Genomic DNA, 72089 nt, shown 5'->3' with positions numbered 1-72089 from the left:
TGGAAGAAATGCAAAATAACGGATAATCTCCCTCGGTCTGGGGCGCCATGCGAGATCTCACCTCGTGGAGCATCAATGATCTTGAGGAAGGTGAGGAATGAGCCCAGAATTACACGGCAGGACTTGGTCAATGACCTGAATAGAGCTGGGACCACAGTCTCAAAGAAAACAATCAGTAACACTCTACGCCGTCAAGGATTAAAATCCTGCAGTGCACGCAAGGTGCCCTTCCTCAAGCCAACGCATGTCAAAGCCCGTCTGAAGTTTGCAAATGACCATCTGAATGATCCAGAGGAGGAATGGGAGAAGGTCATGTGGTCTGATGAGACAAAAATAGAACTTTTTGGTTTAAACTCCACTCGTCATGTTTGGAGGAAGAAGAATGATGAGTACAACCCCAAGAACACCATCCCAACCGTGAAGCATGGCGGTGGAAACATCATTCTTTGGGGATGCTTTTCTGCAAAGGGGACAGGACGACTGCACCGTATTGTGGGAAGGATGGATGGGGCCATGTATCGTGAGATTTTGGCCAACAACCTCCTTCCCTCAGTAAGAGGGAAGATGGGTCGTGGCTGGGTCTTCCAGCATGATAACGACCCAAAACACACAGCCAGGGCAACTAAAGAGTGGCTCCGTAGGAAACATCTTAAGGTCCTGGAGTGGCCTAGCCAGTCTCCAGACCTGAATCCAATAGAAAATCTTTGGAGGGAGCTTAAAGTCCGTGTGGCCCAGCGACAGCCACGAAACCTGAAGGCTCTGGAGGAGATCTGTATGGAGAAGTGGGCCAAAATCCCTGCTGCAGTGTGTGCAAACCTTGTCAAGAACTACAGGAAACGTCTCATCTCTGTAATTGCAAACAAAGGTTTCTGTACCAAATATTAAGTTTCTTTTTCTGGTGTATCAAATACTTATTTCCCACAATAAAATGGAAATTAATTATTTAAAAATCATACAATGTATTTTTCTGGATTTTTGTTTTAGATTCCATCACTCACAGTTGAAGAGTACCTATGATAAAAATTACAGTCTTCTACATGCTTTGCAAGTGGGAAAACCTGAAAAATCAGCAGTGTATCAAATACTTGTTCTCCCCACTGTATATATATATATATATATATATATATATATATATATATATATATATATATACAAATCCATAATGTATATTTAACATATACATTGTACAATGTATATTAGTCTTTGTCTCACATTATTATTACCCATGTTTGTACACATATATAGTACAGTGCATATGGCACATAAAATTGCACATGTAGATACTTATAAACTTTATATAAAATACACATGAGACACGTGTATGATCTCACAGTTGGTGTGTGTGTGTATGTATGTGTGTGTGTAATACGGCAAGTGAAAATGAAGTAGGCCTAGAATAGGAGAGTCATTTCTCATTTCCGTGCTCCACTAAGCGACAGGCAGGAGCTGTGCATTTTGAGTGATGGTCCAAACAACACAGAGACTCCTTTATGTTTGACTGAACAACAACCCCCACGGCCCTGAGACGGAGAGAGGGAGAGAGAGGAGAGAGGAGAGAGAATGAAAGAGAGCAAGAGAGAGAGAGAGAGAGAGAGAGAGAGAGAGAGAGAGAGAGAGGGTGAGTCACCACAAAAAAACACATCATCTACATCAATATGCCTTCCCAATACCCTGAGACCATATCCAGGACTCTGCTCACGCACATACCCCTGAATATACACAAATCCTCTGTATCTCACACCATCCATACAGCTACTCGCTTTTACACTGCCTGCCCAAAGTTTGTGGGTTTTTTGTCAGTTTGCAATAACTGTTTTTTCAGTTTGCAAGAACTGTTTAGATCTTGAACTGTAGATCTTGCCATTTACTTTGAATGATAAAAACAACTGTAAAAATGAAAGCTTATGCAAAAGTTTGACTGGGGACTCTAATGCTACGTCACCTTTACTGGAAATCAGCAGCTTCCACCTGTCTATAAAAGACCTTGACCTACACACCTATTACGCTGCCTTCAGATGCTGACGTCTCGTATTCTCCCTCCGCCTCCCTGCCACCACCAGTTGGGTCCTGCCTAGTTGCCCAGAGGGTTGGCTCCGCCCCTGCCTTCTTGTACAGTAGGATCTGCGAGGGTCCAGTTGTTACAAGACCTGGGCAGAAGACGGGCCTAAGCCAAATACTGTTTCTATTCAATTGTTAATACTTTTTCATGTTGAAGTTTCTTCCTCTTCTACGCTCACCTCTGGAGTCTTCCAGTAGAACTGCAAGAACAACCTAAAGCTTGGGATTAGATTCATACTCATACATTCATACTTACACTTATTTTATCTGCTTGTTGAAATGTCAGCTTTCATCAGCATCAAACTTCAGAAAAGTTCAGAAAAGAAAAACGATCACATTATTATTTGAGCAAAACCTGCTTTTCATACTGTCTCAAAATTTTTGCAGGAATTTGGTTTTCTTACTTAATTGAAAAGCCAGACTTCAAATGACATCTTTGCTCTGGAACCACTGCAACCTACCCTGACCAGGATGGAAAGATGGACATATTTCTAACTAACTAACTAGCTAAGGTTTTCTTGGGTAAATAGCAAAGCACTTTGAAAGTCGCTCTGGATAAGAGCGTCTGCTAAATGCCATAAATGTAAATAAATGTAAATATTTCAGAGGCCAAATAGTGTGCAAAGTTTTGACAGGCAGTGTATTTCTGTTTTCATAAATCTTTATTTTCACATTAAAATTGTCATATAACACATAAATAACTTTTCTATAACCGCAAAATAAAGTGCACTAGGGTATTGGACAAACCTATTTTTTACAAACCAACCAAAAATGCAATATTTGTACATTGTGTATTTCTACATTCAATCTTCTGGCATTCTTAAAAGGCTCATGACTTGGTTCTATGGTTCAAGGAAAGTCTTAAATTAGCATAAAGTCTTAAATTATGGTTCTTTAACAGGCTCATTATGTGAATATTTCTCACTTGTTTTTACAGGGCTTCATATTGGTTGTATACACATTTCAAAACAGGGCAGTGATTAAGATTTTTGAAGCAACTGGGGATGGTGGCCTGGAAGAGGTTCTATACTGACCCTACACACAGTGCGGAGGATGGTTCAAGCAGCAAGAGAATCTATAAGTATCACAGCTATAGAAATACAGACGTCTTGGAGTCAAGATATCTCCCAAACTACAATCAGGTGCCTTGAATACCATTACTGTGGCATGGTTGGATCTTTTTTTGCAACACAATGGTCCAAAGCGCAGCACAAAATCAATACAAAAATAGTTCACTGACCACAGAATCAAGGTCCCCTAAACCCCACAGATAACCTGTGGGATGAGATCAAGAGGAGAGTCCACAAGCACCTCAGGCCGCAGTATCTGAAGGACATCACAGTACATTCATAATAAAATGAGGCCTCTTAGATCATTTATGTATTGATGGAAACTCAGTAGCTCACAGAAAGTGGTGATTCTACATGTTGACAGGTTTTACTTTCACCAATGAGAATGTGTTCCCAGCAATCTTGCACCTGTTAAAGGCTTGTGATTGAGCTCACGTCTAAACTTTACCATTCGGACACAGTGAATGTATGGATGTAATATCCACGTAAGCTTGGATGCATTATTTGGTTATTCACACTGAACAGCGAAGCTCTAGATGTGAGTGTTTGCTGAATATCTAACAGTAAATGAAAAGAAGTGAATTAAATATTCAATAAGTGGATTTCCAAGGGTGTCTGCGGAAAGAGGGTCCCCAGGTCCCTATATGCTCCAATTTCTTCCCAAGTAACTATACCTGTGGGATAGATTCAAACATTTAGCATGTTGGATGTGTAAAAATATGAATCTTGCTTATTTTTTTATATTATCAAGCAAAAAAAGTGTACCCAAATTCCCATATCTTTAATAAACCTTTTCTGGGGGGCTCTATGCATGGGTTTTAAAACGCTTGCCTATAGGATGTTTTTTGGTATTTTTTTTAGCAATTCAAATTTTTTTATATATACATATAAATATTGTAATATTGAAATTCTCATATAAAACATAAATAACTTTTCTGTAATATAAAGTTTAAATAAAGGGTATCGTACAAACCTATTTTTACAAACCAACGAAAATTTAAGTACAGTATTTGTATCGACTCGGAACCAACTTGTAGTAGACTGTGTGTGTGATAACACAAGACATAAGATATTCAAGCAATATTGTCTATTTTGTATTGTGTATCTTGAGCTTAGGATAATCGGGTAATCAAGTTTCTAAAACCTTTATTCACAAATACAGAAAACAGCTGGTCATCGAGTGCTATGAATTCCTTGATTTTCAATACTAAAGAAAGATAGCAGAGGCTGCTGTCTTGTGGCTTGCTCTGTGTTTCTTCACATTATGCATATTCAGCACTGTGGTGGTATTTATAAGTGTCTTATTAAATCTGTCACTCCAAATATTTTGAGAGTTGTTCCTCCATGGTGTGTGTGATGTGATGTGATGTGTGTGTGTGTGCTGCTGTTGCATGAAGTGAACCATCATGTGGGGCACATGACAGATGGTACATTTGACTGTCACAGCATCGGAAATTTGACACTGAACGGACAGTCTCTGTTCACAGGCTGTCTGATCAGTGTATTTTTAATATTTTTCTTTTAAAGAATGTAATTAACAACACAACCACAATCACAAATGAAGCTGCTGTGAGAATACAACATGATGGCCAAAAGCATGTTCAACTTGCCTGTCAGTGAAGCATGCTAGCTTTTACTCTGCGTTAGAATGCGCCCCACTTTCATCTAACAATGAAATAGTTTCGAAAGAAAGGCTGATGTCCCTGAATGTTTGATAGGCAGTGTGTCTCACCAAATTCAATGCAATCTCAAAAATCCTCAGCTTGGTGTGAATACAAACACACAGCCAGGCTTCAATACCACCATGTACTTGGTAGTTTAAAAAAAGGATGATATGGGGCTTCTCACCTTCAAGAGCTTGCTGTAATGAGGAAGCATCAGGCCCGTAGCTGGCCGAGGGCCCCTGATGGTAGCCCTCAGTAATCTCTTTCTCATTAATGGTGTTTCTGACTTTGCTGTCGGAGTCTCTGATATTTTATAATGGCATCCTGGCGGAGCCGACCGACAGAAGCGGCAATATTAAATTAGATCAAGAGGGGCTAGCTGTAATTGTATACGTTTCTTTCCATGTTTGGCGGGAACTGATCTCAGAAGGAGCGTCAGACTCAGTGACTTGACCTCTCATCATCGGTGAGAAGACTTCAGAACATGAAATTTGAGAATTTCAGCTCGTTTTGGCAGTTTTTTTTTTCAAAGTGCAAATACAGTGGAGCTGCACAGCACTTGTGGGATTGCTCTGTGTCTTAACCTTAAGTCAAGTAGCAAGTCTGGTTTGACTTGATCTCAGATGCAGCAAAATAGTTAAGGGGAGCTCATAAAATCCTGGATTGAAAAAAAACTCTACTGTACATTTACATTTAAATGAAATTACATTTTCTCCCTCAAAGATGGTTCACAATTTTTTATTCATTATTAAATCACTGGTACCGGGCATAGCTTTAAATATTAACATTCGCATAATATTCTGTTGCATATTACATATGACACAGTGTCCTTATATAGTGATCACAGCAGTTACAGAAGTCAGACAGGCATTCTGATAAATCATATTCATGGCTGACAGTTTAAGCAACTGTGCAATTACATACATTTTATCAGAATTTTATCAAATTTAACATAATTGTCCATTGCAATATATTACATTTTCATGATGAAAAGACAATAGAAAAAGTTTAATATGACATTTTCCTGAAAATGTTCTAGACAGTTATGTTTTGTCATAAAAATGTACAGGGTGGGCCATTTATATGGATACAAATAATTAAAATGGGACCTCGCAAGCTGCCGATGGCTAGTAGCATAAGTAGGATTCGAACCAACAATCTTCTGACCATAGTGACAGTGTCTTAGTCCGCTGGACCACTCGGTGTGCCTAGGCAGTGATGTTCATCTTCATTGTTTTCTGAGGGAGGATGATATTCAATTTGCTGATTAGATAATTGCTTGAGGTGCATGGTGTCCTGGAACAGGGGCTCTCTATCTTTTTGCAGATTGATTTTATAAATACAATTTAATTGTTCATGTTTTAGGCAAATATGTTGCATTGTACTATTAGATGGGAGTTCAAGCTCTTCTCTGGTGATGTGCAGCTTTCAGCTTTTCATAATTAGCTGAGCTGCTTTTTTTGAGATTGCAGTCTCCTTTTTTGCGCTTAAAAGATTATTTTGTTTTTCTAATAGACAGTGTGATCTACCTCTACCGACAGATCTACCTTGACAAGTTTCATGTCTTATATGCTATCCCCTGAAAACGGATTATGTTTCTTGTCTGGTGTCATTAAAACTCAATATGATATTATGTGAAATGAATAACATTGATGAAGCTCAAACTCCAAAAAAAAAAAATCGGGTTATAAATATCATCAGCCATACAATAGTAGGCTAAAGTCTTAGGCAGACGTTAAATGGTTTAAAACCATGTTTCTCTGCAAGAAGTGGGGTTTTGCCTATAACAACACTGCAACTAATACAAATGAATATGTAAATAGTTCATTTATAATTCATTTAGAATACAAAATACAGTAAATAGTTAAGAATAGTGCACTGTAACACAGATCATTAAGATGTCTTCTTTCTGCTTATTAATAGGTTAGACTGTTTTTTTTTTTGTTTAGTGCTGATCATTTAATTTAATATTTTTATTCATATTTTTTATTAATAAATTATTTAAAACTAAGCATTGAAAATAATTACCCCCTAAACCTTATAACTGGTTGTGCCACCATCAGCAGTAATAACTGCAATCAAATGTTAATAATAACTTGTCATGGGTCTTTTTTATCACTTTCATCATTCTTTGCAGAATTGTTTTAATTGGTTACACTATAGTTTTTTGAACTGCCAATTTAAGGTCTGAAAGGCAGAGAAATAGAGAGCTACATTTTCTATCAATTAATAGTTATTAAGCCGTCCAGGTCCTGCAAAGCAGCTCAGTACCATCACACTACCACCACCATGTTTGACTGTTGATGTAATGTTCTTATGTTGAAGTAAAGAGTATAAGCAGAATGCTGTCATTGATACAGTATTGATACAGATTGTTTTTTTTTGCTCTTTATTTTGTATCTTGTACAATACACCACAATCACAGTGTCTGTTTATAGAAAGCGCCAAAAGTGTCCACATTCACTTACCATAAATATAAATAAGAGTAAAGGTAAGGCGTAGCACCTTCTGTAGACTCTATTTAAATATGCCTTTGTTCCCTAACAATAGTTGCAACCTTTGCTGCTAAAAAGAATCATTTTCAAAGGTTATTTAAAGAAATATATTTTATATGAAGAACCATTTAACCAGACAGATAACCTTCTATGCATTCAAATTGTGCTTTCAGTTATGTTTCTACATAAAACCACTGCATGTAGTAAAGCTTTTAAGAACTAATATTTTTCCAGGGTGTTTCCAGGGATCAATGGAGGTGTCCTCAGTGCATCATCTTTCCATTGGAGAGCATCCATATCCCACACTAGAGTAATAGCCAGGATCAAAATAGCTCTATATATGTAATGGCTCTTTACTATCTTTAGGATTTGACATTTTCAGAAGACCCTCTCTAGTTTTCTCATAGATATGCAGACAGTGTCTCTTCTTATTATTATGCATTTCATGGTGTCTTTCTGTGAACAATGTAGCATATCCACTACTGCCTGGAAATATGACAGATGACACCAGCACATTTATATGGTGTTAATATCCCATTTCGCTCTCTTTACATACATATTCTCCCAATGACTCACAAATTATGGACACGTAACAACCGCCAATTTCACGTCCCTTTCTACTTGGACACCTTGTCTCGTCCCTCAAAAGATGATTGTTGAAAGTTGCAGCTTCCCTATTAGGAATAGAAGAAAACCTTTGACAGATGTGTCTTCCATTTGAGAAAAATTGGGGGTGAGGGGGGTAGGTCTGGGTACTGATAGAACTCTAAATTGTGTTGGACTTGACAGTCCTCTTGGCTTGGACATGTTTGAGAAAGGAACATTTGATAGCATGTGTCATGGTGCAGAAAGGCAAGGCTGATGGAAGGAGAACCTTTCACCCAGTTATAATGGATATAATTGAGCCCTTACATTAAATTAACTGTGATATTCAGGGCCAGTAATGAAAAAGGAGTGTCTAAAAGGTTAAATGGCTTTTCAGAGGTCTGAATGCTTTCAGAAGTTTCAGTGCTTTTTAAAAATGGCATTACAAGAAGGTATTCGCAGCTGATTACAATCTGCCACATGTGGAATGTGTAAGTGGAGATTGAACTCAGTTCTTTTTCATGGTGTTCTCTTTGGATCACTCTCTTGTCAGGCTGTCAGACTCTTGCTTTAAGCATATGCATTGCATGGCAAGTTAATATATTTGTGATTACTTTACACAAGTATGGTATATCATGTGTTTTCCAGTATTATAAAATGATTACTTCTCATTTCTTAAAATTTTAATAGTGTCTGAATTATTTAAGAATTCACAGATTAAAACGGTAGACCTTTTTAACAATCAAATTACTGTAAAAACACTCTACACAATCAAGCTTTTGCTATTTGACCTTATTTTCCTCATTGAATAGAACGTGTTATGTCCGTTATATCCACTGGGTGGCAAAATCGCAAAAAGACGTGAATGTCTGAAAGCTGAGAAAAAATGTGTTGGCATGATAGTGGTCTTCATTTATTTAGTTCAAGCTACACACAAAGCTGACTTAAGAAGAAAAATCTTTGAATTTCATGTTGTATAGCACCAACAATTGTATTTTTGTTGAATGGCAGAACTGTGGCGATAAAATCTGTCTTAATGTGCCCCCCCAAAAGCATTTGTGACTGCTTAGTTCAGTTGCCTAGTAAGGTTAAACAGACTTAGATGCTAATTTTAGCATCAAAATAATATAGCAAATTTTCTTGCTTGACTGAATTGGATGTTTTACCCTCAGACTGGCATATCTTTTAAACCATTTACTCTTTACATAATATAATATGAACCAGTAGTACTCGTTATTTCTGACATAGCCATTATTGCTGAGTCTCACTGAAGAACACTGTGCATTGAGTAGCTATAGCTATAGTTATCTAGATAGGTAAGTACATTTACTCCATCAAGTATATGAGGCTGTAATTGAAGGGATGGACATGTCCATGTTTTATTTAGCATAGTAAACATAATTAGATTCTAGTTCTATCATGTTATTGTTTTTATTGCTTTATTGTTTTATACCTATTACTATTATATATGAATAGCATATCATAATGATCTGTCTACAATGGATGTTTAGAAATAGTTTTATTTTATTATTCTGAAAGAACTTAAAAAGGATGGGTTGGGTTTGGTTAGTCGCCAAGAATGTTTGGGTACCTGTGGCCTTTATAGATTAGAATATTGTTATTGTGTCTGTTCTGTAATACTTCTTAGTCTATGCCTAAAAGTACCCTAACTGAGCTTAACTGAACTTATTTTACTTCCACATTATTGACATGATAATAAGATAAAGTTGATCTTACATACCTTTAGTTCACATTAGTGAAAAATGAAATTAAAATTTGTAGAAAATTGCATCTAATATTTGATCTCACCTATTAGTATTAGCTAGTGCTAGATAAACAAATATACACAAGATCCAAATATACACTTGTAGTGAACTAGGAAATTCAGAGTTTAAGAACTGTGCACTGGTAAATACAAGATCAAATCCGGTTTTGTCAAATGGATATGTCTCCATCCACAGCAAAAAGTCAAACGTGAAAATATGCTACCGTTTGGGAAATCTGGAGGGGCAGAAGAAAGAATGTAGCAAGTAAGTCTCTGGTGTAGCCACAAATGCAAGTGATTTGATGTACATTGAAATCAGCAAGAGAGTGAAAATATGACACAAGGAAAACACCAGTGCTGTCAACAGTGAAACCCTCTCAAGCAAGTTGGGTTTTTGAAGTCCCTTCGGGTTTTGATGTGAACAATGAAAGTACAGTTCTTGATACCCATGCCAGACAGAGCAGAAATCAAAATTGGATGCTTCATCATGTCAAAGGTAGAAAAAGGGTAAAGAAAAAGAGCAGTGAAATGTTTGTGAGGATTGTGATTGTGAAGTGATTGCCAGAAGCCTGATAACTTGCCTCACACACCAACTCATTTCATGTCAAGGACAAGCTGTTACTGACAAATACTGTGACAGACAGGTGGCCTACTGTGACTCTTGGCTGGTAGTTGCTTAGAAGTCACAGAGAACACTGGAGATAACAAAAGTCTGCTGTTTTTATATTAATTATCTCTGACTTGTAGCTTACTGAGACAATCAATAGCACATTTGTAAGCTGATGAGACACTCTGATGAAAATCTATTGTTGTCTGGTGAAGTCTTATGTGTTAAAAAGCACCCTTCATTTGTTTCATGGTTTGCAATTTCTTAACTTCACTAGAAAAATCACTGCTGTTTCTGAACATCCATTGTAGACAGATCATTATGATATGCTATTCATACGTAATTGCATAAAATCACTGCTGTCATGATAAATGCTTGTATCTCCAAAATTATATATATATATATATATATATATATATATATAATTTTGGAGATACAAGCATTTATCATGACATCAGTGATTTTATGCAGTTACGTATGAATAGCATATCATAATGATCTGTCTACAATGGATGTTTAGAAATAGTTAAACATTTCTCGCCAAGAATGTTTGGGCACCTGTGGCCTTTTTTCTTCCAACAAAGGCCACTTCAGAGTCAAAATTCAAATAAAATTGGGGTGGGGGGGTGGGGGGGGGGCAATAAAGCATGTGCCATGATAAATGGAGAAGGGTCAATGAGAAATTAAATGTGGTAGAATTCTTTTCAAATGCAATGTCTAGAAGCTTTGTGGGTGCAGGGACAGGGAAGTGCAATCCCTTAGGGAAAGAGCACAGAACAGAGTTAAGTGGCCTGGAGGACAATTTATTTTAAGTTTAAGTGGTCTGACTGTCATTACTGAACACATAAGGATCAAGAGAGGTCAGACAGAGCTCAAAAAGAGAATGCCCCAAAAGAGACAATTAGCAAACTTGTGCCACCAGGCTTGGAAGAGTGAAATAAAGAGATAGTGTACACTGATTAGTGATGAAGTCAGCATTCCGAGTAGTTGACATGCACTTTAACGGTTCTTAGACCACATGCCATGACCCAACTTGCCATGGTCTTTTTAAATGGTCCAAAGTACTTCCCCAAGTCCAAGATTATTATGACTTTAAGCAATAATTATGAATTAAATGGTCTGACAAACACAATCTAAGGTAACTCTTTATCCTTCAAATACTATAAGGTATTTGAAGTATGAGGAACTTTCCAAAGCCACAAGACCTGGCCATTTCTAAACACAAATCTTCTTTCTAAACTATTCTTTTGTTAACATACTTGTGTGTTGGGTTAACATACTTGTTGGGTCATTGGGTTATTTGGGTCTGGCTGCATCACCTAAAGTCTCTTTGGCTTGAGGTCATGGACTGCTACCCATATATTCTCTTGTAAAATGTTTTGATTGTTCCTTCAGTGATGTCCAAGCCTGAGGCAGCAAAGCAGCTTCAGACCATGATGCTCACTCCACCATGCTTTACAGTTGGGATGAGGTTTTCGTGTTGATGCACAGGGAGTTAAATTTGATTAAAAGATGAGGCCCATGAAGTATCCTTCCTCTAGATGTGTACTCCTACAAATGTATTGGTTGCTTAACGTGACAACTTTGTTTGTGGAGGTAAAATACGCATTTAATTAGCTAATTGGAAGCCAGGAAGCTAGAGCTAATATCTAATTAGTGAATCAGTAAAACACCATGTCTTTAGAAGTTATACATCACTCTCTCTGATGGCCTTGTTAGGTCCCAGGCCTGTAACGTTTTGAAGCAAGTGTAATTAGAAGCCTCAATAAAACAAAGATCATTGTTCTTACAACTTCAGGTAATTCTGATTTAATAGCAATTAAAACAGTTGAGTTCATAGAAACAAGCTAATTAACAGTTGTGTAACTGAAAATTAATATTTAAGAGATAAATACTACAACAGCACACGTAACTCTTCTAGTACTAATGGCACACCAGTATCTATAATGAAAAGGTGTATTATTTTTTATTTACAAAAATTTAAAGCTTGAACCTTAAATTGTAAACCAGTGCCCTAAACAACAAAGAATAAAACATGACGATACAAAAATATAGAAACATAAGACAATTGACAATCTGCAATTTATCAACTAAATACTGGACAGTGACAAACACTGTCTAGTGTTCTGGACATAGGCCATACCATCTTACCCATGTGCTCCGTCCTTGTCCTCCTCTGACCTTCTCAGACAGAAAACTGCCCAATTAGTTGATGAAGTGAATCTGAGGGAAAGACGTGGTGATGACTACTGCAGCATCCAATTGCTCATCAACTCCAAACATCTTCCCTGCACTCATAAAGAGAGAACTGGCAAGATTACCCCCAGAGATTTAAAGCTACACAGTAAACAACAGTATTTTTTCTGTTTGTAATTGTAATGTTATTTTGTTTAGATTGTATACTTTCTATATATTTCCAATTATAAATAAAATGGCTTGACACTATTGTTTTTTGTTTTTTTTTCTTAGCCAGCTAAACTTAAGCTTAGTTTAATTACTGGGACACATCGCTATGGCAACTTGTGTGCCTCCAGGAAAGGTTAATGACTGATATGTTTAAATTACCTTAAATCTGATTGGCTTTCTCTCTGTTCTAGGACAGATCACGGGAGGCTTCTGGGCACAATTGCACATTAAAAAACAAACAACCAAACAAATAATGAAATTAGTCTTTGTGATGTACACTTTTCTAGTGTGTCTACTTCATACCAGCCTGTGTTTTTTGTGTAAAGACAGACTAATAAATGTCAGGAGTTCTTCTCTTCTTTCAAAACAAAACAAAAACAGAAGTAATCTGACAAACACCAAAGATGCTAAACATAAACATCACTGCAACATACCATCTAAAATGTCCTATTGTTTAAATGACTCTTCAATGGCAATTTATTTCTTCTCATTTTTACATAACATGGAACTTATACAACAGGAGTAAATAAACTGAACCTCCCGCAGTAAGAACTTCACATTAATATTACGTGTAGGTTTAGGGTTAGGATAAGGATTAGGTTAAGTTTAGGCTAGGTTATGGTTAGCATTTTAAGTTTAGGTTGAGGTGTAACTTTGTAACATTCTCTGTTCAAATTATTTTATATATGTGTCTGGATTGTGTCACATCCTGAAATGGTCTTTAAGTCACATGTACAATTTACATTTGATGCCAGGCTGTGGTTACATGTAAATGCTCAAGAAACCAAAAACAACCAGTTCATTATGGCTAATGTTTTTTTTGTTTGTTTGTTTTACATCAAACTCTCGCTCCCTACAATTCCGTTTTTTTAAGATATGTGCATTTTAGACACAGTTTAAGGCAATTCCCTGCAACTGTAGCCCACATCTCACATCATTATTCTTTTGTTCCTGCTCTTCCAACTTCTTTGGTCTCATCAGAAATCTCAGTCAGGCTGAAAATCTAATTCTGAGAGAAGAAATCTACAATAAACAGCCTCCTGATAATGCGGGAACGCTGGGTTTTAGAGCATTGTATAATCAAGCCCTATTTATTCTAGTGGCCGGAAATAAACGAGAGTGCAGAGCTTCTATTCACATTGCTCTGGGTCTGAACTAATTCTCTGCTTGATAGAAATTTATAAAAATGTTTGGTGGCCAGATATAGATGTCATAGAGTTAAGAGCTGAATATGAAAGATGAAAGAATGAGTGCTTTACATGTTCTGTATTAAAGTGTTTTGCAGTTTGCCTTACAAAGTAAGTAGAGGCTGTGCATTTGGGACTAACCCACCTTCAAATAAAACAAAGGAGCTTACCACCCATCATAAGTTTGGCAACTTTAAAGTTCCTTTATAGACAGTAGTACAGTAGTTCTTTGTCAATATCAATAACCATCCTGAAGACCCTCCTCTTCAGAGAATACTTGGACGAATAGCAGAGTGGTCACCTTGTTGACTTGTGTTTAGTAGTGTCTTAACTTAGAGGTATCCTTGAATTTTAGCCTATTCAAACTAGCTGAGGTTTTTCTTAAGCAAATAGCAAAGCACTTTTGTAAGTCGCTTTGGATAAGAGCTTCTGCTAAATGCCTTAAATGTAAATGTAAATAACTATATATATATAAGGTTTAGAGGAAACACATATCATATATACAGTGAAAGAAACATTTAGAAAAGCTGTTCAGAATATATAGGCGAGAAAACATTTAGAAACATTAGAAACATTGGTTATTGTGACACTGGCACCAAATAGGTTGGGGATATTAACATATTATTACATATTACATAATAATATATTCATAAATTAAAATTGGAGTAAATGATTGCATGCATTTATATTCAATCATATATTTTTGTGTTCAGTAGATCAAGTGTTCTTGTTTTGATACAAGAATTTATTAAATGAAAGTAAAAATTTCATATACAGTAAATCTACAGTCTGTAGATTCTGGTTATTTAATATTGATGGTTTATGAATATCAAAGTTTATGACCAGAACTCTTTCCTCTGTACTCATGTAGATATCTTCACTGTTGGGACAAAGCCTTTACTTATAGATGATGGTATACTGTAGTTGTCTGAAACTTTTTTTCAGCAGTGCGTTCAATAAAAACCATCATTCAGAAAATGTATTTGAGCACAACTGATTTCAGTATTATGTAATTCTCTAGTCTCTCTCTCCCTCTCATGCTGCCTCCCTCTCTTTTTTAATAGTCCTTCAATAAAAAAGACGAATATCAACTGGGACTTTCTTGCAATAAATATTAGCTTAGAGCCCAAGGGGTTCCGAATATGCACATTTAAAATATTTTTTAATAAAGTTCAGTGACATCTGTACATTTTGTTTTGATTGAAATAATGTAGTAATCCCTTTTCTCCAATTTCATGCAACTCAGGGTGCTTCAAAGTAGACTACCACAAAATAGCCCTTAATCCAAAAACAGCTTTAGATATCCGAACATTAGTCCCACAGCTCATAACAGGCATTTACAACAGCCAACACACCTCTTTAGATTTAAGAAAGTATGCTTGAGATTCTTCTACACATATATGCATATATGTTTATCTGAGAAACATAAAAAGCATCATATGGCAAATGAGGCAGAGTGGAAATAAAACATTCCATCCAATACCTTGACCAGACACACAATCAATAAAAAAAAACAAAGAATCAATATACTCCAGCAAGTAGTATATACATATTAAAATATAAATAGTTTATATTTATATTTTTATAAAGTATAAATTGGATATTAGAAACAATTACTTCTCCATTCAAATTCAAATACTTACCAAGACTAGGTCTATCCAAATAGTCCAAATAGAGTCCAACTAATATTTTACTTTCTCAGAATATATTTTTAGAGGCAGTGTGACATCACATTGCATTGCCGTTATATTAGGGACACCCACTTTGTATCTACGCTCATCAACAATTTCATCACATATGCATTTTGAAGATTTACATATAGCCCATCTGTTGCAGCAAGACCACCACAGTACCACTGATTAGGGGCTACAGAATGACTAAGACAAACTGTTCATAGAATGGGTCTATTTATATGTGTATATAGGAACTATAGTTTCTAACTGTATACAGTGTACCATCAAGGTCAGTGTTCTAATAAAGTGGCCAGTAAGTGCACGTAGTGGTTATACGACCCAGAAATGTCTCATCTTTGGCTCTTTCATAGGAAGACTGTGTGATCCCCAGCAATGCCACATCTGTAAATCTGCGAGTCCAAAAAAGCAAAATCAGCCTCATTCTCTCTCTCTGGGTACGTAGGACAAACCTCCCTCACTGTCCATTGCTCAGCAGGCCACTAGGCAATGTGAGAGTCTATTAGCAGTTAGCGTTCTCCACCAAACATGTCAAGCTGTCCAATGGTGTTGCACAAGTGGAAGTTTAAAAAGATGCAGTGGTTCTTCACCCTTCCAACTTGGTAACATTGTGTGGTTAGGTGGAACTGGACACAACTATTTTGTGAGGACCTATTAGTGTTTCTGATGGTCAATGAATGTAGGTACAAAGTAGGTGTACCCAATCAGCTGTGCATTTCTCCTCAGTTCAGAACGAAGTCTCATCCTCTTCTGCTCCTTGCCAGGGACTCAATCTTAAGAAACGTGGGCCAGGGTCACAAGGTCGACCTACACAGGGATCAAAAGTTGAAGATTCCAGTGAGCTCAGAGAGCCTGCTAGTGACCCCGTCCCCTCAAAGGCGTATGTACGGAGGCAGTCAAAGGGTGGCACGTAGGGGTCCTGATCGGCCTCAGCCAGACGGTCCATGATGAACTGCCGGAAGACCTCGTCCTCTGGGCCAATAAGGTGCGAGTGACGGAGAGACATGCGAATGCTGGCAGTCACTTCTTCCCTGCGGAGTCTGTGCTCACGACGCCGTGGGTGAGGCCTCAGGGGGACTGGCTGGATGGAGAAGGCAGCAGTATCCTCAACAGCATTAGCCTCTGAGTAGAGAACCACTCTTTCAGAGTACTCCTCTGTGTCCAGCTCCTGGGCAGCTAACTTCTGCTGCTGCAGTTTCCTGTGTCTCCACACTGCTAGCATTAATAAGGACAGTGCTGTGGGGATGAAACAGAGATATGGAGATTACATGTATGCATACATATATACAAAATTTGACAAAGGCGTTGACAAAATCCATCAGTGGTTACTATTAATATTTTTATCTATTTAGCATCTCCACTATTTCCGACTTGTCTCAGTAGTACATATCTTTGTCATTAGTCTTGCCAGATGTAGTCTCTGGTCTTGACTGAGACCAACTATTGTTTAAACCACTATATTAATTTCTATTTATTATATTGATTTGCATTTTTTTATTTGTACTGTCACCAAAATGCACTGACAAACTTAGGCAACTAAAAATCTCTTGTGTTTGTTGCAGACATATGTCAGTCCCTGGCTTTGAAACAAATGGGACCAACAGAATGAAATCTTACCATGAACATACAATAAATAAATAAGAACATATTAGCCAAATAATTACAGAATTTCATTTGAGCTGTGTAGCAAAGTACTCAAGTATTCAATCGTCATTCATATATACGGTATATAGAGGTATAACTCTACACTAAAACAAATCAAGAACTCTGGACTGGAAGAGACTACAGAAGCCTTGATCTTGAACAGGACCTCATTTTTTTGGATCTCATTCTTGACTCAGTGCCAATCCAATCGGACTCTGTCTTAACTTAAGCCATATTTGGATGGGATCTTTTTTATAAGAGCTTCTTGCTGATGGTCTGATGATTGTAATGAAATCCACATGTCTGTGATTTCTCTGCTGAAAAACCCAGATCAAGATCAGCCAGGGGAAAACATACCTTATGCTGGTAAGCAAGCTGATTAAGATGGTTGACCAGCTTAACTCTTAACAAGCATAGCCTAGTTTGATGGACTAGCTGGTTTATCAGAATGATAAATTGTGTTTCCAGACAGATATTGCCTGGTTCTGGAATAAAAAAAATCAATATAATGCAAAACATTCAGATACTAAACTTATTTGCCCTGTGGTAATTTGTACTGGTGTCTGAATGTTGTCTGGAGTTTTATAACTGAGGATGTGTAAAGCTTTCATTACAGTCATTCCCCTGATAAACCAATCCAATCTGAATAGGGCTTTAGTGTTGCTCTTAGACTCAGCCATGACTCTGTCTCAGTTTCTTAGTCCCTTTAAACTCTTTAAAGTCCCTTTAAAGTCTGTAGTGATTTTAGAACTGAGTAATGTGCTCTGGTTAAAACTCTTGCAGTAGAGATGTCCAATTAAAACAACATTATAGCAATCAATCCTGCAGGAGATAAGGAGATGGCTGAGTTTCTCTAGATTTTTTTTCTTTTTCTTTTTTTCTTTATTTAGTTATATTATTTATGGGTTTAAAACACAGCAAATCAGTGGGACCATAATCATCTGATGAGAGAGTCAGATATATCTGCATATCATCTGCATAACTATGATTAGTAGGATTTAGCCTACTGGAGGCATATTGTTGCCGTCACGCAAAAACCCTATATTTCCATTTTTGTAAATACAAAAATGAAAAAAAAAAAACACTTTTTGATAAATTATGAATCTGGTTGTTGTTATTTACATCTGTTTAAAATCTCATAATGAATGCACCAATAGAAATGCTCTAAATGACTTAAATGTGTTTTTTTACATTTACACTCTCCTATAAAGTTTCCTTTTTGGAGAAACAAGGTTTTTGCAGGACAAAGACAATATACAAATTCATGCATATATGCTGACTATCACCAGCATATGAACAATGTTTGTATTCCCACATTTACTGTTCAGGCTTCATGAAATAGCATTATTATTGTTATTATCATCTTCATGAAGTAGGCATTGAGCATTATAACAGTCCATGTTAGCACCACACTGGTAAGTATGTTCTAGGATGAGGTTGGATTAGCTTGTGAAATATCCACTCTGTTCATACTTGCCTGCGTGATGTGAAGTGGAACTGAATTAGCTTTCACTGTCACAAGCTCTCTGTTGAAAAAGAGCACTCTGTAATTTTCTTTTTTTGTTGCTGTGTGCTGTTCACAGGCATCTCCACAGCTTTTTATGACTTGTCATAAAACATAGAAACACCCTTACAGACCTCTGAGGACCTGTCATCATTGTGTTGTTCTCCATTAGCATTTGGATGATCCCTGGGAAACACTTTATTTTTCTTATATATGGCAAACATTAATAGTATTTTTGAAAAGCACCTCTATCACACCCTGTGGTTAACTGAACAGATCTAATGCATTTATACTATGTATATTCCCCCTTTATATCACTGTGACATTTAAGTTACATGGATGCTTTTCATTTAAACATAAAAATTAACAAGAAAGTTCTAGACTTTTGAAAAAAAAGAAAAAAAGTTATGAGAAGCAATATTCAGAAGAAATGTTCCAAATTATCCATTATTTTGAGGTAAATTTTCACATTACAGGTCAGATAAGTTCCATGGAAGCTCATGTTCAGATGACTCTCCGGCCGATTTGATCTACTCACCCGTTTTTGCATAAACTCGTGGAGTCCATGCAGCTTGACTGCACATGGTCATTAAAATAAAATAGGATGCAAACCAAAGTAATTCTGAATTTCATGTTAACATTTCAATTTCTACTTTTCAACTTTTCCCTCAATATGTTATGCTGTTAATATAATTTATGATAATATATATTTTTTTATAAATTAGAGAGGATTGAAATATTGCAGCATTTTCAATATTTGCCTTTGCTGAAACACAACCTCATGTCATCATTCTGGAGCATTCTCAACATTGCGCTAGCCAGTGTGGGCATCTGTTAGCTAAAGTAGCAGAATTGTCAGTTAGTGTTCTTACAGTGTTCAAGCATGTTGAGCTGTCCAGTGTCGTTGGCAGGTTTCATGACTCAGAGGAAGCATATGTTGCCCTTCACTCTCCCAGAACTGGTGGCATCAGAACTGGTGGCATCATGTGTATAAGTCTCATAATTCAGGTTTAGAAAAGTAGTGTTTACCACAAGTAGGGATAGGGATGATTTGAATTAATGACCATTACAGTCATGATTTAGGACGTATACTCCGGGGTTTCCTCCAAAAGCATTGGAACAGCAAGACCAATTATTTAGCTCTACACACGCTATAGATGTTTGAGTTTGAGATCAAGAGATGAATATGAGAAAATATGAAGATCTAGATATAACAACCATGGTAGCTTTAGCTTACAAAAACTGTATCAAGCTGGCGACCCACTGAAATCACCACACAATGTCCTGGTTTGTACTTAAGCTTCTTTTAGTTTAGGTGAAAAGTTTGCTCAGTTAGGTTAAGGTCTGGTGACTGACTTTCCAATTCTAAAACCTCTCACTTTTTTCCCCTGATTTTCCCTCTGTTGTGTGAGCAGTGTGTTTTTAGTCTTACTACATGATGAAGTCTCTCCAAATTAGACTTAATTAATGTCCTTGTTAATTGTCAGACAGTAAGCATTTTAGGTCAACTTTAAAATGGCTTTTCTCCTATAGACAACTTGCTGGTTTTCATGTTGGATTATTCTTTTTAATAACAACTGCAGTCCTCACAGGCAAAGCCCAGGGCTCAAACTAAAAAAAAAAGCTACATAATTGACATTGCTGTTGCAATATTTTCTGAGTTGATTATACCAGGCAAATGGACATACTGCTTGCATTGGATCATGTTATTCATTATATCTCACCTATGAGTGTGATGAAGCACACAGACAAGCCCAGTAGTGTCTGTGTGCTGAGGCCCATAGAAAGGGCCAGTGCTTCAACCCCGCCTGATGGGCAGTGTCCCGCAGGCTGGCAGGCACACACGCTGATAGTAAGGGTGCTAGTGCTGGAGAGGGCAGGGGAACCACTGTCTGTTATCACAACTGGAAGTTGATAAAGTGTCCGGTCGCGACGGATGAACATGCTCCGGCGCGTCAAAATACCTGCTGTGTTATCTGTGACAAACAGAGATAAAAGTCTGAGTCATGCATGTCAAATATTTCTATCTTGAGTGAAGACAATGTAATAATTACAACAAAATTCTGGTACCTCACAATGATATTCAGCCTTGAATCTGGAGTACCTGGGGTCCTGGTGTTAGTGTTTTTTTCTGCTCTAATACACCTGATCAAACTGGGTGGTTAAGCCTGGCCATTGCCAATTTAATGTCAGAATGTGGCCAAATTTAACCTTCAGAACAATGTTCCCTAAATCACACAATGTATGTCTGCCTTTAGAATGGGTAAAATACTAAAATGTGTATAACAGGGGTACTCCAGAACCAGGTTTGTGAATCATTCACCAAACATATCAACAAGCACTGTGTTGCCACGCTGTAAAAAATACAATTAAGACAATTATTAATACAATTAAGACAATTAATAAACCAGATCAATATCAGCGGTACCAGACCAAAATAGACAGAATACACCACACGACAGAACCTCTTCTATCTCAGTAACTATCTCAGGAAGCTGCAGTTCACAGCCCAGCACATCATTGGGGTTCAGCTTCCAAACCTTCTGGGTTAATACAACAGCTGCTGTCTGAGGAAGTCCAGGAAGATTATTAAGAACTCCACCCACCCAAGCCAGCGCCTGTTCTCACAGCTGCCCAGCGGCAGGAGGTACAGAAGCATGAAGACCAGAACCAGTCGATTACGAGACTGCTTCTGTCCCCAAGTAATTTGGCTGCTGAACTGCCAGTAGAACAATGTATCGGCCCAGTCACTGGTCTCATTACACAAGATATCTCATCACATCTTCACTTTGTACAAGCACACTCTGCACCCTGTACTTACTTAATGGAACTGTGACCAACTGCTTAATGGCACTGCACTTAAACGCTAACTATTTACATACATATCTGCCTTAGTTTCAACAATTAGTTTCACAGATCACCTGTTCATTTTAAACAATACAATACTGTACATAGAGAGTGTGTATAATGTGTGTATAATGTATGTATAGTGTAAGTAATGTGTATATATTCTGTATTTTGTAAATATGTGTGTTTTGTGTTTTTTTACTACCATGAGAGACTAGGCACCTTAGTTTAGACTAGGCAACTTGCTTAGACTAGGCAAGTTTTTCACTCTCTTTTCACCTCTGTTAATGTGAAGTGACAATAAACATAATATAATTTGATTCAATTTTTATGTAAGTGTCTTAAAGCATCAACTGAACAACCATGTTGTTAATGCTAAATTTTAATTTTAGCTAAATTTGCCTAATTGATTTCTTTGAAATGTCAATTAGATTTATTATGTTGAACTGCAGTTACTAAAGTTCCTACTTTTGGCTCTTAAAGTTCTTATTAGTTGGGTCAATTCCTCTGTTTTAGTTCACATAACAGAGTAGCTTATTTAGTAGTAGTAAGAAAGATTTTATTGTTGACAGAATTTATAAGGCAAAAATATGAGAAAATAATGACATGCTATGGTAATCAGACAATTGTTTTTTTTTTAATCCGAGAAAGCAAGTTATTTATTTAATTATCTATCTGTGATATGGGCATACCTAAATACTTCAACAACACTGCACTAGCGCACCAAACACTAACATGCAAATAGTGCTGCACTAAAAATGGGCCTCCACACACATAATATGTGGTCCTATGGTTTATCTCTAGTGATGAGCAGAAATAAATTAATTAGCAACAGATGGACCAGGGTCAGCAATATTAAATATACAAAGTGCAGGTATACAGTACGCATGGCCGGATTTACCATATGGGCAACTTGGGTGATAGCCTAGGGGCAACCAATATTCTAAGACACCAGAAGGTTGCTCAAGAATATATAACATTTACTAGTCCATCTCTAATAACTTAGCAGCTGATAGGCCTCATCATTAAATGTTCCTTGAAGCTGGTGGATGGTGGTGTCTATTTTTAAAACAAGCAAAATAACTTTATTTGTCATGTGTTGTGACCAGGTACACAACCATGATTTGGCCTGAATAGGACTGGACCTTCCCTGCTTGGTCATAGGCCATCCAACAAAATGGAGTAATTATATTTTTAACCTCTATTTTTAAAAATAATATTTGTTTCTGCCTTATGTCCAATCAAAAGCATTCGGTCATCAGCTCTCTGCATGATTGCTGAATGTCTAATTTACTTGACTTACCAATCGCTGCCTGCCAACCACTGCTATCCGCCATTGCCTCAAGCCTTTAGTTCTTTGTTAGAGCATCCAAATTTGAGGCTACAGCAGGTCACCGAATTCAATTCTCAATAGGGTAGAGTATATTGTTTTCTAATTAAGCTAAAGGCGGTTTCTTACTCCACAGCTTTTTACTCAAGTTTTATGTTCCATCTTGGTGAATAAAAAAATAAAGCTAAAATCAAAAGCAAATAATGAAAAACAGTGTCTTCAGTGGTCTGCAATTTCCCAGTATCTTTTACTAAACCAGATCAAATAAAATATCTACTATTAGTGCAGATTAAAGGCATGGCATAAATGGATCATACCCCTAAAGTACACACTTTACACAGGCATTTCTGAAGAGGCTGAGAGATACAGAACCATCACTGAAAGTAAACGAGTCATGTGGGCTGATACATTAGTGTAATTTTACAGGATTTTACAAGAAATGGACTCACATTATACAGCATTATGCAGTTTAAAAAGTTGCAGTTATATAGTGCAGAAACCAGCAAACTCCTGTCAGCATCCCTGGCCAATCTAGGCTAGCTCTGATGACAATATGTCAGTTTAGATGCTTTATGAAGGATAACTGTCTGAATGTCTGAGGGTATTATCAAATAAATGGTGTTTTGGGCTGTTTAAGGAGTTGATAAGAGAGGGTTATCACAACTTTGATCATTTCCAAGAACAAGAATGTGCTATTATAAACTTCTATTATCAAAGAATAGCCCCACCAGTTTCTACAGAAGTCCCTGTAGTTACTGAGTAATACACCCTAGTGTATAATAAGCCTTTGCATTAAGGGGTTAATGTGGTCAAGGCTATTTGGTAGAAGAAGTGAATAAACAGCTAATGTGTGTGTGTGTGTGTGTGTGTGTGTGTATGTGCACAAAGTAGGTAGGTGTTCTCTTCTTTATGTTGTACTGAACCTTGGTTGTCTCTGATGGTGAAGTTGGGATTGATGTGTTTATCTGGCACCATAGAGAAGTAAAAGTGATGGCCTTCGGCTGGGTCATCTGCATCCACAGCGCTGATGGTCTGGAGGAGCTTCAGAGAGAAACATATTGTTTACTGCAAACCTTGACATGCTTTCAACTCATTGTCAATTGCCCTCCACCAAGAATCTCCCTGAGATTCATCAGCATTTATCTCTATGTACAGCAGTGTGCACATGTACGCTGGAGCCAATCTGAAACTGTATTGTTTATCTGACCTTGGTATGATATAAGGCTTACACCTTCGAGTCCCACCTCTGCTAGTCCGAACAGCTAGCAGAGAACAAGCCGATTGCCAGATAAATGCAGCAAGATCCCTGCCAGGGGTGCATGCGTGCTTATTGATCCTGATGCTCGATCCACCACGCCTGCACTAATTGATCATTTGCGGCGTGAAGGCAATGTCTGCCGCTCTGAGTTTTAGTAACACGTAGAATATAAATTGGGAGACAGAGGCTTAAGGAAAGTCTCTGGCTCTGGCTGGCTGTACCCATTGGGCTTAGCCTGACAAAGTATGAACAACCATTCACAATGCTTCACAGAGCCTAGAGCTGAGTGGGCCGGTGTTGAACTGCATCCCCCCCAACGTGCTCATTCATCCTGGGTTTTACTTCTTTGTGCTGGCAAATTTGGCTGATTGAATAAAGCAGTCCTTTAGAAGTGGGGGGCTTGACCGAATGCAAGCTGACTGGAAAATCCACTGGATACTTTACACACAGTGAGTGTAGCACTTTGCCTATAACAGCAGAAAAGCAGCACTTCCACAAGACTGTCCCTTGTGTGCTTTTCTAATAAATGTCAGGTGTGTGTGTATGTGTGTGTGTGTGTGTGTGTGTGTGTGTGTGTATGCTACTCTATCTTACCTCTCCTGCCTCTGTGCCCTCACACACGTAGGGCTGGTAGTCCCTGGACAGAGTGGGTATGTTGTCATTGATGTCCAGGACTTTGATGCTCACAGACACTGAGGATGAGAGCTGATTTTCCTCTGAAACAAACAAACAGATAGATAGATAGATAAACACAAGACAGGCTGTCATTCTGACTGTAAAAGAGTTTTACTAGTACCTAAGGGACAGTGATTCACTTTTTCAGCTCTTCAAATATGGTTTTATTTGACAAATCGGAGCTTAAAGGGGTCCTGGAATGTCAAACTTTATTTTCCATGGCAAAGTTGAATGAAACTATGAACTGACATACCATGAGCCTCAAACACTATTGTGACCAGTTTAGTAACAGTCTTGACTTATTTTTACATCATCAAAACTGACATACCCCCAGCCACTAGCAAAAGCCCTAGTAAAGCTGGTGAAGTGGTAAAATGCACTGAGAATGCAACATGGAGAATACAGGTTGCCACATAAACCAGGCCTTGTGACTCCACCTTTTCCTGCGACAATGTCCACAGATGAGGAGCACAAACTCAGCATGCATCGAAGAGAAACCTGGGTGAGTTGATGGGGATCCACGCTAGGCTAAAAGCTACTGCTAGGCTTTATTGTCTGCTCCCACAAAGAAAATGGCCATTTGAATACCAGACTTGAACTAACAACACAGACTGTCTGTTCAGAAGGGAACAGACAGACTTTTTTTACCAGTAATAAAGAAAGTCAAACCAGCTGAAGCGAGCGAGGGTAAGGCTAAAAGGGAACCCTATACAATCTCTTCAACTTGCCAGACCGAGATGACAAATCAAATACATACAAATCACAAAGCAACACAGTAAGATAAGACAAAGGAACATAGTGTTTTTGTTACAGTTTTAAAATGAAGCTATAATATGCTGCTTCTGTGAGCTTGTCATAGTGCTGCAAACCAAAATCGTTGAGTAGGCTACTATATTGACAATCAGTCAAAAGCTTTCTTTGGCACCTTTAACAAAATGCTCGTTTTTTTTGTTTTTTTTTGCATGCTATTAGTACCCCTTGACATTGGATGCCTCTGAGCAGTCACCTGGGTCACGAAAATGAATCTGACCATAGTTAAATATAACAATACTACACCACTCTATCTGGTGCAAAATTTTACTGTGTCACGATCTGGAAGGGCTGCAGTTGTGTTAACGGCAGGGTGGTCAGGCATTAGTCTCCCAGTTTGAAGCCCACCTGGCTCATTACAAATATTTTCCCTGTAGAGATTCAGTCAAAATGTCAAACCCCACCTGTTCCAAATATATTTTGTCGAGGTAGCACACTGAGTAAGCTTTCATTTCTCTTTCTGTAGAAAAAAATGTCACTGATGTTTTATGTTGTATTTTTTTTTAAAGTGCACTACAGGTGTGAGTTTGAACAGAATTTTACCCTTGCTTTTCTGAAGCCACATGAGCACACTTAGTTAACATAGAACTGAAGAGAATATATAAAGACTTAAACCCAATGCTAATTTAAGGTTATGTTAGGGCCTGTCTGCACCTGTCATTAATATGCATCTTGGGTAATCTGATCACAAGTGACTGCCAAAGCCTATAGCTGTACCTGAATGCATCTCCAGTGACCACTTGCAATTGTTTTTCCACTGAAGGAAGAGCCCCCCTGCTTTTTTTTTCTTTGTTTTGAGGCTGTAATATTCTGCAAATCCTTATTGGTGGGCTATTTCAAACTTTACTATCATATGGTGTGCTTGTAACCTTATGAATGGATAAATGAATGGTCGCCACAAGACTCCACAGTTTGGTATGGCACCATATTAGGAGTGTGGACTTGTGATAACAGGTTTTGCTTTTTGCATTTACTGATAAACAGTGGCTCAACATGTTTTGAGAGACATTTTCATTTGTCCATGGAGCTGGAAAGGCGTGTTGCAACCGGTCACTATCAGCCTTCGTCAGTCTTTGGAGCATTGAAAGCAATAAAACTGAGAAACAGAAGCGAAGTAAGGGGATAACATTCCTAGACAAAATCAGCAAGGACTGTACTTTGGATAAATAGTCAACTTTTAACATCACTGATCCAAACAACCTTACTGTGAACAACTAATGGTGACCCTGCATTGTTTCTTCCAACCTGTACTTGGATATTACCAACTATGTTATTTACAGCATAAGTGTAAATGCCTGTTTGACCGGAAGTCTGGGACAACAGAGCCCTAACAGCATTAGTAAGCTGACAATAATCAAGGAAGCTTGTGCTTAACATAGCGGTCTTCACTTGCTTTCCATGTTCTTCCTATTAAAGCAGCATATATATCAAATATATTACAAATTTAGGCTGCAATGATGATACAGTCCTGAAATATAGTCATCAAGTAACATAGACACCTCGTCCAATTCAAATGAATAAATATACAAGAGCATGTCATCATCATGAAACAAACCAGCATCTAACATAGTCCTAAAGTAAGGCAGAAAGTAGACTGCATGACCAAAGGAACCTGTCTCTGCTGCCCTGTCTGAGTGTCTGTTTACTATTGTGGCTAAACCGCAACAACAAATGGATTTAACATCAATATTTGCTACTGTAGAAGAGTGAAAACCAGCATGACATACAGCATGGATGTACAATTTCAAACCTGAATTAGACAGAGAACTGCATAGACACTGAATACTAGGTACTTAAAATGGTGTTTAACATAAAAAAAAAAAAAAAAAAAAAAAAAAAAAAACTTTTACATCATCTGTCAATTATTATTTGGTACCTCACATCCAGCATTGATGGAGATGTGGCACCTTGTTTTACTGGTACACCAGCCATGAGAATCGCTTTTTATTCAATAGCCAAACTTGATTAACTTCGGTAGAAGAGTATTTCTAAACAGCTTGGCTGTATTACCTATTTTCCAGCTATGGCAATAACATGATTGATATGAGTGGTACGTTGTTACTGTCATGGATGCATTGCAATGCTTTATCGTTCACACTAATAGAAATGTTATGCGGTCATTTGTGCCCCCGAATAACTCTAAAGGTAGTTTGAGATTACACCGATCTCCAAGACGCACTAAATCATGTTCACACTTTTAGGTAATGCTGGCCACTTATGATCAGATCTCCTGAGACACAGGGCATTCTTTGTACCATTAGCCTTATAGCTCCAATGCAAACTTAACCTTTTAAACCCTATGGTATTCAGTGAATCCTAAAGCAGAAACTATTGTAAATTATTTGGTAACCATTTGATTTAGTATATCTTGTGGAGTCCCACTTGGTTCTATTTTAAGGTCTATGAAACAGATGTAAAATATGCCAATAATGTAGTTATGAAAGTGAAGAAGCGTGGGCTTACATAAAGGAGCCAAGTAGTTAAACAGTTAATAAGTCCTCTACATTTGGGGGGAAATTGTCAACATATGGCTGAGTGATCAGGAATGATCACACTTTATCTATTGTATAAAAGTCTATGGATACCAGTGTCTGTGTGCAGCACTATCTTCGCTGAAGATATGGACCTGGCATTTAGCCATATCATACTCCCTCTACCCTGCTCCACCCTGTCAGTGAGAGAGTGGGAGATTGCAGCCACTCACTCGTTTCTTTGGCTGTGACAGTGAGATTATGCCAGGCTGCTGTCTCTCGGTCCAAAGGTTCGGCCACTGACACTGTTCCATTGTTGGGGTCAACCCGGAAGACTTTTTTTAAGTCACTACTCCTGGATATGGAATATCTGTGGAGAAAAATGAAAGGAAAAGTTCAGTACTTTTGCAGAAATATACATATTAAAAACAGCTCAGTCTATATTGTCCACTGGGAGTGTTTTTAAACTGTTTCTGTATATGCATAGTGCTGAATATATCTGTATTTGGTATTGAAAAAAAACAAGACCTCTCACAAGAACTGAATAATGAGTAATATTTGTATAAAGTCCTCTATATTACTATACCACATCATTTCACATGCATCTTTCATTTTAGATGCTGGATCTGCATCTCTAAAGCCCTGTTCGTAATAGGACAGGTTTTACATGGGGAGGTGGTGTAATGTAATTTTACTACAGGACTTCTGTAAAATTTCTGACAGCTTTTCACAGAATCAGAAATCATGGCATAAATGACTTGAGATTGGAGTGGCTATTTGATTTACACACTGCTATCCTGTGACCACTGATGAAGCATTAGAGGATGACAATCAATCTTATAACCATATATATATATATATATATATATATATATATATATATATATATATATATATATATATATACAATGCTTTTGGATGGGACTAAATTCACTGAGAAACTCCTTCCCATGTAAAACTAATCCCATTCTTATAGGCTTGTATAAAATGTACAGCTGTCCATAAAAAATGTAAGCCTATAGCTCAATTTTTATTTACGTCAATAATACACTAGCTATAGAGGGAGCTCAGGAGTAAAAATGACCAATCATCCCATAATGCTGCTTTAACCCCTTGAAGCAGAAAAGTAGGTACAGGGACAACTATACAAACTAGTGTGCCTATTCTTTGGTAACAAAAGTTTGACCACAGGCTGTTTAAGGGGTTAAGTAGTGGGATCTTTAAAATTCAGAAGGAAACTGGCCACCATTACGCAATAGAGGCAAATTATATGATTAAAATAAACTATATTACAATTGTTATATTATTATATTAAACTATATTACGATTGTTGGACAAATTCTTTGTTTTATCCAGATAGTAAAATGGATTATGTCTATGAGCATGTTAAAAAAAAACAAAAAAAAACAAACAAACACACATTTTACTTGCACTTTACATATTTACATATTTCAGGTGTGTTTATTTTTTTTTTATTGGAGATGCAGCAGAGATCTGCTGTCCTGTGTATGGTCAGAGCAGCCCACATGGAGCAATGACAGAGACAATTTTAATTAAGCAAAATATATTTCTAATTCAGCCAGTAAATACGCAAATGAAGTGATATTGACTTATTTTGTTTTTATTTTTATTTTGTTTTTAATTATTTTTATTTTGGAGCTCCATAAGACAGTGTTGAGGTCAAACCATTGATGACTGGTGGTGTTTAGTAACCTGAGTAGATCACTAAACATTCTTTCTTAGATTTTGAATGATCTGGGAGCCATGTGGATCCATTAGCTAGTCAGCTCTGCCAGTATATTTTCTGGGGCTGAGATACAGATTAGGCAATGGGAGCTAATTAAAGAAAAAGAAAAGATTTACTGCTTTTTACTTTACTGAAATTACTGCTTTTATGATATCACAAACCACGTATACATTCTTAGCCGTTTAGCTCATGTTGAAATTATAATAAATATTTCAGGCCGTATTGTTTTTGCTAGATCAGAACAGTGTTTCTTTTATCAGTTTTAAAACCACATTAATAAGAAAACATATGAAGAAAAAAAAAACTAAACCTACTTGTAAAAATGTTCATGCTGTGATCTTTTTATAGAGGTAAAAGCCAGACCTGTTTGATTTTTTTTCTTCCAAAGTGGGACTTCCACTGGGCTTCAAATTACCACAGAGATTGTAAATAAATTATGGCCCTGGAGGTCAAATTAAACACACCATTGTGAAACAATACTTACTATTTAATACTGATTTAAAAAACGGGGATCACAAACCTGCACTACTATGTTTTTTTTTATTTTTATTGTTGTTGTTTTTTTTGTTTTGTTTTTTTTAATACATCTGAGGATTTCTTCCATTTTAAATTTGATTAACTGACAGTGGTAGAATGATCTACCAAGGTTTCTTCCAAAATCAAGAGTTTGTCCCTCCATTTCTACTGTAACAACCTCAACTCTTGATTTTGGAAGGCTTTACAGTACACACTGGAACATTGCTGTGAGGAGGTTTTGTCATATTATAGCTCTGACAGAGGCCGTGTATACTCTTAAAAACAAAGGTGCAACAAAGGGTGATATGCTTAAGACCACTTTTGGTTTATTAAAATAACCATGTCTGCAAAAGAGATGTTTGTGAGTGTGAACTTTTAAATCAAGTGAAGGGTATGTAAACCTGTAGACTCCCTCTCTTCTGTTCTACAAACATGGTTCTTAATGGACCATGAATGAACCAAAAGTGGAACCAAAGAACTCTTTTTCACACCTTTATTTTTAAGTGTATGAAAAGCTGACAGTTTTTATTCAGTCTGTGTGCCAGTTGTCTTTTATCAGTCAGAGAAAGTTGTCTTTTGTCAGTCAGTCAGCCGTTGTTCCACTAGCATCTTTTAGCTAAAATGTGCTAATGTTATTGAATTCTCCATTACAAACGAAGGACCTCATGCCTCTTTTTAAAACAAGTGAACGCAGTGCTGGGTTTCCCAAAAGAAACTGCTCGAGGCCCCTTAATGTTGGCCTGAGTGTGACAAAATTGAGTTTACAACCTGTATTAAGTGTCCCATTCTCCCCTCTATGTTCAATTCCCATACACTTCATTTGAAGCACTGTTTTTTTTCCATAAGTGTATGCTCTTCCCTATGGGTCAAAGCTTACAAGACATTTCCGACTGCAGGTGGATCACTTGGTGGATCACATTGGTTGAGTCTGCATGGCCAATTTCAGGCTTGTTTAGTGAACAGGGCAGTGTTTAGTGAACGCACACCCAGAGCAGTGGACAGCCACCTCAGCACCAAGGGAGCAATTGGGGTTAGGTGCTATGCTCAAGGACACCTCAGGCATGAATACTGATGGAACAGTGGTTGGTGTGGTGCAACAGATAACACCACTACCTGCCACTGAGCTACCACACCATGTGGAAGACTGGGGTTCGTTTCCCAGTCTGGGTGACTATGCTGCGCTACACCAATAAGAAGTGCTTGGGCAAGACTCCTAACACTATGTTGGCCCACCTCTGTAATACAAGTAACCTTGTATGTCGCTCTGGAGAAGAGCGTCAGCTAAATGCCGTAAATGTAAATGTAACAGAACGGTAGCGTTGGTTCACTTTCCCTGCCTCCATTTCCTGCTGGTGTAGGGGATCCAACTGGCAACCTGCTGGTCCCAAGCCCACTTCTCCAATGTTAAAATCATTGCGGCCCGAAATTTTGTTCTAATGTAGGAAACTGCCTTAGATTCGACCTAAGCTTTGTTTAGTGTCGGTCTTCCTCAAAAAAAAAAAAAGAAAAGAAACTATAAGTTTACACAAACTGCAATGGCATGTGATCAAAATTGCATGACATCTCAAATGTTCATCTTAGACTAGGGTTGAGCTGCCTTCAATGAAGAAAGACCCTCCATGCAAAAACATCCCACTTTAGGCTAATTCACCCTAGTAGATAACATAATCATCCCCTTACCTGCCAATAAGCTCCTGCCTTTATTATTATTTCCATCACTTAACCAGTGATAAACTTTCTTAAGGTGTCTTTGATGAACTGTTAAAACACCGCCCTTTGTGCTGAGCACGGTTGTTCTTTCACCAGCTTCCACTGAGCCAATGACAGAGCTGCTGTCTCCCCTCTGTAGGCGTGCATCACTTGCAAATCCACAAACGTACACAGTTCTGAATTCCAAATGCCACCCCATACTGAGAGTTATTATTTTGGCACGACCAGCGCCGGCTGCTTTGTAACACAAGAGAGGAAGGAAGAGATGGAGAGGAAGAGAGAGAGAAAGGTAAAGTGAGAGTGAGTGAGTGAGAGAAAGAAAGAGAGACCTATGTTTTATTCAGCAGCTCTCATTTCCTACTAAAGTAATATGCGATAAATATGAGCATGTGGCAAGCAGCTGCTAGGATGAAGAGCAGAGGAAGAGGAGCGCAGGGAGTGGGTAACTCCAGCCAGAAAGAAAATGATTCCTTTCTCTCTGAAGGGAGAGTGCTGCTTAGAAATGTCACACACAAACACACATGCGATCTGGCCAGAATCGCACTGGCTGACAGCCTAATCCCATAGTCACTGTATCAAACTGATGTGCTTATTTATCACACATATTCATGCAAGTAATGGATGTTGAGGAGTGTAATGAGTGGTTATGTATTGTTGCTGGTTGTTGTACAGACAGTGGCCCAGTGGTCAGAAGCAGGAAGGGCTAACAACTGACTAAGCTGTGCTACTTTAAATGTACACTTAAAATGTACCATCAGGTTACTGTAAGTGTACAAAGTGCTTCATGATGTAGTACCTGATTCATTCGGGCCTGCACAACACATTAGCATGGCACCATCTTGATGTTATTGCTGCTGTGCTGCTGTGTTGCTTGTATATAAATGAGGACATGTTTTACTGCTAGCATGAAATCTGCCAATATCACTTGTTTCCCTCATTTGCATGTGTCGCTAGCTATTCATAAACTCACTGTCATGCACTGTCACAGAGAACAAAAGCAGATGTGTGTATTAGTGTCTTAAATTTTTAAATGTGTGTCAAAAATATGTGTCTAGAGCAAGTTTTGATGTATGTAGACACACTCAGCTGAACAAACAATAGGGTGAAGATTGGTAAAGTGGGACAATTATATATTTTTGGCCATTTTGTATAATAATCATAATGCCATAAAAACAACATAATATACATTTAAAAAGCCTATGTTGTGTTTTAAAAATTACAATGAAAAAATGGCAAACAGATTAAATGACACCTGTTTAAACCTCAACAGATCAAACCACAAACATCTTTTAGAGGACATCGGTAAAGGGGGGCACTAAATGTTTGCTTTAAACAGATTTAGATGGATAATAGACAGAGACATGGGCTGAAATGAGCTAATATTAATTATGTATTCCTCTTATAGATTCAAGTGGCATTATAACAACACATCTTTAAATATTAAGCCCCTGATATGCCAGAGATTGACCAAACTAAAAAAAGGTTTTGATCAATAAAGTACAACTATATGACAAGACTGAGGATTAAGCATAAGTGCCCAACTTTTCCAATGTTCACCCTATATTTAACAGGCTAATTTTGGTTCACAGTGGCTCAGTGGTCTAATACGCTACCGCTATGGTTCCTATAAGTCCTATAAGTTGTGACGATGGGACTCAATGGATTACTTCAATAAGCCTTAGGTGCTTATAACCCGTTCTTGTCCCAGCTATGCTTGGACCACTTTTGGTAGGATCACTGCATACCAGAAAAAATCCACCAGACCTGCCTCATGTTTTTCGAGATGTTCTGACCCTGTCATTTAACCATCACAGTTTGGTCTAGAGTGGCTCGGATCCATATAGTTGACCTTTTTTTTTTTTTGCTTTTAATACATCACCTTGAAGTGACTGTTCATCTGCTACCCTTTGGACTTTTGGCCCTATCTGTGTAACAGTTTCTCTATTTTTTCTGTTGATTTAACCTCTCTCATCTACATGCTTATTTGCCTTCATCTCCCATCACATCACACTGTGTTAGCATATTATTCAAATGAATGCATTACTTAACTTTTCTTCAGGGCTTTTGACTCTCACCTGCACATTAGCTATTTAGGTATGGTGATACATCTGGTTTTTATTTTCTCCTGTGAAAATCCACAGCACATAAATGAATGCATGTATGATTTACCTGATTGGGTTGTTGGCTGCATCAGTATCTCTGCCATAGACTGTGCCAACCTGTGTACCAACAGGTGCGTTCTCTAGAACCTTCCATTCATAGAAAGGAGCGGAGAAAATCGGAGGTTCGTCCACATCTGTCACCAGAATTTTAATCATTGTCCTGTCATAAAATTCATTGTAGGATAGGAATCTGGTGTCAATGTGGTCGTTGATGGCCTCTATGGCGATGACAAAGCGGCGCTTGCTCTCGTAGTCTAAAGGCTGATGGGAAAAGAGAGCACAAACCAATTGCTAATGCCAGTACACTATCAGACATCAGTAACTGAAATCTTGAATACTAGCTTATACTAATACCAAGCCAATATTTCCCTCTTTAAAGCTTGAAAATAGCTATTTTAAACTTAAGCGCCACTTATGATTATGAGTGCCATGCTTAATCAGTCTCACCCTACAGAAATAAATGCATACTGAACCATGCAACATCTTTCCAACATCAATTTAAAAAAGCAAACAAATAAAAAACTGGGGTTATGGTCTTCTCCCACTGTTTACTTGTGGAAGTCTTAGTTAATAGTGTGCTAAAACTCACCTTCCCACATGAAGGCTGTACTTTAGCCTGGCTAGCAATGTTAACATGCTTCAAACAGTGCTACACTACAGCCACCAAAAGAGAGATAATATAGTATAGAATGTAATTTAGTGAATGCTGCGATTTATACCAATTCGAAATAGGTACTTTAATCATAGAAAAAAATGTCTTTAAAGTAAATCTTGAAGAAAATACAGTAAACACCTGACTGTAATTAATATTTACACGTGAAATTACTGTGAGAATGAAAGAAGCTGACCAAAAGCACTGTCTGACACTATGGCCAGGTGGTTGTTAGTTTGATTTCCAAGCTATGTCACTTTGCCATCAGCAGCCAGAGTTTGAGAGAGCACAATTGGCTGTGCTCACTATTAAGCCAGTACAGGCATCTGTTAGCTGGTGTTTTCTTCTGAGGGTGTCAACTGCCCGCCAATGTTCGAAAAGAGGTGATGGCCAGCTTTGCATGTATCAGAGGAGACATGTTAAGTCTTTACCCTACTAGTGTAGGGAGCATTGGTGGTGCTAGGGGCAGCTACATACAGGTGAGTAAATTGTTAGTACCAAATTGGGAAAAAAGGGAAAGACAGAATTTACTGAATTGCTCACTTCTTTCAACACTGCTTAGATACTTTGATGTTTAATTTCCTAACTTCTGTACTCCTGTATTATTTTTTTCTGTTTTGCTTCAACTGTACAAATAATGTTTAGTTATTAAAAACAAGCTTCTAGCAACTTTTGACCTGTAGTGCATGGGAAAGCACCCTCTTCTTCTGATTGCTCTGTAAACGTTTACAGATTGCAACAAAGAGTGAGCTACACTTGTCAGTGAACTCAGTGGCACTTCATGGCAGAAAGGCAGAAGAAGAAAAAAAAAGAAAAAGAAAGAAACACAAGCACAAGCTGTGGTTCATTTTCCTCCAGTTTGTGTCTGATGAGAAAATGGCTCATTCAAACTTGATGAGCCACCAGCTGTGAGCTAGTCCTTAACCGATGTTGAATTTTGACAGACACGATGATGCTAGTTAAAAACAGCATGCAAAACATTAATGTATTTCCCAAAGGAGCATGGGGCAAGCCAGCCGCTTTCATAACAAGGCGATTCCATCTCCATTCTATTCCCACCAGTATTCCCAAGCAGACACGGGCAGCTAAGCAGGACACATAAAACTATGTGTGTGAAGGGCACTGTCTGCTCGATATGAAACACACCATGGGAGCTGATCTCATCAAACTTAGGACACAACAACATTACCTCACACACACTATGTCACATTCCTCTGTGGGGAATGGCTGAGATGATGTCGGAGATGGCAGGAGCACATATTTTTTATCAAATAAATTACCAAACGTGTACAATGCTCTGGTAAAATAACAAACTCGTATGCCAAGAGAACAATCCTTGCTTGCCTCCGAATGTCTGCCGTGGATTCTTTCCAAACCAATTTAAAGAAAAATACAGAAATATGGAGGAAGGAAGAGACTGATTGCCGCTCTGGCAGTTTTTTTTTTAATTAAATCATTTACATAACATTCTGAATTGACCACCGGCCAGCAGGCTTTTAATAATGTCCAAATATAATGCGCTTCATTATGGAGCGTTCCCTTTAGTATTATTCTTTATAAGAGAATTTTAATTAGACTCTGTAATGGTAAATGTTTGGCACTCACTTTAGCCAGTGTCACTATCCCCTCCTGTGTTTCAGGATCTGTGTGGACCCAGAAGGTAGCGCTCTCTTCCAGGTCGTCCAGACTGTAGTTCATCTTGGCGTTCACTCCAATGTCTGCGTCCTCCGCCATGACCCTGCCCACTGTGGTGCCCACTGGTGCTGACTCAGCTAAGGCAAACGTGTACAAGTCTGGCAGCATGGAAGAGAAGATCAGAACATAATGTCAGTAGCGATGTCATAATTTTCAAATAGTATCTCAAAAAAGTGACTTAAATTGTAAGATTTTTAAACAAAATAAATATTGACTTATTTTCTCAAATGTACACACTGTATGGACAAATGTATTGGTACACCTGCTGTCTCTACTGTCCAGGGAAGGTGGAGCATTGCTGTGAGGATTCGATTGCATTCAGTGACAAGAAAGGGTTAGTGAGGTCAGGATGTTGGATGATGACCACCTCACCCCACTTCATCAACTTCCCAGACATTTAATGGGGCACCATCATTCCACAGGACACAGTTCCACTGCTTCACAGCTCAATGCTGGGGGGCTTTATACCCATCTAGCCCACACCTGACATGGTGCCAATAGGTTCATGTTTATCTGTTTCAGAGAGTCCTATTCTATTGCCATTACTTCTTTATAGTAACTAGACAAGCTGTGGTATATTGAAATAATGAATTGTCACACCAGGGGAAAAGAAGATGCAAGCACAGAGGGGTCTAAACATCTGGAAATCTGGTAGTGAGTGTCCAGACTCAAAATCAAACACATCAAAGGTCAAAATTCATCATTTTAAACAGCAGTCTTCAGCAATCAGCACTGGAAGATAATAAACGAGAGCTTAAATTGTTGCTTTCCTAGGGATTTTAAACAGAGAGCTGCGGATGGCACACAGGTGTGCGAGGTGGGGGGCAGAGCTGTTGACAGCAAGCTTTGTCTAGCTATAGTGCTAGCTCTGAAAGTGCAGTTGGCTAAAAGTCGAAATGTCATACTTGAGTTAAAGTAGATGGGATGTTGTGTTCGGGGGGCTTGTAGGACAATGGTAATGTAAATGTGCTAGGGACTAAAATACCTCTAAACCGGTAGATACTAATGAACACGAATGATACAATAAACACGAATCCATAAACATTTACTCATTTACCAAGACAAAGCTTAGTGATTTTAGATCTGTCAGAATATTGGGTCCACTTGGTTAAACTAAACCACAGGAATTTTATCTAGAACTGATTTGTGCTTATTTACAAATATGTTTAGGATTTTTGAGGCTGTGGCCAATCACCATGTGCTGTCAATATTCTTCTTTCTGTTTGTTTGTAAAGCAGCTTGACCAGGTTCCATGTAGATGCAGGTACAGGTGTGGCTGTAAAGGTCAGTACAAAGAATGTGTGGCCAGTGTGGCAGCAAATGGTGGCATTTAACACAATTTACAAATCCCATCCAGATGCAAAAAAAGGACATGTCTAGGAAAAAGAGGACATACAGTCACCCTAGACAGAGCAAACCTCAAAGGATGGAAGAATTCATTAAATAACTTTTAAAGAAAAGTCAGAATCAGAAATGCCAAAAGACAAATATTGTAGCAATAGTTGTAGTGAAGCAAGATTTTCACTTCAAAACACATGCATGCATCATCAGCTGTCTCAAGGGCAATTGTCAAATAGGCCGAAAGAAGCTAAAAAACATGCTGTTGGCTGTTCCAACACAGCCCCTTTCTTCCAGAAAGTGTCGGAACACAGATCCAGAAAAAGCTGAATGGTCTATACCCAGTTCTCTGTGTTCTGTGTCCTGAAGTGCTTGCTCACAAAAGCTTGAAACCAGTCCAACTTCAGAGTCATTTGGAGTTGAAACATGACTCTCATATATAGAAGAAAGAAAGAAAAAACACATATTGGGGTGACGCAAGTAGCGTGAAATACAGAGCCAATGTGGTTTTGTCACAAGAGCATGAGTAAGTGCACTACAATCCCTACAAGAGCCCTAGCAACTTTATATGAACTGGGATACCAAGTGGCTTAGTCAAAAAAATTTCCACACTATTGCTGAAAGTCTCATCCACCCAGCGCCAATTAAAATGACAAAGCTTTTGTGTGGCGACCCAACAACTAGCAAACTTTAGACAGTATTCCACAGTTTATGATACAATAGCGAGCTGGCTCAGTTAACAGTTAACATGAACCCCTATGTTTTTTGGAAGGTCTTACTTTTCAAACAGGTTGAGAACCACTGCTAGACATCTAATATTAAACAGAAGAAAGAAATTCTAAAGATCTAAAGATCATATTCAATTCTTCTAGACATGCCTAGACATTGCTGTTTGAAACCAGAGTGAAACTTGAGCAATTTCCTCCTGTTCCTAAAGCTCAAAATAACGTCTCTCGGGTGGTTTATCACTTTCCGGTCAGACTGATCTCACCTCAGTCTCAGATGAATAATATTCATTCTAAGAACTTTCTATTTCTTTTACAGCTTTCTACATCATAGAAATCTTTCTGCTGTCTATCAGAATAGAAGGATACCTCATGCTTTTCTTATTTTTCTCCAGAACCTCCAACAGTTAAGTGCTCATTCTAATCTTCTCTTCTCTAATAAGGGGGATGTAACCCTTGTGTTGACAACAATTACCCGTTACAATGTTTAACTGCAGAGAAAACCCCATACATCTTTTTTTCTGATGGAAATTTCATGACTTTTTCTAGAGTGACCCCAATATTAGAGAAAGTGAAACATCGTCTTTGTTCATTTACTTCCATGAAAGCTTTACATGACCAGGGTGAAGAGATTGTCTTTGGGTCTTTTTTAACTCTTAGGACAAGGGGAGTATACAGTATGCTCAGGCTACACCACAGTTAAGAGAACGGATTTAAGCTGTGTTCGAAACTTTACTGTATTTACAATCCCTACATGTGAAAATCTAGATCACTATATAGAGAACTATTAAAAGGAACAGAATTTGACAAGGTAGTGAATGATTTCAGACACATCAGTGCGTGTGTAAGCTCACTGCTCTGTGACAGCAGATTGCATAGCATAAGCAATCTGAACGTCAGTCTTCCCCAGAGAAGCTGTGCATAAATCTTCAAACTAAACAATGTAATGGATTCTGGGTATCCCATGTCTAATAGTGTACATTGTTTGTAAACTACTTATTGGGCAGATTATGAGAGTGTACTGAACATTTGCCACTATGTTTTCGAACACCACAGCAAAATGAGAAACCTCATAGTGTGTAGTGAAAAGGCCACAGTTTCGGACACCGCTTTAGAATTCAATATAGAGTCCTATAATTAGTACAATGCTAATATCTGCTTCAGTTGTCTTTAGACAAAAAAAGATTTGTCCCAAGGAACATGGTGTTTATATATTTTTTTATATTATATATATATATATATATATATATATATATATATATATATATATATATATATATATATATACAAAAACTGCCAGTCAGCTATGCAGTAGAACTAAACATATTAGTGCAAATGGGTGAGAAATGAGCTGTACATGTACAGGTTGTGTTGTAGACACTAATGTGTGTGTACATTGTGGGAATACACACATGGTGCACTGGCATGGCTTTTGGATATGCTAATTGGGTTAGCTTTAGCTCAGTAGTTGGTTTAGTTAGCTTTAGTTCAACTTGCTTTTGCTGGGAGATTAGATGGCTTGCTAACACCGAAGTCATTTATTGGTTATTGGAATGTTTTTCACAGGGCACATTATGTAAATTTATATTCTGTACCCACAAGAGCAAGATTAACCTAATTAGAAAGAAAACACAACCTTAGCTTCCCTTGCTTTAACATGTTTTTGATTGCTGGCATAGTCCCATATGTGTTAATAGTTTGGCTGTTTTCACTGTCATTTTGCAATGTTAAAAATAGTAAAAACAATATGGAGATATCTTAGATAAATAGACCTAGATTCGTCAAAATCATGTTATTGTAAATAATAAAGTGTATTTCTGCTTCTGAAGGAGCTGCACACAGGTTGCAGTACTTAACAAACAAGCAGATCATACTTGAAAAGGAAACGCTAGAGGACATGGAGTGTTTCGCTCATCTGAAGCCTATCCATGATAACTATGGTGATAGACACAGATGTGCTTGAACTCTGGTGTGGAAACTGTCCTGCTGTGAGGTGAGCAACTGAGAAAACTGAACATCCAAAACAATCAGTAGTAAGAAACTCTGATAATGAACAGACTGTGGAAAAGCAGCCAGACTTGATCTCACTAGAAGAATACGTCACACCACAAAGAAATATTAATTCATATATACTAACAAGGTAATCACTGCTACAGAACCTCAAGAAAAATAGAACATTCATATTTATACCCAAAGCTCAGACAGAGTGGTACCAGAGTGGATTAGCACAGGTTGCTTATTTACTGAGTTAATTATAGAGATTAATTATAGAAATAAATATCACAAATGTTAATTGAATTGCAAGAATAATGAAGGAATAAGAGGGAAGGAACATCAGTATAACTTGGACTGAATTCTGCTAAATCTTAAAACATAAGTAAAATTTAAGCCAATAAAAAGCAATTAATTACATTTAAATATACACATAACAATATACATAAAATGTTTTATTGGATCTTGCTAGTTAGTAACTATTGCAAACTCCATGTGGCATTTCAATAACAAAAAAATCTTCAGTATCTTAAATTTATATATTTTTGAAAATCCGACCATTATAGGTTCAAAATGGTTTGAAGGCATCCAAAATTACCTCATGGCAGCCCTACCAACTGTTTTTGCAGAGGTACTAAAAACTGTAGTTAACTAGGGCTGTAATCAAAAAAACTATTGTGAACTCTATTGTAGCAATTTAAATTTTGTGGCAATTTAAATTGTAGCTTTAAAATTTAGCTTGAGGTCGTTTTATGCATTTGCTAACTAGCAATGAAGACAATATATATGAATACCTTTACTGTTTTAATTAATGTTCCTGCTAATATTAAAGTAACAGCAGCAGTAAAACTGTATTCAACGCTGTTATGGTTAAACTTTAGGGATTAATCCATGGTTGAAATGCATCCTGTTTCTAGTTAGCACTGTTCCTAGTTAGCACACATGATGATAGCACCAACTAATCAACTCAAAAAATTTGCTGGCAAATAATTTGGTTATTAACCGAGTTGATTAGTCAAATTATGTGGCATGTTGGGGGTCTTTAACTCTAATTAAAACTATAGTAATATTGAAACATTAGGGATTGGTTTGCTCCATGATGCTCTCTAACAAAACAAAGATTATTTAAAAGTGATGTATAAAACAAAATACACTTTGTCTGAGAAGATTTTTGATTTAATTGAAAGCGATGACTTTGATAATAAAAAAAGGCCCATCATAGCAGGGTTCTAGTGGTGTAAAACACCACCTTTGGCAGCAGTATCAGTGAAAGGGAAAATGACAAAGTCTTTTAGAAGAAACAGTAGCAACAAATTGTTTGTGCATGTCAACCATGTTCAATAGAAATCCAGGGTTCCAAAGCTCATGAAAATTGCCCCTCCAAGTAATCGTGATTCAGTATACACATCTAAACATATGACCCCACAACCAAACTGCAGTATTCTACCTTGCAGCTCATGCATTTATATAGATGGTGCATAACTAAGTGCTTCATTCTTTCCTGTCCAGTTCAAAGCCAGCTCTTCCAGAAAGTTTTCTTTATTCATGCTGAGTCATGGGGCCTGGCTTAGTAGTTTAAAGAGTGGATCAAAGAGATGGAATGTTCTACCAGAGCTGGAACCGAGGGAGGAGGTATCCGACCACAGTCTAAAAGAAGAAGTCTGTGATCCTTCAAAAATGTAAAAGTACAGCACAAAGAAACTAGGATTACACACAGTATCCCAACTGAGTGAAACTTGTTGAACTGAAGGTCAAGACCAAACCCCAGGAGTTTTGTATTGCCCCTTTATGCTACTGTCCACAAATATTGGTAAAAAAAAATCAATTCAACTTGCAGTGTCCTTCAGGATTTCAAAAGTTATATGTTTTTTTTTCTTTTCACTTGAAAAAGCTTAACTTTACATACATCTTCATGTAAAAAAATCATGTTTTAAGCCATTGTAACAAGTTCATGGTGCCAGGCTCAAGTTGCATTTTTGGAAAAAAAGTGGAAATGTTAAAGTTCAGTTAAACACCAAAGCAGCGTACCTTCCTCTGCACTCTTAAAATATTTAAACTTGAATTTTGCAACTTGGTTATATTGTCTCAAAAACTGTGTGTAATATTTTATCTGTTGGAAATTTTTGTTTTCATTCTGTTAAAATCGAATCCAAATTGAGCAACACAATGCCTGTGTTCTGCAGACATTCAGACCTTTCAAATGTCTGTATCTGTAAATGGATATAAATTGGAAGTGGGAATGACCTAAACCTGTTATTTATGTTTAACATGCATTTCATCATACCTGTTTTTTCATTATACCATTATTGTTGAAGAATGATTCGGAATAAGGAAAAACATTTGTGATGAACATTCAAGGTAATTATTAATGTTGTATTCATTTGTTTGTTTGTTTTGGTTTTGTATCAGTTTACTTGTTTGAAACTCCAGCAAAGATCTGCTGCCTTGCACACAGTGTGTGGTCTGCATTTGCTGCATGTGGAGCAGTGGCTCTGCTGGGGATGTTGTGACACGTGGACATTTTTAAAAGTAAATGTTAAACTGAAATGAAATAATCTTTTTTTGCATTTTAGGCCAGATGAAATATTTCTTTTATTTTGCAGCTCAGTAGGGAAGGACTTTAGTCAGGGAGTCCACTGATGTCTGGCTTGCATTTAAAACAACCATACCTACATTTTGCCTGATCTGCTAGCCATGAGGACTAGTCACCCAACAGTCATCATGGGCTACAGTTCAAGTAGATAAGGAAAGCATTAAAGCTTAAATCTTATCTTAAATATCTAAAGCTTAAATGAAATACCACTTAAATGACCTGACATAAATTTCAGGATTATGCCATGCTCACTTCTGATTTAACCAGAATACACAAACAGACATTTATAGGACAAAGTCCAAATGCCCCTTTTTGATCTTTTTGGTCCCCAAAAAGAGTTCCTGTACAGCAATTCGCAAGGGTTCTGACTGGCTGCAAGATAAAGTACATCAAAATGTCCCCAAATTACCCCAGACAGTCTGAATTGTAATGGTATATACTAGATGTTAAATTTTACGTTCACTATTTAAATAAAAGAAGTACTTTTAGTCTGATCAGCTAAGAAAAGTACTGGCTTTGACTCACTATGTTGGAAGGTTGGTCCATTGTCATTGACGTCTGTAAGGGTGATGGTCACAGTTGTTGTAGCGCTGTAGCCTCCAGAAAATCCTAACATGTCTTTCACTTGAACCACGACCAGATACTTCTCACTTGCTTCTCTGTCCATGTTTGGCCATGAGGTCACTATTATACCTTAGAAGAAGACAAGAGAATGTTGTCAGTTTCCTTACATGTAAAAAGATGCTGTGTCAATTCAGTTGAATCATAATAAAGATCTGAAGAATTATACTAGAAAAAAGATGCTGTGTGAATTGTGTGGATCTGCTCACAATTCCCGCAGCGAATTGAGCGAATGGAGACCACCTAAATTTGGTGTACTGTGGTCTCTATCTGCAACACATGGAAAAAAAATTAAGATTTTATCTGATGTGCATTGGGACATCTTAGTCCCATGTCATAGATCTTAGTGACTGAGCCAAATGTTTGAAGGCACACTCAGATCAGCTAATTAAGTTAACTTTAGATTGATCAACCATATTTGGGACAAAAAAGATTACTTAAAGTAGCATTATGCAAGAAATGCTAACTCCTGCTCCTGGGCTCCCCCTACAGTCAGGAAGTTTAATTCACACTTTAAGCCACCCCTACATGACATGCTTTTCATATGCATTTCTGGACAAGCTGAGAGATACAGAACAGTCACTGAAAGTGAAAGAAGCATGTGGACTGAGCCAGTAGAGTTAAATTACAGGACTTTACTCAGCGTTATGCATCTCCCAGTTCTTATAGTTGTCCTGCTCACTTCATCAGCATAGCTTAAATAGTGTAGTTAGCAGCGTTCTGGCACAGAGTAGTAATGATAGAGATGCTATAGTCCTTACTACAAGTCACTGGAGCATCAATGTGATTTTGAAGCTGTTATGAGGCTAAATGAGTATGTGCTAATTTAGGCTTTCAGTTTGCATGATGCTAATTGGAATTTAAGCTTCTACTTCTTGCTAGAAATGAAGCAAACACTAAATATCAAATGGTTCTAGGTGATCAAATACATTCGGAGTAAGGGGAAATGTGTTTAAATTTAATTTGGCTAAAATTTTAATTGAAATAAGTTTAAATTTGTGATATAATATTATTTCACTGAGCCTAAGAAAAGTAAAAGCGGCTATGTTTAGAGATGCAAATAAAAAGCTATCTTGTCAGCTACCTGTTTTGGGCTCCACGGAGAAGTAGGGCTCTCCTTGCAGGATAGAATAGATGAGTTTGGCATTGTTCCCAAACATGGGGTCATCTGCATCCATGGCTGTCACCTGGACAACCGTGGTCCCTGCACACAGAAAGAGACAGGGTATACACATTGTCAGGGGTAGCCTTTGACTCATGTAAATAACCTGTGTGTGTGTGTGTGTGTGTATAAGCCACAGAGAAGGTGATGCAGGTGAGCGTGACAGTTGCAGGGTCTGTGTGACATTCTTTACCCCAGCTCTAACTCTCTCTCTCTCTCTCTCTCTCTCTCTCTCTCTCTCTCTCTCTCTCTCTCTTCCATGCCTCCCTGTCTATCTCTCGCTCTTTATTCTTCATCATTCCGCTGCCTTTTTTATCTCTCTTTCCACGTTCTTATCGTGTCTCCTTTTTCATTCTTTTTTATCTCTCTTTCTTTCAACTTCTCTGCCAGTCACTCTATCGCTGTGATTTCTGTTCCTCTGTTGTTTTTTTAGTCTCTCTCTCTCTTTCTCTTATGAATATCTTTGACTGCAATATTCTCCAGCGCAAGGCTATCCCTTTTTCTGTGTCCACGTTTATTTCTTTTCACCTTGCTCTCTCTTTCCTGGCTTCTCTAGTTTCCTTTCCTCTGCAGTATGATTTATTGCAATAAAGACATTATGCAGCTGAAACAGATTACGTACAAATTGAAATGGTAATGCGCATGCAATAAAAAGGCAATAGTAATGATAACAATATTTAGGCAGAAATAAATCATATTGCACGGATTCGGGCATATCATATCTCAAACCAATACTTTTAAGTAGCAGAAGCCACCCTCACAGTGAGAAAACCTGGACACCTTAGCATGGAGCAAGGAAAAAAAAACATGTGGGGAAATGATACAGCAGAGAAAGCGTTCAAAGCTAAAAAAGCATCATTTTGGTTGATTCAGTTCATTTTCAAATGAACCTCTTCATCCATAAACATGACATGCCAGCTCCAGTGCGCTGCTGCACCTGGAGAGTAAAATTTCAGGAGAGGGTTAGAATCATAACAACACAAGCTCTGGAATGTACAGTACATTTATATCGTCGCTGTGGTGCAACAACCTCTATCTCCATGTTTGCAGTTTTTCACTTCTATTTATGTTGTTTTGCAAATGTAAATAATGTGAATCTGGCAGTTGTTGTTTACAATGTATCACAGTTGTATGTTAAATGGGCCAATAGAAATGCTCCAAAATTACTTGGAATAAAATCTTTTAACGCTGACTTCTGTTGAAAGTTGCATCAGCCTTAACAGATGGAATCTGGTGTGCATTTTATAAGCACTGGTCTACAGGTAATTGTTATTGTTTGCTAACTGTTGTCAAACAAACTTGTTGTTTGCTGAGGTGCCTAGTGCCAGAACTCTGACTTTAGCAGTATTTTTCTGAACATAAAAAAACCAACAACTTCTCCCTGTAATGCAAGAACTTTAAATGGTGGTTGGTGGCGCAACAGATGAAACCGCTAGCTGCCGGTGAGCTATTACACCATGTGGGAGACCAGGGTTCAATTCCCAGTCTGAGTGACCGTATGCTGCGCTACACCAATAAGAGTCCGTGGGCAAGACTCCTAACACTACAGTGGCCCACCTGTGTAATACAAGTCACCTTGTAAGTTGCTCTGGATAAGAACATCAGCTAAATGCTGTAAATTTAAATGTAAATCTGACATAATTTGGATCTGGCCTTGAAGTTGTTCTTTTTCATAGTGTCAAATTCTTATGTTAAATTGATCAATAGCAATGTTCAAAAATGACATGGAATAAAATTGTTTACACAGATGTCCATTGAAAGTTATTTTGGAGTAACAAGATTTTTCCCTGACATGCCCTTTTTCAAATGGCATAGTTCTTCTATACCTTGCATCTAATTTTCATGATTACTGTTTTTTCTCCCAATTTGGAAGTGCCAATTAACCCACTCATCCAGAGCTCCTACTAGCAAAGCTCCTGATGCCATTTATCACATGTCTCCTCTGACACATGCAAGGCCAGCCACCGCCTCTTTTGGAACTGCTGCCAGGCAGCCAGCACAGTCAGAGGAAAGCACTGGGTCCCCAGCTCAGCTGAACCAGCTTACAGACGCCAACGTTGGCCAAGGAGTGTTGGAGGAGAGAGCAGGATGGCTCAAGATTAGAACTTGCCATGAGGCTACCTTCAGTGGCCAGAGCTCAGAGTTATAAGTAAGTTTACAATCTTGTAAATGGTAATGACAATGTCTTAAATTCCCATTCTTAGGAAAAAGAATGCCAACGTAAAATCAGCAATTTAGTATACAAAGTTTTTTAGATGACCTAATGAATGCAAACATTTGTGATAGCTATATTTATAACCTTTATTAACCTGTATTTCCTAGATAATCAACATGGTTATATTGTATTTGGTACAGTATTTGAGTAGCTAACTGTGTCTAGTGTTGGTCATTTGTGTTACTCTAAGGCATATTAGCATAAAGTAAGAGATGCCACCTTCTGTGTTTAAAGCTTAGAGGTATCTTTGAATTTTATGCCTCTTCAAACTAGCTGAGGTTTTTCTTGGGTAAATAGCAAAGCACTTTTGTAAGTCGCTCTGGATTAGAACATCTGCTAAATGCCTTAAATGTAAATGTAAATATAAAGCTATGATACTGTAAAATGGTCCTCAATGGGCTGATCCCATAGTTTATTTTAATTATTTACAGTGTTTATTTCTGACCATTGTTATTGGTAATAGTCGTGATTCAGTAAAACATCAACAGGGGAGCAACAGGTGCAGAAACAGCAGCTGCTAGTTGACCCTTGAGGCGCTATCCATCCTGGACATCTGTTAGTTCATACACTGATGCATCATCGTTATCATCTGGCCCCAAGACATGCAGGTCTGGTTTAAAGATGTTTCCATTAGTGATACACATTGTGGAGGATGGCACAACAGGTTACCACAACGTCTTCACCTCAAGATCTATGGTCAAAGTGGATTTTCATTTATAACAATTGCTGTCTTTAGTGGGTGGTCTTATTCTAACTTCACAGCTGCCAGTACAGGGGTTTCACTTGGGATTTATGGTTTGGCCCAAGCCTTTACTAGAAGAGTTATGAGGCATTAATAAAAATATCCCAAAAAGGCAGAAAATCAATAAGAAATATTGCACGCTGTTTGTTTAAGTTGACCTGTCTATTGATAGTTAGTTTTAGACACAGATCTAACGTGACTTAAATGTTCTCACACACATTTTATCATCTCCTGCTGTCTTCTTCAGCTTCTTTCCCTCCTTCCTCATTGTCTGTATTTAGTACAGTTTTTAATTAAACTCAGATTTACTTGTACTTGCTGCTAAGATCCTTGGATGAACTGGGAACATGTCACCTGACTGGCCTTCTGAGCTGCTGCCTGTCTTGAAAAATGTATTCATCTACAGGCAGAGGAACTGTGTTATGATCTTTATTGCAATTAATTTCACTGACGTTAACTCATAAATAAATTAAATCTGTGGCTACTAGATAAATTAAATCTACTACTGATGTGCTATGTACTACTGATGTCTTGTGTGAATATATAAAGCTGTCAATGACTTTATTTTTATCTCTTTGGCTTATTCACATTCTCGCTATCTGTGGGGTTTATAATAAGAACAGAATAATTCTCAATATTCAGCTATATTGGCCAGAACTTCATACTGAACATGGGTATCTCACCAGTTGCTGTATGCACAAACTTTGTTTACAAAAACTCTTCAATATTGTCTACCGGCAAAACCCCACACCTTATCAGCAAAAACAATCTCCATGTTCAGTATTAAACAAGGACTAGGAACAGTATGAGGGACACAAACAAAAATAAAAACTATCAATAATTTTCACAGAATGCTGTGGAATGACCATATTTGCTAGATTATTATTATATTATTATATATTATATTTGAAATGTTCTACCTTAAATGGTTCCAGCCTAAATGGTGTGGCATTTATACTTACCTAAATTACCTAAATGATCTAGGACCAGCTAGATCACTTTGTGTGAAACAGAACATTTAAATTTAAAAGTAATGTAATGTAATGCAGTGTTCAAGTAACATGTTTAACTAAATAAAGTACATTAATTTAGGGGGGCTGAAAAAAAATATCTAGAATTATTGTTTATATTAGTACTATTATTATTAGCTCAAAATGTACCTCACATGGCAAACAATGCAAATTACATAACTAAAAGATATTTTTTAAAGGAGTATCTAAACTCACTAAGAATTTGAAATGTGTGGAATATGTATGAAAATCTGCTTTGTCTGTACTTTTCTTTCATTGCAGTCCAAGGATTTCCTTCTTTCTATATTCTGCCAGATGCTGTAATGAATGAAACTCATCCTCTGTAGCTGTGCCACTGTTTCAGATAGTCCTTCTCTAGACTTCCATGCACATGAAAAAGATGAATCACACTTTGAGAAACATAGGCAACAGAGGCAGCCATACCTATCGGACTCATCTCTGGAATACTGGACACATAGGGCTCATTTATGAACTCCGGGGCATTATCATTGATATCCTGGACTTTGATGATGAACTCAGACTCGGGCTCCACTGGCTGACCAGTCCTCCGGTCAATAGCTTGGGCTTGGAGAACGTAGAAGGCTTTCTCCTCTCTGTCCAGGCTCTTTAGAGTATGGATCTCACCACTGTACTCGTCAATGATGAACGCCTCTCCTGCTCCTTCTCCAGACAAGATGTACCTGATAGCAAAGTCTCCTCTGTCGTAGTTTGATTTTAGCTAAGTAGAAAACATTTAAGCAGCAGGTCAATTACAGTAATTACAGTGGCTTAAATGATTGCAACAACAGATGCATTCCTAAATATGATGTAAGCTAAGGAAGCTTCATATTTTTTATTAATCATTTTATCCTAAAATTATATATATATATATATATAAATATATATATAAATATATAAATATATATATATATATATATATATATATATATATATATATATCCCAAAAGTATTGGGTGGGGCACCATCATCCTAGAGAACACAGTTACAGTGTTACACAGCTCAATGCTAGGGGTGTCATACCCCTATAGCCCATGACTGAAATTGGCATGAGGCTAATAGATTCATGTTTATCTGCTCCAGAGAGTCCTATTCTATAGGCAATACTTTTCTACAGGGACTAGACAAGCTGTGTGTGTGTGTGTGTGTGTGTGTGTGTGTGTGTGTGTGTGTGTGTGTGTGTGTGTGCATTAACACATCTTTGTAAGCAATGGGTGCAACTTAAAGTAGATGAATGCATTCATTAGAAGATGTGTCCACAAACATTTGGACATATAGTGTATTCATTGTAAACCCAAAAGTACAAAGCAGATGCCGGACAGACATTAGATAGACATCATGGGAGGTGCAAGCAAGTAGTATTATAAAATCAGACATGGTCCTTTTCCCCAGGGCCAGATTAAGGTTAATCCAAGAAACTTTCTAATGGTGTTTGATCACTGTGTAGAGACAACCTGGTGAGTACTGTTTTGGACACAGTTGTTCTAATGATTGTAATGTTATAATGTTTTTGATTTTCCTCAACAAAATAACAAAATCTGACTTTTAAACTTTTTAGAGCACATGTTTTACTTATGTGTACAATTAATGTGTTTTTGTTTTAATATGTTAAACATTTAATTTTTTATATTTATTTCTTTGTTTTATATTCATATGTTTTATATTTATTGTGGCTTGAGGCAGGTCATTAACAGCCCATAACATAATGTTTAGAATGTTTTTGGAAATATGAGGTTCAGGAATTTTGGAATTGTGACATTTTTGTCATGACAAGTTTAAAGCCTCTTCTTTGACTTTATACGTATTGAGTATAAGAGTAAATGTACACAAAGAAAAGTGAGTTAGAAACTCAAAGTATGCATTTAGCAGAAATTATTCCATATAGCACTAAACCGACTTTTTTAAATTTAACATGACAATATTGGATGCCAACTTTTGGTGCTATATGGAACCCTTTTTAAAAGCATGTCTAAAGTAGCACCTACATGAGGTTGAGCTGACATGGTTGTATATTTAACTACTTTATTTACTTTTTTATTTGCCATAATAAATTACAATCAAATGTCTGTAACATTACATTACTCATTTGTAATTAAACATGCCAATAATAATATAAAGGTTTATGTTCAAATTAACATTAACATTATTTTAACTTTTTAAATTATTTTAACTATTACTTTCTAATAGTGTAATTATATTTATGTACTCGCAGAATGAGCTCCTTTCATTAGATTAAAGGACCTCATTAATAATTAATTAATTAATTAGAATGTAGGTTAGCAAGATAGCCATTTATCTTTTATAAATATCTTATCATTTTCTTACCGTCATGAAACCAGTCAATCATAAAATTGGCGAAAGAAAAAGCATTTACCTGACCAATTACTTTCTGTGTTGGATCCTCTTCCTCAACAAACAGCTGTTTCCAGATCCATCCACGCTTGGCTCTGGGCCGGGGTACATCAAGGCCTTCAGTCAGCTGGCTGCCTCTTAGTTCATGTCTGGACATTCTTAGCTCACTCCCTACCAAACCAGGCATGATGGAGATCATGATGACCATTGGAAGAACAGAACAGCCGTCCATTGTTTGACCACTTCCCGTCTGCCCCACTCTCCCCTTTTCCAGATGATGTGGACAGAGCCCTGGAGCCAGTTAGTCTTCCATTAGAATACCGAAGCTGCTTGTCATGGAAACACTCCGAGAGGTTGTTGATGGGGAGACTGCGACATGGGATTTCATTCTATGGTTTAAAAACATTGAAGAAATAGATTAGTACAGAAGACATTGCTTTGACTTTGTTAACAATGATCTTGTGGTGAACGCAGCTGAAAAAGTCATAATTTTCCCGACCCAGGAAATCACTGGAGGAAACAAAAAACTGCCTACAAAAACCAGAAGCCAATTGCTGGGTGCACTTGGAATCTTTGAAGGGTTCCAGGAACTAAATGACAGCTTCAGTCCTCAAAATAGAAGAGTTTCCCAAGGCATTACACAGAATTTATGAGACAACACCACTTATTGTCTGTGGAGGGAGACTTCTTGAATCCAATCTATTTACTGAAACATGAAGTTCTCCATCTGGTGAATGGAAAGCCTTAATTAAATCAGCCTTTTTAAAGAGAGGAGGGGTGCAAAGACAGATGCAGTATGAGAAAAAGGATTCCCAGTATTACATATAACTGAAAAGTTATTCATTTTGCTATTTTTGCTAACAGCTTTCTTGGTATTTTTTCAGTATCTGAAATTTTAATAATGTACAACTCAATGGCAAATTTGACTTTTTTATTTATTTATTTATTTATTTTGCTGAAAAATTACATTGGGAATGAAAATATTAAAAAAACCTAAAATGTGACATGTATGGATATAATAACACATTTAATATGGTATGTTTTCTAACATAAGCAAACAGACCATTTAGCATACACAAAACCAATTGTTATTAGTAGTTGTAATAATAGCTTCATTATTATTATTATTATTATTATTATTATTATTATTATTATACATGCCTAGTATGTAAGTAACACAGAATGCAATTACTAGTTTTAGTATGTTTCTAACTACTATTAATACTGACTTAAAATCCTTTTGCAACATGAAATGTTGAAGTGTTTATATTATTTATGTTTCATTATTTTTTATTATTTACAACGTGTTAAGAATATATTAATGATTACATTATTCACATACCATTATTAATGACAAAGTTTAAATCATTTTAATATATTAATCACATAAGTAGTTCATACTTGGAACGGAAACATGTATTAATGCATACAAACTTAAAGAACTATAATAGCAGAACTAATAAGATAATCAATAATCATCAGCAAACAATAACATATTTATTTGCTATTTGTTGAGGTCTGTTATAAAGTCTAGTATGTTCTAAAGGCATGTCTGCATTCCCACTGAAGCACCTCTGTAAAAACAACCTAACGGCTTAAGGGGGGAAAAAACAGCTAGCTCCCTAGGAGCCTTAGCCTGTCCACATACTTATGTGTTTTTTTTTCTATTTCCTTAACAGACCTACATTCTACCGCCCTTGATTACCGGCCTCAGGGGTGTTTAAATCCAGAAAAGAATGTGTAATGTACACTGGTTGGTAGCCCCAAAGGACTGGATTGAAAACCCCTGGTTATATTAATGCGAGCAAGAATGATTTCCTCCACCTTGATTGACTTTGAATGAGAAATGGCCTGCAGCGGGTTGACATTACACACGCCAGAGTGGAATACCATTAGCATAGATACAAGAAGGATCCTATAACACACTGTTGGTATGGTAACCAAGGCTAACACATAGGGCAGCAGATGTTCATGCCACTGTTCAGACTTGACTAACAGAGCAATGTCACTGACTGTGTTTCGCAAATTCTATCTTCTGGATTCATATTCACATCACTGCTAATGTCATTTTAAGCAATAATGTGAAGGGAATATGAAACCATACATTTTAATGATTTCTGTTTTTTAAATAAAATAAATAAATAAAGACACAACATTGGTACTCTAGGATGTGCATTAAGTATGACAGGACAGCACTGCCATCTTTACCATAAGCTTTGATGTTGCTCAGACTAATACGACCATGAAACAACTGTGAAATAAATCATGGAATCTCAATGTGACCGAGCTGCCCTGCACATCTAAAAAGTCTCTGGAGAAACTATAATTTCTTTACCTGAAGTGAAATTACTATTTTAAAGTTCCAATGGTTACAATATTGTGTAAACTGAATTTTAACACTGTAATATTTTGAAAGCCCCTAAGTTTGAAAAAAATTGTGGGTGATTCTCCAGTGGGGGCAAAAATACAATACATAGCAATATTTTAATTTTAATTAGGTCAACGCAATGCCTACATATTTTAATTTTAATTAGGTCAACGCAATGCCTACATGCTTTAGATTAACGACCCACTGATGACTTTGCTTATACAGAATTAAATTCATTTATATATTTTTGGCACATTAGTACATTTAGTAATTTAAATTTAAATTCTCTAGAGCTCTATGCTGATATTTTTCAGATATTGGATGATGGATATATATATATACATATATATATATATATATATATATATATATATATATATATACTGACTGATTGATGATTGAAAACAAAAAATGAAGTTTGTCATTTTATAAATGATTAATTCTTGCAAGAACTGAATTAGTGATGTGAAATTAAGTTCTTCAAGCAAAGTTTGTCTTCAGTCCAGATTGACCTTCCTATCACCATCTTTCTTCAATCAAAGGCCAACATGTGGCCTCCAACACTGGAAACTCTTTCAAAGTTAATTATCTCCCACAGCCATGACCAGTGCAACCTCGCACAATTACAGGAAAATATCAAAACCTTTCTGCTTGTCACCAGGGGTATCATCAAATCTTTCTGACATTCTCCTTTAAAACAGTCTCCCCAAAAATATCTATTAAAATCATTAATCATGTCAATGCGACACATTTGACTTTGCTTGACTGCACCAAGGACTGCACCTTCCTCCTTTATTACATCAGATAAAAGAGCACGTCTTAACTCGGGCTACTACTTCATCATTTCCTCCCTACACATGCCATGCATTCAAATCATGGGCAAATTTCTACTTAAGACAAATGAGTTCATGTAGGATGTATATTATCCTTAAAAGTCCTCTGTCACCAAAGTTTGTTCAAGTAGATGGCACTCAAGAGGAATAGAGTATTACTCATTTCCTTTCACCTAAGTGGCACTGGCAATCATTAGGATATGAGCAGCAGAACTTGCACTATGTGTGCTAGTCGTGTGATAGCTTTGCTAATAGCATTGAAGGGGCCTGAACTGACCGTGGTGTTATGGGCTTTGCAATTAGTCAAGTTTGATGACTGTGTAATTATGATTGTTTCATCTTGTGGATGTAAGTTGCCAGTCGAGCCCTTTTGCACCATGTCACAACGATAAAAATCAATTACCGATGCACAATTTCCTTTTTGAAATTGAATTTGCTTTAGAAATGGGAGCGAGGGGCGTATGTCTTTGTGTGCGAGCTGCAAGTCTCTGGGAAGTGCAGTTGTATCCGGCCGGGCACAGGAGTGACATTCCAATTAGTGGCTAGTGAATCGTGAGGTAATGACGAGCTCTCATAAGGCTGCCATACGCCACAGTCGAGTGCCACGGGCCAAAGATACGGAGCTCTAATGCTACTAACATCCAATCTGCTGTCGGCACCTTACATTACATTAGCTAGCCGCCTAAGGCTCAGTGCTGAAATGCCAGGTGGAAATTTTGGAGCAGGCAAAGACCTGCAAGCAAAATGGAAGTGTAGCTGGAATTCACAACCACCTAACAAATGACACAAATGAGCTTGAAAACAGTCTTATTATCACCTTCTCTTGTCTCAGGTTGTCAAAAAATGGTTCTTTGGAGCGATACATGTACTCACTGAAAGAAAGATACATCTTGAGTATGTTCCAATGAAACCTTTTGGCTTCTTTATAGTCTACATGGCATACTTGGCACAGAACCAGCATATTTTGGCTAGAAAATACAGAAAATACAAAATACATAAAAAACATATTTCGACTGCATTGCTTGGTTAAAGATCATGTTCTTCATTGCCCAAAGACCCACTGTTGTCATTCATTTCCTATTTTTTTTATTGCTTTAGATAGTTTCTAGATTCATATGTTCAAGTTAAGAACCATTTAGGTTATGTTGAAGTGTTGTAGTGTTCTCTTTTACAAAACCACGTTCATACTTAGCCTGGGAATCTGTTAATAATCCTAAGCATACATACGTGTATACACCTAAACCGGTATAGTTCGATTAAGGCTTTTCCGAATACAAAATCTAGCCGACTGAATAAAGTAATCTGTTAAACAGAAGAATAATAGCCATGTAAACATCTGTGACTTATTAAATTCCCAATTCAAAAGTTTAAGGATGTTCTTCACATCTGCAAGGCAACAGCAACATGCCTTATTACTGGAATAGGGACTCTAACGGTTTGTGTCCACTGCATATGACATTCTCTGTCTTGTATGTTTGAAGTGGATGGAGAATTCCATGCCACGAGTAGTGGACACATACGGTTACAGATTTTAAGTGGAAATTTTGCTTCCACTCAAAATCTGTAAATTTCATCATTCCTTTGGTATGACTGATACTCTCTCCCAACTCTTGGTATTGTGCGCTTTCATCCAGAGGTTTTGATCATTGGCAGTGGGACTGGATAGCTCATGTACCTCAGAATGTAGTTGGTTTAATAAGTAGATGTGAAGGACACTTTCCTGAGTCATTCAAGCAATAAAAAAAACACCAACTGAAAACTGAGTAACATAGTGCTACTCCTCTTCAGCTGACTCTTGTGATGCCCGTTGTCATGGTAATGTGTACACTAGATTGTACTCTGCACATGCACGTCATTATGGATTGGATTAAGTGGAGCGTGCATGTAAACTGAGATTTCCATCAGACTGTTGAGTAGCATGAACATATAAACACCTCTTAATCTGAAATCAGAATGATTCTTTGATTGTGATCTTAGCCATTGATGGATTCTATTGGTGGTCTTCACTGAAATTTGATTGGCAACTTCAGTGGCCACCTCGGATCTGATGCGAAGCTTTTCCATTTGAAATCACGGTCCTTTTATTCTCTAAAAGGAGAGAATGTGGACAATGTACTGGAATTTTTACTCAGTAAAAAACACAGACAAACACTGGGGAGTTGGAAACTATTGAATCTTGAATTATAACAAAATGTCAAAAAGACAATACAAACAAAAAGTTCTATATTAAAGCTGAGAATCAACTCCAACCAACAGCCTGGCTTTATTTTCTTGTCAACCTGCAGTCCATGTTCTTTCCAAAAGCACTGTGCTCATTGCACACATAGCTCAGGACTTGACATCTATTCTTTAGAAGTAATGAATCAGCCCTGAATTACTGCAGGCCACACACAGCCTGAAACAGACACTCAAATGCCATCTACAATATGAACACGTAAAAGTCTATGTATTTGTAGCTGCAAGCTAGCCTATCACAACGTTCTATACATGGAAACATTTATATTCTGCCAGCATTTCTTTTATGTCGCGCATGCTTTATGTATCTTTGTAATAAATCCAGACTGCTTCTTTTCCTCAGATCTAATGAATGTGCTAAATGCTTTGAAATACAGTTGGAGGTTACAATATGTTTCTGAAAGTTAGATTCCGATTTGTAAAGGAATAATGGAAAAGATTCAAAAGCACACCTGGAAAGCAAGTCACAAATTCAGATGGATCCTTTGTGGGTGTTTGGGACATATCCTCATGTAAATGATCTTATTTTTCCCCCAGACACCTGTCCCACAGCTAGTCACTCATCTAGAGTTTAGCACTGTTTAATTGGTCATTGGGGGGCCCATGTTGGGACCGGTTGTTTACTTCATGCATCACAGGAAAATGACACCTTATTTGAAACGTTTAACCATCCATATGCACAACACACACACACACACACACACACACACACACACACACAAACACACACACACACACACACAAACACACACACACACACACACACACACACAATAAAGCAGTTATTTTTGTATTTCCGAGAATTTTAAATCAGACATAGGAACACTCCTTTTATACAGTCATAAACACAAAGATTCAACACTTTGAATGGACAGAAGCAGCTGACAGATCCATGCCATTCTCTAGATGTAATGCCCAAATGAGGACCTCCAAGTTAGACGTTAGATTTCTTAATAACATAAATGAATGGGGTTTTTGTTTCTTTCTTCTTCTGACACAACAGATAACACCACTACCTGCCAGTGAGCTACCATACCACGTGGGAGACTGGGGTTCGATTCCTGGTCTGGGTGACTATGCTGCACTACACCAATAAGAGTCCTTGGGCAAGACTCCTAACACTACATTGGCCCACTTCTGTAATACGAGTTACCTTGTAAGTCGCTCTGGATAAGAGCATCAGCTGAATGCCATAATTGTAAATGTAAATGTAATAAATGCCAGCCTTCCCACCTGTCAGGCCACCCCTATAATCTGCTTGCTCATATGAAGCATCTTCATTTTGATCAAGTTGATTAATCTGATTAATTCAACATCTGTATTGTGTAGGATAACAAGGCACTGAGTAGTGAAATTATGAAATTAGGAGCTCAATGGCATGTGAAAGGGCATTTTATAAGACAAAAGTCAAATTATACACTCACCAAACACTATATTAGGAAAGCTATACTACTACTGGGCAGGTCTCACTTTGCACTAAAACCATCGATTCTTCATGGCATGGTTTCATTCCTTTGAGATTCTGGTCCACGGTGACATGATTGCATCACATAATTGCTGCAGTATTTTCAGAAGCAGTTTCACGCAGAGAATCTCCTATTCTATGACAGAAGGCAACTGAAGAACACTGAACTCACTGTCACATTCATTATAGTAGTTTAGCACTTTTGCTTTGTGGCATTATCACACATTAACTTTAGAAGATGGATAAATTGTGGTTATGAAGGAATGTACATGTTTAGCAACACTACAGCTTGTGGGACTGAAACTTAGTGTTAATATGCTCAAAGTGCGCCAAGAAATGATTTCTCACAACATTACACCAACATTACACTTATACATACCCACCAGCCTGAACTGTTGACACAAGGAGACACAGATGTGCTGTTAGCACCAAATTCTGACTCTACCATTTGTATTGCTCAGCAGAAACTGAGATTCATTAGACCATGCTTTAACTGTCCGAATTTGGTGAGCCTCAGTTTTCTGTTCTTGACTGACATAAGTGGAACTCGACATGGTATTCTGCTGTTGCAGTCAACAATGTGTTTCTGTCTGCTATACTGCCACTCACCCAATGTTTTTTCTTTATTACACCATTCTGCATAAACTCTAGAGACTGTTGTGCTGAAAGTTCCAGGAGACCAGCAGTTACAAAAACACTCACATCAGCCTGTCTGGCACCAACAATCATGCCAGGTCACATTTTTCCCTCTTCTGATGGTTAACGTGAACATTACCTGAATCTGCTGGCTCGTATCTGCATGGTTTTCTGCATTACACTGCTGCCTGCACACATGTGGCTGATTAGATATTTGAATAAAGGTATAGGTGCACAGGTATCAATATATAAAAAGGCTAATATGATGATCAGAGAGTGAGTGAGAGATAAGTAAAAGATGAAAGAGCTCAGCTGTCAGAAATTCTCAATATTAAAAATAAAGGTTCTGAAATGAAAAGGTACTGTTTGATCTAAATGTTTTTCTTGATGGTAATGATATTTAAAAAAATCCAGTTAGCATTCAATTCTTGTTTAGTACAGAAACAGAACTATTGAGATTCGTTAGTGACCTCAGACCTCAGTACATGCTTTTTCTACCTCAAAACTTGACCACTGCACTGCACTATGGTAATGATGTTCCAGCAGGAACCGAATTTAAGGAAACACCAACTAGTTTAAAATGCTGCAGCCAGGGTCCTTACTAAAAGTTGAACATTTGACATTATCAGTCCAGTTCGACTTCCAATTAAATCCCATATTAATAAAAAAAAAAGGTAAGAATATCACTATTGACCTAAACACCCTCACATGTTGCATAGCCTTACTCCCTTAAACAGTCTGTGGCCCAAAGGATTTATATATTACCAAAAAATAGCCCAAGAAGTACAGAAGTCCCTGTGGTTACTGAATAATACACCTTAGTGTGTATGAAGCCTTGCTGTGTTAAAATGTTAAACTCAAGATAAAACAACAATTCTCCTGTATGTGACTAGTAGTGAGGGGTTTGGTGTAATTCTGAATTAAGCACAATCCTTTCCATTTGTTTCAACATGTTAGACAATACATTGATCTGCATGAAGCCAAGAAAGAGTTACATGTTTTTGTTTTCTTACAAATGAATTATTGTAACTTAATGTTTACTGGGCTGTCAAAAAGATGATTGATAAGTTACAGCTCCAGGACATATCACACCCACCCTCACAGTAGTTTCCAATTTCGTTATAGCACCAGCATACATTACAAACTCTGTTTCTGTGTATTTCAAGCTTTTCTTTGTTTTCAGAACTGCATGTTGGCTTAAAGTAACAAAAGCTAACAAGAGGAGAAGTGGGAAAGCAGCACTTTTGTTTTTATGCAACAAAGAAATTAAAGAAATAAAATAGCAGCTGAAGACATATTATTATTAATTCATGACTCCTTTGATTTTACTTACTTTTCTTACTAATATTGTGGCTTGTATTTTCTGTTACTTTTATGCATTCAAGGGCAGTTATTGTCTTTTTCATTGCTATTTCATGTTGTATTGAACTATTTCTTTTTAATTATCTTATCTAAAATTTGTATATTATTTTACCATGTTCTTACCATATTTCAAACTGGCATGATCTTATTTATGCACACATTTTCTGCCACATTTTGTCTTTTTGTCCTTTGTGAAGCACTTTGAGCAGCACTGGTGTATGAAGGGAATTATTCTAATCAAGTTTGCTTTATTTTAACTGTTCTTCTTCTTCTTCTTCTTCTTCTTCTTATTATTATTATTATTGTTATTGTTACCTTTTTAAACTGAACATCTCTGAGAGTTCTCAGTTCTAACGTTTGTGATAGGCCCTCTTAACTCATTAAATTCTGCTGTCAGGAGTTCCAGCATGTATGTGATGTCTACACGGACCTTAGTAAAATACATCAGTGTGTAGAATTTCTTTTTTCCTTTGTTTTTCAGAGCAAGCTTACTTTAGATCAGAAAGCACTGTGACTGACAAGGGGATCATAATGCTACTCGTGTACTCTACTCGCTACTCTTTTTCACATCAGGCTTAAAGGTTTAAAGGGCCATCTATTAGTAAGGTTTAGGGAAGCCGACATTAGACATAAGGCATTACTTCATAGAACCATTCTGGCACTTTATTATTTAAGAGTGTGTACTTTAGATGCAACTGCAATATTGTTTCATTATTTAAAGTAATGTAAGTACATTTTCAATGTGTCCAGGTAAAAGAAGACCCAAATGATAGAAGCGTTTTTTATTTTCTTTTAGTTTCTCTTAAGCTTTAGAATAGCGAGTTGCTCAAACACTATGGAACTTATTCACCAATCATTAATACAAAGACATTTTCCACTTACACAACAATTCTGTACTTTAAAAAAACATCATACATCTCACATAGACTTTTTGTTAGGACGTTTCTCCAGAACTAATTTAAGAAAAGTCTTAGAGGTGAATGGTGAATGAGGTCCAATATTGTTTTACCAAATGGGATTAAAACCAACTCACCTCAGTGTTTGACCTCTCCTTTTTCCACTCCAGTGTGTTAACCTTTAAGCTGGCCTAGAACTGAAAAACAGCTTGACCAAAAGAACAGTATGGTTGAAGGCCAATGCCCACACGGCTCACAATGGTCAGCTCCATCCACTGACGACCTCTCCCTTTCTCCTTTCTCGTCTATCCCTCCTTCTTCTCACCCTCCCTTTCTCAATAACTTCTTGAAGAGAACAAACAGTAGTGGTATTGTCTGCCTCCCCCCCATCTGAACCACACTAGCAACACACAAGCCATTATTTTCCATGCAAACAGCTCAGCCTGGAATACAAATGGATTTCTATCCTTCTTTGCACCGTCTCTCTTGCTTGCTCACTCACACACACACACACACACACACACACACACACACACACACACACAGAACACTCTATCTTTCTTTCTCTCTGTTTCGTCCTGTCTCTTGGCTAACAATAGGGCACTTATTAGAATCTTGCTGGCCGGGTACGGATTGCATCCATCAGAGGAAACTATTTCGGAGGGTGATAAGAGGGAGACAGTCTGTTTTTGACATTTAGACTGGAGGAGAGGGGCCTCTAGGCAGGCCCGGTCCTTCGTATTTGGCATAAAGAGACGCGACCCCCTTGCGACCCCGTGTCTCAAATCCATTAAAGGTTTTTGAAGTGTAACGACTCACGAGCTCTGCCAAGGCTCCTTGCAGGCAGCCAAAAGCAATGGTTTCTTTGAAAAAGGGGAAAAAACTGTGAATAATTGTGTTTGGTAATGATTGTGATTGTTCCGATTACAGCGTTTTAAAAAAAAGTCTAGACCAAGTAATGATTACACAAAGCCTTATGGGAGCTGCCACAACACCTGTCTATCTATCTATCTATCTATCTATCTATCTATCTCTGTCTGTCTGTCTGTCTGTCTGTTTATTCATCTATGTTTTTATCTGTCTACACATCTATGGATATATCTTATATGGAAAAAAAAGTATTGGGACACCTACTCATGCATTGTTTCTTTCAAAATTAAGAGTATTTTTTTAAAAGTTGCTTTTGTTGGAGTAACAGCCCCTACTGTCCCTCAGAGAAGGATTTCTACTACATTTTAGAGGAGCAGTGTTGTGAGGATTTGATTGCATTCAGCAACAATAGCATTAGTAAGGTCAGGATTTTGGATGATCACCACCCTACCTCATCCCCAACTCTCTAAATCATCCCAAAAGTACTGATATAAGGCATGATGCCAATAGGTTTATGATTATCTGCTCCAGAGAGTCTTATTCTATTGGCAGTAACTCTCTACTTCTCTTCAGCTATTAAATTCACTTATTTCATTTGCACACACACAGCTTGTATAATCTCCATAAAGAAAATAAAAACTTTGGCTATATTCTATATATATCAAATCTTCATTGCAAGGTACTAAAGACATACCATGGGCAGCCCAGCCAGTCACATACTTTCTATTTACACATCAAATAACAACTAAACAACTAAAATAAATGCTTTCTTTATGTCATTGCTGGTTTTTAGATGAGAAACACCTCCTGAATTTGTCTTGCAACTCACACACACACTTAGTCAGTCATGTTTATCAGGCCAAAGATCCTCCGCAAGGACATGCTAGTAGCATTCAAGCACCTTTTTGTGCTTTATAAGAATGGCACTTTGTTTGCCTATTCAGTCTTTTTTGCTGACCAGTTTGATGATTGCTTAACCACCTAGCACATATCAAACCATTTAAACTGCTGTCTACATTGTTTACATTCAGTAATATTATGCATATGGTTAACCTTGCTCTCCCATTAAAATGAGACATTTACCTCAACAAGAGCCTAAAAGTTCAGCAGTTTATCAGTCAGTGATAGGAACAGGAATGGTCTAGTTGTAGTAGTGAGGACGTAGGCCCCTGATGTATTGGCAGTGTGCTTTCCTCCCAGCAAACAGAGCGGGGGATTTGTCATTTGTAACTGCAGATTAGTTCCGTCTGTGAACTCGCCGACTCCCGTTCTGATAGCGTATCAAACAGAGAAATGTCACGGGCCTGCACTGTGACATTTCGAGCCCCCGTTTTAGAGCAGGTCTAATTGAGCCTCCCTTATTATAATGATGGAGAATAGGCCAACAGTCCAGAGAGAGAGAGAGAGAGAGAGAGAGAGAGAGAGAGAGAGAGAGGGCGGGGGGGTAGCACTCTGCAGTACAGCCAGGGGAGGAATTGTATTTTCTCCTTCAAACAAGTAAGAACACTCCCTATCCACCCACCAAGCTAGGCACTTAATAGTATAGTATAGTATATGGGTGTATATACAGTGTAACCTATAGACTAAGCCCCGGTGTACTGAGATTGAGATATGTGTTATACATACACACACACATACACACACAGAAAAATGAACATCCAATTCAGCTGCATACATTTGGGTCGGTGGGAGGTAGGGGTTTGTTGTCGAGTGGGCTGACTCAGTTGCATTCAACTGATTCTCTATAAACACAAGGCTACATGATGGAGTAACCCAGAGCCAGTGTAGCAAACTACACATAGAAGCACAGTTTAGGCAGCTACAATGCCAACAGGAGCACACAAAATCTGTACATATACCACTATACATATACCCCAAGAAAATCCTAACATTTGAATAAACATATTCTTACATATTTTATGATTCACAAGAAGCTCCTATTCACTGTGGCGCTATTTTGCCATATACACACAACCCAACCTGTCCAGTACTCAAAGAAGAATAGAGAAAACAACAGCGAGACAACATTCAGCCTTTCTCTGTTATAGAGATTATAAAAAGGCATTAATGGACAGAAACACCTGAACAAACAGTAAGACTTTCACATTCTACTATGATTTGGGTTTGGATGTGAGTTTAGGTTAAGTTTAGGTTAAGGTTAGGTTAAGGTTAAGGTTAAGGTAAGGTTAATTTTATATTTTTGTTAAAGTTAAGGGTTAGGGATAGGGTAAGGGTTGGGTTAGGTTTACGTTAAGGTTAGGGTTAGGGAAAGGGTTGGGTTAAGTTTGGTTATGGTTAAGGTTCAGGTCAGGGTGAGGGTTAGGTCACGTTTAGGTCACGGTTAAGGTAAGGGTTAGGTTAAGTTCAGGTTATGTTAAGGGTTTAGGTAAGGGTTATGGTAAGGGTTTTGCTTAAGTTTGGTTAAAGTTAGGGTTAGGGTTAGGGTATGGGTTAGGTTAAGGTTAAGGTTAAGGTTAAGGTTAAGGTTAGGGTTAGGATAAGGGTTAAGTAAAGTTTAGGTTATGGTTATGGTTATAGTTAGGGTTAGGGTTAAGGTTAGGGTAAAGGTTAGGGTAAGCATATAGGTTAGGGTAAGGTTAGGTTTAGGATAAGGGTTAAGTAAAGTTTAGGTTATGGTTATGGTTATGGTTAGGGTTAGGGTTAAGGTTAGGGTAAAGGTTAGGGTAAGCATATAGGTTAGGGTAAGGTTAGGTTTAGGATAAGGGTTAAGTAAAGTTTAGGTTATGATTAGGATAAGGATGAGGGTTAGGTTAAATCTAGGTTATGGTTAAGGTTAAAGTTAGGGTAAAGGTTAGGTCAGATTAAGTTTAGGCTATGGTTTAGGTTAGGGTTAGGGTTAAGGTTAGGGTTAGGTTTAGTATAGTCCACACTTGGAGCTTAAATTAGATTAAAGTGTAGAAGATTAAGTTTAGGTTTTGTTTACGATGCAGATTCTGGTAATAAAATTACACTGACTGCTTTGTAACACATTTCATTTAAAACCAGGCTGAAAATACTAATATCTTAAATGTGAACATGCTAACTGACAAATAATATTCAGCAATTCAGGATTTAAGTTCTAATATTTAGTGTAGGACTCACTGACACCAACATATAAAGTTTCAATTTTACCTGAATGTCTGTTCAAAGCTTAAAATATCTGATCAAGTAAGAGCTTAAAATTTTATGCTAATTTACTAATATAATATACAACTTAACATACTAACATACTATATAACTGAATTAAGAAAACTGGAATATAAATAATGATGTCATGTTTCTGTTATCGCTTGTTTCTGTTATCTTATGAGTGCCTTCATAAGGTTGTAATGCTGTATAATATTAATATTAGTCAACAGCTTTGACTGACTGAGAGACTTACATTGAATCCAACATGTTTAAGAATTGATGTGGTTCAGCTCAATTCAGAACCACCGAAGAGCTCAGTGAGTCTGACTCAGCTCAGAGTCTCACTAATAGGGAGCCACTAGTGGTCACATTTACACATCACACACATACATACCAGACTACTGACCACAGAGCGAAATAATAGGTGAATTCAAAGACTGGTTCACTGAAAAGAGCTGGTTCAAAATAACCCAAACCCAAACTTTAACCTCAATACAAATCTTAATCCTAAACTAAACTTCAATACAAATCCTAATTTTAACCTCATTACAAATCCTAATCCTAACCTCATCTTTGACCCAAACCTTAACCTCCCCCTCAATACAAATCGTAATCCTAACTTTAACCTCAATACAAATCCCAACCCTAACCTCAATACAAATCTTAACCCTAACCTTAACCTCAATACAAATGTCAACTCAAACCTTGATACAAATCTTAACCCTAATCTTAACCTCTATACAAAATCTTACTTTAACCTCAATGCAAATCTTAATCCTAATCTTAACCTTCCAATTTTAACCTCAACCCAGACTTTACCTTAACCTGAAGCTAAATTACAATCCTTACCTTAACCTCAACCCAAAACCTAATCTTAACTGAATATTATTGTATTTACCAACTGTATTAAGATCTAATTCCTGCATAGGGCTCAATAATAAACCGTGACCAGGGGGAAGCAGATAAAAAGATAAATAGATCAATGGATGGAGTTTGCTGTTGTTTGTTTTGTGCCACTTACCAAGGTAAAAGTGTTAACCAAGGTAAAGGTGTTACGATACAATCAGTTTATAACCTTGTCATTCACAATATAAACAGCCTCTGCTTACATAGATTTACTAGTCAAATGTTGCTTGTTGAACCAAAAGAGAAGCAGGCCCTTGTAAATGCCCTGAGTGTATTCTCAGTCTGCCACTGCACTATTCAAATTCCATTCATATTGCTCTTCTGCATTCACAGAGGCAATGGCATTAAAAATGCATGTTTGCTCAGATCCTCTTTGGCCTCTGACTTGAACCACAGGCAACATTACGTCAGCCACCAATGACAAACACAGAGAGAAAAATCATGCAGAATATCATGCAGAAAAATGCGCATATTTGAGATTGGCCGCAGTGCTATTGTTCCTCACAGTGGATGTGATGACTCCATTGAAATCAGATTTTTTTTTGCCAAGCACAAGATGTACAAAGATGTTGTATTGGTGAAGCCATTAACGTCCAATTTCTCATTTCATTCCAATGGAGAAAAGTGTACAGTCTACATTCTTGCTGTAGAATGGAAGGGATTGATATAAGGGATTTTTGCAGTTGAAAAAGTTTTAATTAAAAAGTTTTTAATTTCAAAAGACCATTTATTTTGAAAAATTGATCCAGAAATGTTCACATAATGCACAGAACTAGACTCTCCGAAGTTTTCCAGTGTAACACAACTGAAGGATAATGGGAAATGTAGTTGTATGCGATTGTTTTTATGAAATTTTTATTTAGTAAATAAACACATTCTCTATAGGATACCAATTTAAAATTGGTGTTTTATACACAATCCTTAATTATTTAACATGTTGAAAAAAATAAAACATAACATATATGTTATTTTATAGAATTTTAGATTTTTTTCAATTACCCAACTCACTCATTAGTACCCTCCCCCACCACATGTCCCTGTAATGTTCCTGATTCTGGAAGGATCCGGACCAGCCACCACCAATGCAATGTCACAAGGCAACCAACATCAGAGGAAAGTGCCCAGATATGATACATTGGCTAGCAGATACCTGTGTTGGCCACATAGTGAGCGATTACTAGACTGCACAAGGCCTGCACTAAAAAAGAGAATACTTGGAATTTACAAGGTAGTGAGTGGTTGTAAATAAAATGCTAATTAACATGATTTAACATGATGGTCTGTACGTGCAATTTTATACTGACAAACCAAAAAAACAGAACAACAGATTTAGAAACATGAAAAAACAGCATTTTCCACTGCTACTGGAGGTAACGGTAGTTTAAGTGTAGCCCAGCATATGATATTTGTTTGAATTCATACCTGTATGCTATTTTAGGGTTAGTTGCCACAGTTTTGTTTGCATTTGCTTTTATTGCCAAAGCTGCCTTCTCTTTCAACAGGAAAAGGGATTAATGTCACAAATTTAACCCACAATTGCTAAACACTTTCTCTTGGCTCACAAAAAAACAACAACTAAAAATCAAGTACACAAACATCCAGCAGCTCTTTCTTCACTTGAATAAAGCAGTACATACATTTTGTGCACATATTAGCAGCTGATAATCACCAGGTTTGACACACTTAGCTGTTAACTGTTTACCTCAGAGCTGCACACAGAGCTGCCAGCCAGCCAGAGAGCAACACTTTTCTAGCTCATTGTGTGCCTTTCTCAGTTCAGTGACTGTGGGATATCACTGATTAATGATTAATCCCTGACTAATGACAGTCAAGTACCGGTCAAGATATTTGCATCATTTTCATTTGGGAATTACTATGCCTCAGTCAGTATTTTTGGACTATAATAACAGACAGCTTGGACAAAATAATCAAACATCTCTTCATACTGTGTCACGGCATGATAATAGCATTGGTATAACATGTCAAACTATGTGTGTCCACCATGTTAGCACACTGCATGTAGAAGTCTTGCAGAGCTCATAAAACCACATTTTCACAGCTTGGGTAGCCGAGGAAGAGAGAACTGTTCTTCACTTCCCTGACAAACACATTATGAGTGTGCTACTGTAATCAACACAATACAAATCGCAGAGCCATGGAAGCCATGTTGTTAACATCCTTGTGGTCTAGCATAGTACTTATATGCCAACGTTCTTCAAAAGAAATTTAAATTCTATTTGTTTTGCTGCTAAAGGTTTATATATATATATATATATATATATATATATATATATATATATATATATATATATATATATATATATATATATATATATATATGAGATCTCTCCATTTAAGGCAGGAGCCTTACAAGACCTCTGAAGTTGTCTTGTAGTATCTGGCACCAAGATATGGGCAGTAGATCCCTTAAATCCTGTAAGTTGTGACCCCGTCGCCAATTCAATGGTTTTACTACCATGGACCACTTATGATAGGCATTGGCCACTGCATACTAAATAAACTCATAAGACTTGACTGACGTTCTGAAAATGCTCTGATCCAGTCGGCTAGCCATCACAATTTGGCTCCTGTGAAAGTGTCTCAGATGCTTACCCATTTTTCCTGCTTTTTAACACATCACCTTCAAGAACTCACTGTTCACATGCTGCCTATTGCAACCCAACCTTTTGACAGATGTCAAGATAGCTATATGCCAGAAACTTACTTGAATGTACCTCATTTCGAGACCACCACGCCCATCAGTCTAGATATATTTGCAAGCACTGTTGCTATTAAAACGAGGTGGAAGGCGTGAAAATAGACCATTGGTGGGGTGTAAGATAGCAATGAGCACCGTAACGCGTCTTGAGCAGGGTATAAAATAGGGCCCTCTGCATTAGTCTTTAGTAACAACAACAATCTCCCAGTGTACTTATATCCTAAGGGGATGCACAAACCGCCATTCATTTTCATGGGACAAATCCAACTTTTATATGTTACCACAGAAACTATACCTGTGATCATGTGATGAAAAGCTGTGCACAAAGAATGTTCAATCCTTAGACTGTTTTTGTCACTTTATGTGAGGTTCAGGGTTTTGATTAATACATGTTTTGGATGGCAGTATTAATAAATCTAATTACAATAATGGATGCAATTAATTGTCTTTAAAAGTCTGCTCTTGCTTATATTATTTATGAATAAACACATAAATGAAGCTTTTGAGCAGTTTGTGATTATTATTCAGTAGTTCTGTTTTTAAGGATCACATTTGCATAATGTGTAGATGATTATTACAAAGTAAAAGAACATAATTGAATAAAAACTTTTTAGAACAAATATATATAAAATGAGCCAATGAGAATGAGTAAAAACAACCCAACCACTGGATCCAAATAACCTTTCTTATTTTATTCATGCAAACATGCATGCTGGGCCAGTTTAACCCAGTGTGTGTTCTGTTGTATACAGCAATAACCCAGTGCTGGGTTGTGGAAATGACCCAAATCATTAGACCCATATAATTTCTAAATATTTCCAACAACACTGTTGTTGCTTTACAACAGGCTAATATGTGCCAGGAGCAGCATTCATTCAACACGGTGTGGCTCTAATGCTGTATATTAAGCTCCTAAAATATTTACGTTAGTGTTGTGAAAGGTGGGCTGCATGTCTAATTTCAGAGAAATTTGTGGAAATGTGCATGACTACACCCATAATGAGAGGACACTTTACATTTAGATTTATTTTGGCCTTTAAGATTCCATCAGAAGCTCTTTATTTACTCTTCACGGTTTCTCAGACTAATGCATGTTGTAACCAATCAGCCACAAGCATGGGATTCAGTAAGGACCTACCCTTTCTATTCTGAGTAACTGTTGTGTTTCAGTTTTTGCTGTTGTGTTTCGGTCGTTCTCATAAGGAGAGATATTAGATGTATGGCCTACACTGACAAGCCAAAAAATAATATGCCTAGTATGCTGATGGTTACCTTCATGCCACCTAAACAGCTCACTCTATAAGACCTATGAAGGTTCCCTATAGTATCTAGCACTATCTTGTTAGCCTCAGATCCTTGAACTCATGTCATCTGTAAGGAAGATCATCCACAGATCCTACATGGTTCAGCATATCCCACAAGTAAATGGCACATGTGTACCCAGCCATCCAAGTGCTGTAAAAGTAAGCATGTCTTACCAGACCAGGCAACCTTCTTGCATTGCTCCAGTCCAGGTGCTTGTGTGTCCATTGTAGGCCCTTTTGACCATAGACAGGTGTTAGCATGGGCACTCTGAATGGTCTGCAGCTGTGCAGCAGGGTGTGATGCTCTGTATGTTGTAGGGGTGGGGGAAGCATTTGATTCTTAGATGCATCTTGATGTGGGTGTGGACAACTCTTAAATCAATTAACAAATGAAAACAGTTGATTTTAGAAATGTTAATTGATAATGTAATATTGACTTAACACAAAAGCCGGGCCTCAGAAGTGCAGAAACCACAAAATGGATTAGTGACTGGCACCCTGTGCATTAAATCCTACCATATAGAAGCACTGCTGCTCTGGTTGGCAGAAACTACAATCGAGCTTTAACACTACATTGCACACTTTGAGGCCAAGATATAGTGTCTTGTCTTTTACTGACACAGCAATCCACACACTCTTCAATGAGACCAAAATCAAGGCCATGTATTCGCTGAAGAAAATGGGTAGGGTAGCTGTATCATTTGATGCAAGTACATTAACTGCCACTGAATCTTATGTCATCATAACAGCACATTTTATCACCAATGAGTGGCAGCGAGCATCTAATGCACTCCAAAAGAAGAGCAGTGAATGAGAGCCACACGGGTGCTGATATGGCTGAGCTGTAGAATGTAGTAGAGGAATGACAGACCACTAAGGAAGGTTTATTTTTAGGCACTGATAACACACCCAATATGGATGTTGTTGCTGAATTAGGTAAATTTTAATGAAATGCTATGCCCAAACACCCACACACAAACCAGGACTCTCAGCGAGTGCTCAAGTTGCCCACTGTGCAAAGGCTAAGTTTTTCCACCACAGCCCCACTGCAAAACCATCTAGATTGCTCACCATATTGTTTCCACTTTTTTATCAATAAAAGACATTGGAAGTAAATTTATTATGGATCACTGCAAATCCTTTGCTTTAAAAGTACCAAGTAGAGCCACATGGCGCAAAAAAGAAAATCAATAATCATTTATAATCACAGCTCTGAATCACAATCTATTTGAATCGTGAGGTTTCTAGAGATTCCCACCACTAGTGTGCTGTAAGGGCTTTCCTAACATTACCATTATTACAAAATCCTGAGACTAGTAGGCTTTCTGTATAATTTTTCCAGATGGGATAGCCTTCGTGAGCCTTGGGAACCCAACATCCTGCTGCCAGTTTTTGGTTTATCTGTCCTCTGTCAGACCACTGTCAGTAGTTACCCATCACAGCTGACCAGGAGCAAACCACAAGCCGAGATGTTTTTGGAGATGTTCTGACCCAGTCGCTGTCAGTCCAGCTACCCACTTGGACTCTTCTCCTTCCACTAGTATTATTATTATTATTATTATTATTATTATTATTATTATTATTATTATTATTATCACCCTTAACCATCATTACTCTAATCATGCTTACCATCTCTGGTATGATTATATTAGTTATTTTATCTTATGATTATTTCAGAACCTTATGTTTTATGTGGTGGTCCAATGACTAGAGGAAGATGGTTCCTCCCAAGGCTTCTTCCTACAGCTCTGAGGAAGATTTTCCTTGCCACTGCTGCCTTTGGCTAGCTCAACCAGGGGCTTAGGGTTTTTATGTTTCATATTGTCCTATCATTAAATCTGCTTTGTGATTTGATGTTAACTACGAGAGTCTATGACTATCCAGTTATTGTCTGACAAAGATACTTATTTGCTTCATTTGCTATTAGTGTTCTTCATGTTTTGGCTCATCAGTGATTTAACTTCTATACTTACTAATTAAATTAACATGTGAAATGATCTGCCTGCACTGGCAGATCATATTACTTCCATCATTCATTACTTTTTAAAA

At 37.5% G+C, this 72089-nt stretch overlaps 1 protein-coding gene across 1 annotated transcript; it reads right to left on the bottom strand.

Annotated features, from left to right (window-relative positions):
* Window positions 1-15461: 15461 nt before the first annotated feature.
* On the bottom strand, window positions 15462-61340 carry cdh19 (cadherin 19, type 2). Its single transcript, XM_072658557.1, has 12 exons — window positions 61250-61340; window positions 51340-51706; window positions 49392-49686; window positions 44903-45022; window positions 43723-43890; window positions 36460-36647; window positions 34210-34463; window positions 28301-28437; window positions 24706-24827; window positions 23777-23894; window positions 20401-20652; window positions 15462-16764 (listed from the first exon to the last, which is right to left on the bottom strand). The coding sequence occupies exons 2-12, from the start codon at window positions 51547-51549 to the stop codon at window positions 16256-16258; spliced, it is 2373 nt and encodes a 790-aa protein (XP_072514658.1). The 5' UTR covers window positions 51550-51706; window positions 61250-61340; the 3' UTR covers window positions 15462-16255.
* Window positions 61341-72089: the final 10749 nt, after the last annotated feature.

Source organism: Salminus brasiliensis, chromosome 1 (assembly GCF_030463535.1).
Source record: "Salminus brasiliensis chromosome 1, fSalBra1.hap2, whole genome shotgun sequence".
In the NCBI taxonomy this organism is placed as follows: domain Eukaryota; kingdom Metazoa; phylum Chordata; class Actinopteri; order Characiformes; family Bryconidae; genus Salminus; species Salminus brasiliensis.
The sequence above is the reverse complement of the archived record's forward strand: the minus strand, read 5'-3'. Positions and strand labels throughout refer to the sequence as shown.

Bases quoted from the DNA above. Each gene is read 5' to 3' on its own strand.
- cdh19 (XM_072658557.1), bottom strand. From the start codon at position 51,549: ATGGACGGCTGTTCTGTTCTTCCAATGGTCATCATGATCTCCATCATG. The intron at 43,891-44,902 runs GTAGCTGACAAG...TCTTCTTCTAAG, and splicing joins CTCCGTGGAGCCCAAAACAG to GTATAATAGTGACCTCATGG. The intron at 28,438-34,209 runs GTAAATCATACA...TTTTCTCCACAG, and splicing joins GCAGCCAACAACCCAATCAG to ATATTCCATATCCAGGAGTA.